The 71,415-nt window shown below is 41.6% G+C and overlaps 2 protein-coding genes and 1 non-coding gene across 4 annotated transcripts; 1 reads left to right on the top strand and 2 right to left on the bottom strand.

The window, feature by feature from the left end:
* Positions 1–17,266: 17,266 nt before the first annotated feature.
* On the bottom strand, positions 17,267–17,369 carry LOC113267471 (U6 spliceosomal RNA). The gene has a single exon (XR_003320820.1). It is a non-coding gene; the product is annotated as a U6 spliceosomal RNA (small nuclear RNA).
* Positions 17,370–18,244: 875 nt separating this feature from the next.
* Positions 18,245–24,768, bottom strand: SSMEM1 (serine rich single-pass membrane protein 1). The gene is made up of 3 exons (XM_026514303.2): positions 24,586–24,768; positions 20,347–20,401; positions 18,245–18,738 (listed from the first exon to the last, which is right to left on the bottom strand). Exons 1-3 carry the CDS (start codon positions 24,766–24,768, stop codon positions 18,245–18,247), a joined length of 732 nt encoding a protein of 243 aa, XP_026370088.1.
* A 2,211-nt stretch (positions 24,769–26,979) lies between these two features.
* On the top strand, positions 26,980–58,596 carry TMEM209 (transmembrane protein 209). Of its 2 annotated transcripts, none has more exons than XM_026511112.4 (15): positions 26,980–27,080; positions 28,016–28,152; positions 28,300–28,358; positions 29,522–29,653; positions 30,148–30,389; positions 35,651–35,852; positions 40,757–40,932; positions 41,972–42,043; positions 44,908–45,004; positions 47,951–48,076; positions 50,873–50,970; positions 52,194–52,308; positions 52,402–52,499; positions 53,557–53,630; positions 57,401–58,596. In XM_026511112.4, exons 1-15 carry the CDS (start codon positions 27,078–27,080, stop codon positions 57,453–57,455), a joined length of 1,686 nt encoding a protein of 561 aa, XP_026366897.1. In that variant the 5' UTR covers positions 26,980–27,077; the 3' UTR covers positions 57,456–58,596. The 2 variants fall into 2 exon arrangements, with proteins under 2 accessions (XP_026366897.1, XP_026366903.1); XM_026511118.4 differs by having other exon boundaries at positions 27,079–27,243.
* The last annotated feature ends 12,819 nt before the right edge of the window (positions 58,597–71,415 follow it).

Raw genomic sequence — 71,415 nt, 5'->3', positions numbered from 1 at the left:
ATTCTCTTGGGTATCAGGGAGAAGACAGAAACCAAGAGACAGAGGCTGTAATTCATCCTCAGGTGCCCGGCACCTAACAAGTAAACAGTAGTCATAGGACTTGGAATGAATATACTTGGAGAATCAGTAAAAGCTTCTGGGAAAAGAGGGTGTCTGAGTGGAGTGAGTCTTAAGGCAGGGAGGATTGGCTGAGGACAACCCGGTGGTAGGGAAAGATGAGAAAGGTCCAGAAATGAGAAACACGTGACACGTGACTGGGTCCAGGAGGAAACTTGCCCCACTTGGGCAGTCATGCTCCTGGGCATGGCGAGAAAGGTGAAATAAGAAAAGATATGAGAAGGGCTGATAGTGAGGGCCTCACAGTCCAAATGGAGTTTGGATGAAAGGGGGAAGTGGAGAGCCTCGGGAGTTGCCGAGTTGGCAAGTGATTGAGGAAGGCAGTATTGAGAATGATGAATCTGGCAGGGTGGGCTGCAGGCCAGGGACACTGGAAGCAGAGAGCCAGGTGAGGAGCTTCCTGGAGAAATCCAGATTTAAAGTGGTGCGTTCGGACTAGGTGGTAGCAGAGGGAATGCGCGAGAGGGGCTCAAAAGTATTTCCATGGGAGAATCGCGAGTCCGTGCTGAGTGACTGATGTCTGGCTGGGAATGGAAGGAGAAGTCCGGGAAAGGATGCTTTCCAGGGCGAGTGGAAGGAAGGGCAGATCACCACCTCCACGCAGCCTGCCGCAGCTCCTCACCCACACGTCAGACTGTGAAGTTCCACTGTGAGAATTTGTTTTATCGCCCTTACAACACGCTTTCAAACAAAGAGGAATTTTCGCTGAGGAGTACTACCCAATAAATTGCATTCACTGTAGGTGTTAGACTCATGATAGTTCTCTTCTCTGCCTGAAAAGGATATTGGAAGTGCGCCTAGAGCCGCAGTGGGCATCCAAGAGAAGCTTGGACCCCACGCTCCTGAGCCTCGGGCGGTCTACAGAAGAGAGAGGACTCAAGGATGATGCCTGGGATGAGCAGAACGAACGTTCCCTGGAATGGATGCAAAGAGTCATTTTAAAAAACAAATAGAAATCGGAGAAGGGGAAAGCACAAACCTCAGTAGGAGGCTGTAGGGAAAACTCCAGAAAGCAGTGTTTATTTCTATTACTGACAATGGAAACAGATTTTTATCAGAACAGAGCACTGTCCTTTCTACTGCCTCATCATTCTAGAAGCTGGATAGAATCTCTTTTTAGATAGCCGTATTGAGATATACATGACAAACAATAAACTGCCTATATTTAAAATATGCCCTTTGATAAGTTTTGACATATGTCTACACCCAGGAAACCATGACTGCAATCCACATCATAAACATATCCATCAACCCCAATAAAATCTGTTTTTGAAAATCACTGAGAAAATCTCCAACCGGAAAGAGATCATTGAAGCCCCCTTGCTTTGCAGATGAGGAAATGAGGCGCCAGACGGGAGGTGACTTGCACAAAGTCCCTGATCAGGGCTGATCAGAAGTGGAGCGGGCGCGAGGAGCTCCATGCTCAGACCATGGGTCACTGCTCTGACACTGTCCTGTCCCGTTATCCCAGGTAATTCCACTCTGCTCTAGGAAAAGACCGTTTTAGACCAAATGCTTCTTTATCAATCTATCAGTGGGGAAGCTGTCATTTAGAAAGAGAAAGATGATAGCTCTCTTTAGAAAACGCTCTAATGGCATGTTACTTCCTATTAAGGATGATGTTAGGCACACTTCCCACTTTTGCCCTTTAACCCCAGGAAGTGAGCAGCCTGAGAGTGAGGGATTAAACGGGAACCACGGGAGATTAAATCCTCCAGCAGAGTTTCCAGGCTCCAGAGCCCTTCAAAATCAAAACTCTGAATGCCTTGGCATGAAGGAACGTTATTATTCATAGTAAAAAGAGCCCCGCAGCTCTGTTAGTAAACTATTAAGGAGGAATTTCAGAATATTCTGAATTATATAGATTTCTGTGCTCTGACCGGAAACTACACAAAATCATAGTGTCTGACAGTAAAGCTCCAAATGTCCATCAACCAAACTTCAACCAGATTTTCCATCAGAGGAAGATGAAGATGATATGAGTTGCTTGGTTTTCTGGCACCCATAAACAGACAACTTTAAAACCTTATGGTATTGCTTTGTTTGCGCAAATACATCACGGGTATGTAGAAGGGAACACTAGCGCAGGCTGGATGAAATGTAGGTAGGAACGGTCTACACCGTCTCGGCCACTTTTCCATAAATACAAAATTGTTCCAAAAATTACTCCAAAATAACAAATTTATTTTTAAAGAAATCCTCTGGGAAACCACATGGAAAAATAATGAAGAGGCGATGTATAGTGGGAAATATTTGCAACTATTTCTTTTGTTTGTTTGTTGCAGCATAAATTTTAAAGGATTAATATCCTCACTGTGTAGACGGCACTTAGAAAACTCTACAGGAAAGTATCTTGTAGAAAATTGGCAGTAACACCGGGCACCTGGCTGGCTCACTCAGGCAAAGGGGCAACTCTCGATCTCCAGGTTGTGAGTTTGAGCCCCATGCTGGGTGTGGAGATAACTTAAAAATAAAATCTTAAGAAAGAAAGAAAGAAAGAAAGAAAGAAAGAAAGAAAGAAAGAAAGAAAGAAAGAAAGAAAGAAAGAAAGAAAGAAAAGAAGAAAGCGGACAATAACAAAAATAGGCACACACACGCAAATATAAGACCAATTTTTTTTTAATGTTCAATATCTCTAGTAACTAAAGAAATGCTATTTTTAAAAATGACATGCTGGGGTTTTTTATTGGTGTTTTTTTTTTTCTCACCTATCAAGTTGGCAAACTTGTTAGGTTTTTTGGTTGTGGTAGATGTTCGTTTGCTTGCTTATCTTTAATACTACCCAGAATTGGTGAGGGCTTGGAAAAATGGGTACTGGTGGAAAAATGCACACTGTTACAGCCTTCCAAGAGAGAGATTTGGCCACCGAAACCCAAAAACATGCAGATATGTACCTCTGTGCCTAGCATTCTGTTGCAGGATTTCTCTGCCCTTTGCCCACGGTTCTTGGTCACGCTGCTTCAAAGAATGAAGAGGTAGACCAGATGAAGAGGGGTGGGCAGCACAAGTATAAAGCTCCCTGAGAGGGAGGGGGGCCCGAGAGGGTTGCCCCCGAGTTTCTAAGTTTAGGGGTTTTTATGAGCTCTTTTGCAGAACCATCTCAAGCAATCAGGGTGCACTGAGTCCTGCCAATCAGGGCTTTGGTCACGTATCTGTCTACCTCTTAGGTTAATGTCCACGTGCCAGTGGTCTTTTTTTGCTGACATCTGGGGGCTTATGTCTTAACTGCCCCTTGCCCGTGATATTGACAAATGTTTTGCGGTTCATCGTCTTATTTTAGGACATTTTGCAGAAGTCATTTCTGCAAAGGCTGCAGAGAAGAATGTTAGTGCAGTCCTGTCTAAGCCGCAAAACAGGATGTCTGTGCTGCTTTGTTTTAGCTGTCCCGACTCCAAATCTTCTTGTTGGGAACCCTGGGCCTGACTACCTAACTGTCCAACTAGCTCCTAGCAATTCTACTTTTAGACATTTATTCTAAGAAGATCATTATGGATAGGCACAAAGATTTACCTAGCATTTATATTATTTCAAATGGTGAAAAATTGGAAATCCTGATGTCTTTTAACTGGCAATTGGTTAAATCAGGCAGAGCAAATCCACACCAAGCAAAGATGAGGGGACCATTAAAAATGATGTTATAGGTGAAGGAGGTTAAGAGGTACAAACTTCTAATTATAAAGTCAATAAGTCACTGAGATGAAAAGTACAGCATAAAGAATATAGTCAATAATATTGTTTTCTTGAAATTTTATTTTTTTAAGTAATCTCTACACCCAATGTGGGGCTCAAACTTAGGACCCTGAGATCAACAGTCCCATGCGCTTCTGACTGAGCTAGCCATGTGCCCTGAGAATATGATCAATAATATTGTAATAACATTGTATGGTGATAGATGGTGACCACACTTATCATGGTGAGCATAGAGTAATGTATAGAATTGTCAAATCACTATGTTGTACACTTGAAACTAATATAATATTGTATATCAACTGTACTTCGATAATAAAAATTTAAAAATAAATAAATTTTAATTTCATTTCATTTTTAAAATGATGTTGTACAAGAATACTAAGAATATGTAAAGACGTGGAAACATATTCACAGAATATTAAGATTTTTTTTAAAAAACCACTTACAGGTGCCTGGGTGGCTCAGTCAGCTCAGCACCTGCCTTAGGCTCAGGTCATGATCTCAGGGTCCTGGGATGGAGCCCGGAATCTAACTCACTGCTCAGCAGGGAGTCCACTTCTCCCTCTGCCCCTCCCTACCTCTCATGCTCATGATCTCTCTCTCTCTCTCTCTCTCAAAAATAAATAAATAAAATCTTTTAAAAAATTAAAAACCAAAAAAATAAAAATAAATAAAAACCACTTAGAAATAAATAAGCACGGGGCGCCTGGGTGGCACAGAGGTTAAGCGTCTGCCTTCGGCTCAGGGCATGATCCCGGCGTTGTGGGATCGAGCCCCACATCAGGCTCCTCCACTATGAGCCTGCTTTTTCCTCTCCCACTCCCCCTACTTGTGTTCCCTCTCTCGCTGGCTGTCTCTATCTCTGTCAAATAAATAAATAAAATATTTTTTAAAAAAAAGAAAGAAAGAAGCACATACATACCACTTACAAAACAAAACACACATTCAAATTATATAGGGGTAAAAAAAAAAAAAAAGGAAAACGATGATTTAGGAAGGAAATACCCCCAAAAGCTAACCTAGTGATTTGGCTACAGAAATTGCCAAAAGTTCTGTGTGGTTAACAGTCATTTTAGTTTTCTTCATTTTGCTTAAAATTTAAGTAAAAGAAAGAAAGAAAAGACCAATTCTCCTCTGAGGTGGGATGGGAAACTACAGACCCCAGCAAATTTCTTACACCTTGGCCTCAACTTGGTTTGGCATCCCTCTTGATACTGTGCTTACTAGGCTGGCTTTCCTTTTGGTCTTGAGTTCCTGATTTGAGTTCACCCTAATACTCCATTTTCCCACCTACGGGTACTTTGGGGCTCCCCAGAGCGCACCACCCTAGCAGCTCTCTGCTGCCCCCTCCTGCCACCAGCAGATAACCATTGTGTGGATCCAGTGGGATCTAGTTTACAAAGGACGCCCCACTCCTTTTCCAAAGGCAGTCTTTGCACTTGCTCAGGTCTAAAAGTCCATTACACAAATTCTTTTTTATATTAAGTCAGTTGGGGAGAACAAAAGACTCCTTAGATCATTTACTGTTTGCAACACCAAGCTCAAAAGACCTCCAGTACAGTAACTGTTTGTCCTTCCTCAGGTGGAAGTCAACAGAGTCACCCAAGTCCAAACGTGAAGATTTGTCTTCTCCTCCTTCTCTTTCTGCATTGGGTTCCCATTTATGGTCACCCCCGTTCAGGATCCATGAATGGATCCCTCATTTATGGAATATCTTCTGCATGACCAGCACCGTTAGGTAATAGGGCTCCAAAGATGAATACGATTTTTATCAGCCAAGGGGCACCTGGGTGGCTCAGTCGTTAAGGGTCTGCCTTTGGCCCAGGGCGTGATCCCGCCATTCTGTGATCGAGCCCCGCATCAGCCTCCTCTGCTGGGAGCCTGCTTCTTCCTCTCCCACTCCCCCTGCTTGGGTTCCCTCTCTTGCTGGCTGTATCTCTCTCTGTCAAATAAATAAATAAAATCTTTAAAAAAAAAAAAAAGATTTTTATCAGCCAAGAGCTCAATGTCTGGACCAGCACTGTCCAATAGACCTTCTATAATGGTTCTTTCTCTGCATTCCCCAGTAATGCAGCCACCAGCTACATGTGGCTAATGACCACTTGAAATGAAACTAGTATGACTGGGGAACTGAATGTTTAAATTTTGTTTTAATTAATTTTGACTTAATTTTAAGAACTAAAGCAGTGTAAAGTGTTTTTTCCTTTAAACACACTTTAATATTTTGGTAGAACATTTTAACTATTGAAAATTCAGCACCCAAATAGAGATATACTATAAGTATAAAATACACATAAGACTTCAAAGACTTAGTATGAAAATTAGAATATAAAATATCTCATTAATAATTTTTATATTCATTACATGCCAACTGATAGTATTTATTAGATAGTATAGCCAGTATAGATTAGACAGTACAGCTATATTGGGTTAATAAAACATTATTAAAATTAGTTGTACCTGTTTCCTTTTACTTTTTTTTTTTTTTTTAAGTTTTATGTATTTAAGTAATCTCTACCTCCAACATGGGGCTCAAACTTAGGACTCTGAGATCTAGACTCCCATGCTCCATGATTGAGCCAGCCAGGAACCCCCAGTTACCAGAAAATTTTAAATAACATATGTAGCTTACATTTAAATTTCTACTGGATAGCACCTTCTAGAAAAAAAAAAAAGAAAGTGGCGTCTAAACGGTCTCCTACCAAAATATATTATAGTTTCCTGAAACTTACACAAAAGTCTAATGCATAAAAGTTGAACAGTAGACTTAGCTGATATAACAGGGTAGAATAGTTAAAGAGGTAAAAAACATCATAAAATCCTTAATTTCAACATGTATTAAGTAATAGCCTTTTATCCTAATTGAAAAACGAATTCATGAGGCTTATTAAGAATTGAAACATTATAGAAATAACTCTGAAAGCTAAATTACACCTAGAAAAAATTAACAGTTTTAGCTGTATAAAAACATAGTATTATTGGCTATTTTTTAAAGATTTAATTAATTAATTTATTTGAGAGAAAGAGCGCGTGCGCAAGCACAAGTGGGAGTGAGCACAGGGAGAGGGAGAAAGATGCTCTCCCCTGAGCAAGGAGCCTGATGCGGGACTCAATCTCAGGACCCTGAGATCATGACCTGAGGCGAAGGCAGCCGCTTAACCAACTGAGCCACCCAGATGTCCCTCATTTTTGTGAGTGTGACATGAGAACTGTATTCTCGGGAGAGCTGAATTGTATTCCACTATATGGATGTATTATAACTTATTTAACCAATTCTTATTTACGACATCCAATTTTTCACTATTTCAAAGCATGTTACAAGGAACATTCTTGTAGTACCTTTGTATACCTTTTATGTTTACTTTTTCTGTTTCTAAAATATCTGAGTGTAAAAACATTCAAACATTATTGAAAACTATAACAAAAAAGTAACTACCTCTCATGTTGCCCACCCTCCCTTGTCCCAATGTCTACGTAGCTCTGATGACTGTTACCACTGGGGTGTATATTCCACCAAAATTTTTTTCTGTATCTATATTAACCAGCTTATTTTTTTTGTTTGTTTACAGAATTTTAGACAGACCATACACACTGTCCAACTTACTTTTTAAGATAAAAATATTGTTTGGGTGAAGGAGGTCAAAAGGTAGAAAGAAAAAAATGCAGTTGATATAAAACAGAAATTTTAAATCATATTCAAAAATTGTTCTTAAAAAGAGTGGATTGCTGGGTCAGAGGGTAACACTATGTGCAACTTTTTGAGGATCTACCAAAGTGTGTGCCCAACATTTTTATAGACATTTTGGAAGACACAGAAGTGAAGATAACTCCTCGTTCCAAAGAGCTCACAATTTACAGTGTACAGGGAGACGAAGTAAACATGCATACATTAAAAGCATGATTATAATCTAGCTTATAATTAAGAGCCAAACCATGTAGTTCTAAGTTAAAAGTGGATCCACAGGGGCGCCTGGGTGGCACAGCGGTTAAGCGTCTGCCTTCGGCTCAGGGCGTGATCCCGGCGTTATGGGATCGAGCCCCACATCGGGCTCCTCTGCTGGAAGTCTGCTTCTTCCTCTCCCACTCCCCCTGCTTGTGTTCCCTCTCTCGCTGGCTGTCTCTCTCTCTCTCTGTCAAATAAATAAATAAAATCTTTAAAAAAAAAAAAAGTGGATCCACAGTCAGTCACTCTTACAGTGGGAAGGGAAGAGAAAAAATATATGTATTATCAGGACACCTTTCCATGTTAGTGCGTATACTTAGGTTACCTGTAAATGTTCATCAATAAAAAACACACTCAATAAATTATGATGTAACGATACAGGGAATATCATGTGGACATTAAAAAAAATAAGATTGATCTTTATGAACTAAGATGGAATGGGGTAAAAAGTGTATGTATAAGCAAAAAGGCAAGTTGGTGAATAGTGTATATTACAATTCAACTTTTGTAAGAGAAAAAATATTTGTACAATTATCCCTGGCTGTCCAAATTTATTTATTTCTAAATTCAGAGAGCAAGAGTTAAAATACGGGTAGTAAATTCAGATAGTGAAGGATGTTAGTTTTTTTTAATGTATTCAGCTCTTGAGTTTCAGATAGCAAGTAGTAAGAGTTGGGAGAGGAGAAATGGATCTCAAAATATTTATCTGAAGCTATTCAGTTGTTCGGTTTGGAAAGCAAGAGTCAAGCTTATTACATATGTTTATGCACAAAAATGGTCTGGAAATCATATGCACAGAACTGTTAGCAGTAATCATCTTCGGGGTGGAATTTTCTATTTTAACATAACTGTGTTCTGTGAGTTTCTTGCAACGCACCCGAGTATTTCTAATCAGAAAACAACACAATAAAAATGTCACTTTTAAAAAGAAGATTCCGGGTGGCGCCTGGCTGGCTCAGTTAGTAGAGCATGCAACTCTTGATCTCAGGGTCATGAGTTCAAGCCCTATGCTGGGCATGGAGACTATCTTAAAAATAAATAAATAAAAAAATAAAAAGCAGACTCTGGGAACCTGGCAATCTAAGCAGATAAAATATTTCAATGAATATCTGTAAGTATGTACCAATTGTGTGTGTGTGTGTGTGTGTGTGTGTGTGTGTGTGTGTGTGTGTACATCTGAAAGGATATTTCTTTTGGACCAGTTCTTAACAGTAGATTGCTGGGTGAGCATTTTTTTATATTCCCAGGTTGCCCCTCCAAAGAAATTATACCAATTTTCTTTCCCACCAACATTGCTTTGAAAGGACCTTCTTCCCAATACTGGTACCATCAAACACTGGACCTATGCCAGTCTAAAATAAGAAAAATACTTTGTTTTCTTTCATATTTAATTCTTTGTGAAGTTGATCATTCTTTTATGTATCATTTAGAATCATTGAGAGTTCCTCTACTGTGAACTTTCTATTCATATATTCTGCTGACCATTTTGGTACTAACTTATTTGGCTTTACCTTATTTTAAAATTCTTTATATATTGGGGATATTAGGGCTTGCCCTAATTTTGTGTTCCAAAAATATTCCCGGTTTGCCTTTGCCTTTTCACTTTACTGACATTCTCTCTCTCTCTCTCTCTCTCCCCAGAAGTTTAAATATTTGTATGCAGTCCAAGTAAAGTCTTTTCTTTTAAGGCTTCTGGATTTTATCTATATTATGCTTGGAAAAGTCTTCCCAACTTTGAGATTAGGAAATTTTTTACTGGTGTTTTTTTCTAGTACTTTTGTGGTTTCCTTGTTTTATCTTTAAATTTTGTTCCATCTGGAATTAATTTTTATGTAAGGAATTAGCTCACATCACCTTTCAGATATATTCTTCAGGAATATGTTTTTCAGCATTTTGTATGTGTTCTTTAATTTTTATCTCTCTTTTCCCACAAATGAACTGAGTCAACAGGCTTACGTCCAAATATGTAATTGATATTAAAATCCACCACTTCCAGGATGTCTAATGATTTCCAGCTTTGTCTCAACTGAACTAACCTTATAAAATCTACCCTTCTTATCACTAACATCAACACATTCACTTTACCATGTATAAATGTCAAGGACTAAATATTTGAATAGACGTACAAATATCGATGCACAAAGATATCGATGCCTTTGAAAGTAAACAAATACAGTTGTTTGAAACGTTCATTCATGACCTCAAGTACAAAAATCCAAGTTCTGGGACTTTATGTAGTATCGATGCATAATGTCCCAAAAATCCAGTTATTTGACAGTGAAACAAAAGAGGAAGGATGGGGGTTCATTATAATCAGATACAATAGGAGTAGCCAGGTAGCCTTGGCTTCTCACCCCCAGAATGCCACTCCTCACCTGCAGAAAGTGACATTCTCCTTTTTGTCAAGGCCTGGATCCTGCTGTCACGCAGGTCATCTTCTTCCACATCCTTCCACACAAGCTCCCAGGCTTCTTCCCTTCCTTCGTCCAAGCCCCCTACCTCCCACTAAGTCCCAATACACCCACATCATGATTATACTGAAAAAAGAATTTTTTCAATGTTATTTAAAAACTTAATCCTACTTGCTCTACTCCCTGAGCCCCAAGACTCTGCATATTGGAAATTAATTAAAAACGTTTAATTCCAGTATTCCCAACTTAGCAACCATCAGTGCATACTCCCGAACCTTCTACATAACATGGATTTTCTGCGAAGTGTGTTATGTATGTTATTCTTTCGGCAGTGATGTGCCAGACCCGTTCACCAGAGCCAACAAGCTCATCTCTTCCCAACTCCACGTTCACTCATGCCACTTTGGTAGCTGAAATAAGCAATAGCGGGAGTATTTATATCATGCAAATCAGCAAGTGCTACAAAATCAGGCCTTTTAACAATCAGAGCCGATTGTTAAACATTTACCAGCACACCACTGTTTTAATGATTCTTTTGGTTTCCAGTAATAGAAACCCACTTGAGCTAGAGCAAGCAAAAAGGGGAAATTATTATAAGAATCTGCTAGTGGAGAGTATGATGCCTGAGTGTGTAAACAAATGGGTCTTAGGAATTAACTGGAACCAGGGACTTGGAAACCATCAGAAATTTCCATCCCATCTCTCTACCCTTCTCTGTTGGTTTGATTCTTACCCTTCAGCAACAAACTGCTTTCTCTGGTTCTCAGTGTACGTGAGGGGAAATGTCAACCCTGCATATCTGCTCTAAGTCCAGTCACCAGAGACTGATCTCTTTCCTGGTCCCAATTCCAAATTTGGAGGAGGGGACTCCGATAGGAAGGAAGTCCTACTGAATCCATGCCTGGATAGGGTGAAAGTGGGATGGGAACAGGCAAGGTCACACCATAGGACATGCACAACAATCAGGAGGAAAAGAAACTCCTGGAATTTTTCAGTGATTAATAGCTCTTACCATCATCACTACAGGCCAAGCCCAGGCCCCATCAAAGGAGCACATGCACTTTATTTGAAGTGATTTCTCTTCTAGGTAAAAGGAGCTGCTTTAAGGGGCACCTGGGTGGCTCAGTGGGTTAAGGGCTGACTCTTGATTTCAGCTCAGGTCATGATCGCAGGGTTGTGAGATCGAGCCCCATGCGAGGCTCCGCGCTGGGGCATGGAGCCTGCTTGAGATTCTCTCTCCCCCTCTCCCTCTGTCCCTCCCTCCCACATGCACTTGCGCTCTTTCTCTCTTAAAAAAAAGAGCTGCTGTATGAATCATAAAGGACAAGAAGCTGGTTAAGACCCTGTATTAGCTGCAAGTCACAGAAAAGCCAACTTCAAATGGTCAGTAAGGGTAATTTTCTTGCCCAAAAAGAAGTCCAAAAGAAGGATGTTTCCAGAATTCATTAATGCAGCAGCTCAGGACCTAGTTTCTTCCATCTCTTCCATATTCTCACTTGGGTGTGTTCAGACACATACACCTGGGGACACAGGTAGCTGTCACCGTTGCTGCCATCACATGCAGACTAGACATCATTCACCAAATGAAAAGGGACCATTTCTTTCCTGAGCAGCTTTTCTCAGAATGCCCCCTGCAGCCAACTTCCTTTCCAGAATTAGCTAACACGCCCCTTCACGAACCACCCTTCATGAACATGGGAATGGGGGCAAGAACACATCCGAAGCGGTGTCATCGGAAAAAAGACAAGCAGCCCCAGGCCCAAGGTGCCATTTCTCCAAGTCCCTTTGTCCCGCACTCAACTCTGTGACCTGTTAGTCAGTCTTCCTAACTCTGGCTGCAGACCCTTCCCCTGGGACCTGGTTTTTATCTCCCTGCTTCCCTCTCTTGATTTATACTAATTAGTAGCAGAGTTGGCTCCCCGCCTGATATTCTCACTGCTAAATCAAGATTTCGAACACACGAAACTTCATGGTGACAGAAAGCCCTAATAAACGAACACAATAATAGACAGCAGGCCCCAGTAATAAGGCAGCCTGAGGAACCATCTACAGAAGAGGCCAAACTTCCAAGATAAAAAGGTAAGAACTAGAAAGGAGCATGGCCTGGGATTATAACAGTTTTGTTTTTTAAAAAAGCATTTCATGCATGTCCCTTTGTGCACTGAGTTGAAATCTGCAATGTGAAGTAAGTTATTCAAAACAGGACAAGTATAATTTTTTTCGTAATATATCTATCCCCTGCCAACCCCTCGAGGTCTCTCTAATAACTTCCAGTCTACATAAAAAAAAAAAAAAAAAGTTCAGTCTTCTGTTTTTATCTGCAGCTTTGTGAAATTTAGATGTCAAGTGTAGCTCTTCTTTACACTAAAAAGGGCCTATAAATGTGCAGCTCAGTTGCTATGTAATAGAAACTAAAAAAATAAATGAATAAAAGGCATTTTCTCCCTTTGGTCTCCTTCGCCATCCCTGCATGTTTGCGCATAATTTGTGTTTCCTCTTAGCCTCCCCTGCACCTCTGTGACCACATGTTCCTGACAGATAGAGAATATCCAGGTGGCCTGGTACTTGGAAACTTGTCAGATGTTATTCAAAGCAATAAAGAACACATCATACAAGTCTTTGGTATATTGTTACAGGGAAACGCTGTTTAGAATTTACTAATTGGGAATTTGTGATAATTTGAGGAAGGGCTGGCTGAAGTTAACCTTTGTACTATCTATGGAAAAAAAAAGAGTTCACTGAAGTTCTGAATAGTGTAAACAAGATTGGAAGGGGAATAATTATCTACTTAAAAGAGCCAGTTGTTTTGAAAAGCTTTAGAAGTATCCTTTTACATACAAACAGGGTAATTATGATTTAAACAAAGGCTGGCCTGTTTCTAAGCCTTCTTTGAAATGTCAATTACAAATTACACTTGTTTATTATTCATCAAGGCAAAACCTAGCCCTGTGTACCAGGCAACAGTTGGTTTAGCTGGCTTCCACTTACTCTATTTGAAAATAATAAACCTAAAGTTCTTTTAAAGTAGTATAATTTAATTCAAGCTTTTCACTAATCTAGACAGTTGGCGCATCCTGCAGTACGGGTGAAGATTTCCTAAGTACTCGCATACAACAATCGGGAAAGCACCCAGTGACAACTGCCTTCCCTAACTTAGGGGAGTAGCTGGCTGATAGAAAATCTGTAAGGAAAGCTACTCCAGAGCAGTGGCTTTTATTTTGTATCTTACCGTAGTAAGAGACACATTTTGCATTGCAACTCGGTCTGCACACACTGAAACAAAAACAATACTTACCCTTATTATGTGCAATGCACTGTTATTTTCTATTTATTTTTTAATAAATGCTAGTCACAACCCTCTAAACTGATTCCACAATCTATCAATGGGTTGCTGTTTTGGAAACACTGGGATCTGTGGGGAGATAGTTCTCCATCCTGAGAGAAAGGGGTGGGGCTGGGGAAGAGCTGGGGTTGCTCCTGGTTTCCTTGGCAGTGTCCTCTCTCGCTCTCCACCCACATCCTTGGCCATCAACCTCACTGCTCGAGTCACTACTGCCTCTTGTTCCTGGACACTGCAGAGCAGCCTTCCAGCCAAGTTTCCAGTTCCCCCAGTGCCCCCCACCTTTTCTTCAAAAGACCACCCCGAGTTTCCGCCTGATCTATGGATAAGCTGGCCGGGCTCACTGCGGCAGATGACGTGAGCTGATGCTGTAAGACCTCTCCACTCAACAGTGGGGACCCTCCCCAGCTTAACTGCTCCCATCTCTGATTCTTGGCTCCGTTTTCCACTAACAGCCCTTCTCTGGTCTCTGGACTCCGTTTGGTATTTGAATCTCCCAAGCTCTTATCTAATTGCTCTTCATTAAGAACATGGATAACATATTATCATCATGGTAAAAACGAAATCTTTGTGGCCAGACAAAACCCAAGACCCAGCTCCCCACACTCACCAGCTGTCTGACCTTGGGTAGGTCATTTAATTGCCCTGAACCTCAGTTTCATCATCTATAAAATTGGGAAAATATCTATTTTGCAGGCTTGTGAAGGCTAAATAATCCTTATAAAATGCTTACTTCGGTGCCTGGCACATAACAAGCATTCTCTAAATGTTGTCTATTATCAGTATTATTGTTGCTGTTATTATTGGCTTCAACTTCCTGATTTATCTCTTCTCCCACCAAAACCAACCACCCAGTCCTGGAGGGCAGATACTGATTCCGAGTTTGAGACAGCATCCCCTGTAGACACAGTTCCCTTTCCCCATTCCCCACCCCCTCTCCAAATACCTCCTGTGTGATAACTCTTATCCTTCCCCGTATCCATCTCAGTTAGACCCTTGCTTCCATCCCATAGTTCTCTGCATCGCGGTTCTTGACAAAAACTGTGATGCTTGATGTAAGTGGACAGGGGTCAGTTCTGATCAGTTAGCTGCGTGAAGGGACCACAGAGAGGAGGCAAGCCCCAGAATTCCACACCTCCCCTCAAGTTAAGCTACCGGAACAGGTTACGACCTTCTACCGTGAAAACCAGAGGTGGCCTGCTTTATCCCATGCAGCAAGGGGAGACTGAAGAAGGGACTGTATCGCAGCCCAGGGACCCCACCCCAGGCTCTGCATACAATCAACACCCAGCCACGAGTCGTGTTTGCAGCCCTGGTTTCATGAACCATCCGCCACCTCACAGGTACTGTTCCTCTCGCAGTAATCCAGTTCCAATGTGCCTGGCTATACTTTTGCCCCTCCCCCACCATGTCCTTGCCTTATTCCATTGATTCTGTGATTTCTCTCTTTGGCTTTGGATGTCCTCCCACCTGTGTTTCGCCTCTGTTTTGCTTTAATGTACTCACAGATTACCCTAATCTCCTCACAACGATAGCCCCTGGTTTAACTCAATCCTGATTCCTTCTTGTACCCCCCACTATCTCCTACCCCCTCAATCTGTTCCAACCCCATAGACAAGAAAAGTAGCGGTCTGTGATATGACTCTGCAGATAATAATGTCATTGGTTCATATTCTAGATCCACAAGCAAAACATTTGGGGCACGGGTCCTTACTCTGTTATCTGGAAAATAGTCCTCATCCTCCTTTTCCTGGTGAGCTCATATCTGCTTGGACATCACTTCCGGCTGTGGGAGAGGTGGTGAGTGACTTACCTTGAAATCAGGATCTTTCATTTTCAGAGAATAATGACTAAAAGATCATTGGAATTAAGAGCCCAAACTCTGAAGCCAGACAACGTGGGTCTAAATCTTATCCCTGCAACTTGCTACTGTATTTTGAGCTTGGTTTTTGGTTGTTCGTTGGTTCGTTCGTTCGTTTGTTTTTTGAGAGGGGAGTTCTGCCTGAGAGAAGAAAGTCGAGGAGGGTGTCAAGGAGTAAGGGAAGTTTTCGGGGAAAAGGTTGATGCTTGAGATCCTGCTTTTTGCTCATGGCCTCAGACCTGTTCCAATACTCAGGCAATCTGAACAAGACAGTCCCCACAAATACGCTCAGAAATGTCACCCCATGTCCTGGATTCTAGAGGCCTAGTTCCAGTGCTCAGGGCTCCCACTTTGTCCCCCTCACCGAGTTTCCTGTGTTGCAATCAGTTAAGAAAGCTACTATTAGCAGGAGTAACTCCTGAGCCCAAAGTCATAGCCTGTGGTCTCTCTGCCAGTGAGTCGTGAAAGCCTTATTACCCTTATTACCAGGCTGCAGTCTTTATCATATTTGCAATACCTAAGTCTTTCCCTAAGACTTAAGCTCTTCTTTGAACTCTAGCCCAGTGCCTGCAGTCCCTGCTGTTTATCTTCTCCTTGCCAGCCAGCCCTCTTTTCCGGAATCGGGGCCTTCTTTTACATCCCAGCTGGGGTTCCGCCAGCCCTCTGGAGAAGGGTCTCCAGAATGGCTACCCATCTACTAAGGCCTGCCTGAATACCCCACTGCTGGGGTTCCCACTTACCTGAAAAGCCCAACCCCATCTATAGCTAGATTGCCACTAACTTTCTTTTCTTCTTTTTTTTTTTTTTTTAAGATTTTTTATTTATTTATTTGACAGAGAGAGAGACAGCCAGAGAGGAAACACAAGCAGGGGGAGTGGGAGAAGTAGAAGCAGGTTCCCAGCAGAGCAGGGAGCCCAATGCGGGGCTCGATCCCAGGACCCTGGGATCAGGCCCTGAGTGGAAGGCAGACGCTTAACGACTGAGCCACCCAGGCGCCCTGCAGCTAACTTTCCATAAAGGCTCTCTCTGACCCAAATTTAGTCAGGCTCCTCTGAGCCCTCTTCAAGACCAGATCTCAACTTTGGTGTCTGGCCTAGTTTTAGCAAGAATCCTGCTAAGTAAGTTTATTGAGAGCCCCCCACCCTTGATATCTGATCAAGTTCTTCATGCTCTACCTTTGATATCTGAGTCCTTGGCTGCCTTTAGCAAGAACCCTGTTAGGTCAGCTTAGCAGGAATCCCCCCACCTTGATGTCTCGTCCTAGAAATTTTCCATTCACTGACCCCCTTACCCTGCTCTTTGGCTATAAGTCATGACTTGTTCTTGCTGTATTTGGCTTTGAGCTTGATTTTTCTCCCCTACGGCAATAGATTTGACCCCTTTTATACAATAGTCTTTTTCTTTTCAAGGTATGGTTGATAGACTTACTTTCTTTTACAGCTCTTTGTGGCATAGTTATTTTTTTTTAATTCTTCAATCTTAACCTTATTGAGATGTAATCGCAATTTTATTGTATAAGTTTAAGGTGTACGACATGATGATTTGATACACATATATATATATTTTGTGAAAGATTACCACAATAAGATTAGTTAACACAGGCACTGCCTCACATGACTACCATTTTGTTGTGAGTGGTGAGGATATTAAATTTACTCTTAGCAACTTTCAACTATGTAATTCTAACAGTATTTGTAACTAGAGTCACCATGTACATTACATGACCCAAACTTATTCATCTTCCAGCTGAAAGTTTAAACACTTTGACCAACATCTCCTCATTTTCCCCCACCCCAGCCCCTGGTCACCACCACAGTATTCTCTCTTTATGTAAGTTTGGCTCTTTTAGATTACACGTATGAGTGAGATGATACCGTATTTGTCTTTCTCTGTCTGACTTATTTAAAAATATGGCATGCTCCATGAATTTGGGGGTCACCCTCACACAGGGGCCATGCTAATCTTCCATTGTTCCCGTTTTAGTATATGTGCTGCCAAAGTGAGCACCACAGTTGTCTTGAATAAAGTCCTCCCTACCATTTTTAACAAGTGTCAGGGGCGCCTAGGTGGCTCAGTCAGTTAAGCATCTGCCTTCAGCTCAGGTCATGATCTCAGGGTCCTGGGATCAAGCCCCGTGTGGGGCTCCCTGCTCTGTGGGAATTCTTCCTCTCCCCTCTTGTGCTCTCTCCCTTTCTCTTTCTCTCAAATAAGTAAATAAAATCTAAAAACAAAAAACAGGTGTCAGAATCATTTTCTCTTTAACATTTGCCATGACCTTTGGACAATAACCTTGTGGACTGCCCACGACCCAGCCACCCTCTGGGCCACGCTGCCTTCCCTCCTAGCTCTACTCTGGGAATCAGATCTTTTTCCAGGCTCTTGAGTTCTTCCTCCTCCTCACCAACTGTAGCTGACACACACACAGCAATACAGCTTAGAGTCACCTGAAAGTAGGGACCTGAAGAATACGGTCCATTCCATGCCAACCAATGTCGCCTAATCCACTCAGTCAATCAAAACATACAAATAAATTTAAATGGTTTCTGAACGTAAATATATTTTCAAAGAGCTTCCTTATTTGTATTACAGACATAAACAAAATACATACATTCAAGGAATAAAATATGTCTTGTGTTCTTTTCAATTAACAAATCATAGTAGAAGCAGATCTTTGATGTTCCACTGATGTTCCAACAAATTCTCTGGCCTGTTTTTGGACAAAGGATTATCTGAAATTTTACCTCTTGGGTTTCAAGTATGCTTTTGTTGTTAGTAGAGAGACTTTATTGTAAAAGCCTCTGCACCTAGAGCTCTGGTGATTTTTTTTTTTTTATGTTTTATTCATCTCTTTCATCAGGCTGCAAGTAAGGACTTGATAAAATTCAAAATTTACTGAATTTTGTATTAATGTCAGGTACACAATTGTCCTCTTGGATATCTCCCTTCATGTGGGTTACTGAAGTATTTTGAAGGAAATGGCGGGTCAACCATTCATTGGTTCTCATGGCTTTGCAGTGGAGGCAGGGCCTTTCCCTGATTTGGTAACTTCCCACATTCCTTTGCCTCTGAGCTAGTTTTCTCTTCTTCATACTAGCTGGTGATGGATGGTGTTCACTTTCACTCTCCTTCCACGAGGAGGCTCCCGAGTTAGATTCTTCACTGTCACACTCAGTAGTATCACTATCGTGTTGGCTCTGATTCACCTGGCTGAACTGAGAATGGCGCCTGGCTCGTCTGTGTTCAAGATAGGCATTGACCAAAGCCACTTCTGAGTCAGTTACAGGGGTAAGTTGGCTCTGCTTTGGCTTTTTCATCATTTGTAAAGAGTCCCAGTCACCATCTTTGCTCTGCCGCTTATAGGAAGTGTCTTTGCTTGCTAACAACCAATGAAACAAATCAAGAAGTTAGGCATATCATTGGTTACTCTAACTTCCTATCACCTAAGGAAGCCTACGGCATGTGTGGACTCACTCTCGGTTGCCATTTGGCAAGCCACCACTTGTTTCCACTCATTTGCAAGTGTTGGCAGCTGCCTGCATTTTCCAGTACAATACCAAATCGCCCATAGAGCAGAAGGGTCAAATAGAGGCTGGACACTATTTTTTTTTGAAGCCTTCTGGACCCCTGATACAAGATCAAGGGAAAGGTCGCCAGGCTTACCCAGAGAAGGACCCTTTTTTTCCCTTGCCTTGAAGTCTGAAAGATTCAAGCATGGTTGTGAATGTGATTTGGGTAGCAGGAAACTAGAAAGGATCTTTTCTTTGTACAGTGGTGTGCTGGACTTGTCTTCTACCAGCTAGCTCACAACAACAGATGGTTAAACGTTCAGGAATTCTGTGCGATGTTTGTTAAAACACAGCCATTAGTCAAAATTAAATTATACGAACTTGCCATTAAATCCATTTGTTACACAAAAATGTAATAAATATTCAAAACTAACCACTTCCTAATTATTTTATTACATTTTATTAAGAAATAGCTCTTGAAGCTATTTACGTCTGCTGTATCTGGATGTTGGAAATGCTATGTAACTGTGCGCTACTCTGCATTTCTTCACAGCTCCGCCTCGGTAACAGCATGTTGGTAATTTGAAATCAGTGTGGGTGGGATAAAAATCAACAAGCACTAAAAATCAGGTCTTTTTTTTTTTTTAATCAGGTCTTGTTTATGGTTTTGTTGATTATCTAGGCCTAAAGTGATAAAGAACATATTACATAGATTCCATTTAAAAGTGTCATCCTGTAGCTACTACCTAGTGAATAGCACCCAAAGACGAGGAAATATCCTTCCAGAGTATTCTAAAACGATTATCCAATTCAGCAAAGAAGTCACCTCCTTGATGCCCAAGTTAAGTTGTAACATACGTCTTCCTGCTTCTTTCATCTTACTCCTTAACTTAAAGGAAAATAACATTCGTATAGGACTATACTTGTTCATCCATTGAAGCTATCGGTTGGCTAAGGATGCGAGGGTCTGGCAGAAAATCATGGAAAGCGTTTTACCAAAATTGGCCATCTATATGGAATTTACCGTAAAGTGTACTATACATTTTATTCCTTGTAAATTGCATGATATAAATCCTTTATATCAACAACTTTTTTTAAAAAAACATGTATATACACATACCCATTTTTGGAGAGCCGGTTGTTAAACATTTACCAGCACACCACTGCTTATAGGTTATTAAAAAAGATGTCGTATAAAGCTCACAGTCCTGTGGCAACACTAACAATAGTTCTATGAAAGGCAAGCCGTAGGAAGGGAGAATGCTTGAGGAACGATAAGAGAACTTGAGCTCTACCTACTTGTAATTTACGGCCGCTCTACTAAAGTGGCTAAGCTGTCCTGCGCTAAAGCAAGGAGCCCATCCCAGAGACCACCACAGGTCTGGGGAGGCCCTGTCACCACTCTCGGTTGTTGCTTTCCACATTCAGCACGTACTGCTCTCATCATGGTCCAATACCAAATATGCACCGGCTCTCACCTTTACTGATTGAGGTGCTGGTCCCACTGTCTTCATCCTTTTTCTTCTCCGACATCTGTTTCAGAAATACAGATCAGTAACAGCAGTCTCAGTTGGTTGTTTTTCATTTACATAAAACACTGTTGCCCTAGACTCTTGGACAATGTCTAATTTTAAACATTCAGTACAGTTCAATAAATTCTTACTGAGTTCCTATTATAGTGATCCTCTCTTCTGCTGCCCACTGGAAGACCAGGCTTTGATAGCAGAGTCGGCCAAAATGTGTTGAACCAAACCAAATGGAACAAAGACTTGAGAGAAAATAATACTGATTAAGGATCTATGGGTTATAAAGTTTTCCTGTACTCACATTTTAATGAAATATCATTTAAATATCATTTAAAAACAGATTTAAGGGGCGCCTGGGTGGCACAGCGGTTAAGCGTCTGCCTTCGGGCGTGATCCCGGCATTATGGGATCGAGCCCCACATCAGGCTCCTCTGCTAGGAGCCTGCTTCTTCCTCTCCCACTCCCCCTGCTTGTGTTCCCTCTCTCGCTGACTGTCTCTATCTCTGTCGAATAAATAAATAAATTAAAAAAAAAAAACAGATTTGATGGTCCCGGGGTTCATTTTAAATTACTTTGTAAAGGACATTTTATCAGGTGACCTTTTTCATAATCCTTGAAGATCTTTACCGGAGTTCATAAACTTAATTACCTCCAAATTCCTTCGGAAACTTTCCTCCAAAAGGAAAGTTATGCAACCGTAACGTATTATCTGTGAATTTGGCAACAAAAAAGAAATGGATTTCTTTGAATAGTTCCAATTTCAAATATCCTAGCCCAATACTCCATAAATAAATTTGTTCCATTGTCCAGATCAGCCCCCCATTTTTTGATGCTGGATATGATTTTGCTAAACTATAAACATAAAGCAACTCTTTCAGAATATATCAAAACTTTAGAAATACTCATAACACTTTTGACACGTGATAATTCTTACCAGGAGTCTATCACCGAAATAACCCCTCAAAGAGAGAAAACTTTGTGCACAAAAATAATCACAGTGTAATTAGGATAATATAAAATTCAAAATTCAAAAGAAGGCATTGGTGAAATAAGTTATGGACAATCATAATATATAGTTGTAAAAATTATTATAAGAAAAACATGCCTCAACATGAGGAAATACATGTTATACTACTAAGTTAAAAATCAAGATGCAAATATGTATTGCAGTATAATCACAAGGTAGCTAAAAATATGAAAAGACCTTAAACAACATACACAAGTGTTAGCAATGGTTGAGACTGTGAGTGAAACAGTGATATTTTTCCTTCTAACTTTTCAACTTGTCTACAATTGGGGAAAAAGTGAATTTTTGTAGAAAGTCAAACTTCCTTCGGGTTAAAAGTGCTGTACTTGGTATTCATAACTACAATCCAAGATCCTTGGCCTATTCCTTTCTTAATATCTGATCTCTACAACATCAGGCAAGTATCTTTAATGAGGAACCTCTCTGCGTTTTGGGTTACTGCAAACATTCTCTGAAAACCTTACTAGTGGAATCCTCTTTCGTGATATCTTTTAACAATGATTGGGGGGGAGACTTATTTTAAATTTAATATGTATAGAGATAATTATTAAATGATTAGAAGTTTATACACCTAAAAGTTCATAGTAGTTGGTTATTTTCATGTAATCTGGAGCGGTTTTTTCTTATTTTTTGCACTTTCCTGTAATTTCCATGTTTTCTATAATGCATACTTTTGTAATGGACAGGGAGAAATGTTTAAAAATATTTGTTAGGTTTACATCATTTTTATGGAAAGCTTCCATATTTGACTTAATGTCAAATCAAAATATAATCACAAAATCAAAAGATTTTGCATCAAGCGAAGAAGAATGACATAAACTGTGGTTACCAAAAGCATTTTATTAACTATCTGTGTGTGAGTCAGTGAGTAAAAACATCAGCAGTGCCTGCCCTGAGGAGTAGGGGAGAAGAGTGGAGAGATCTAGGCTAGGGCTCTGCCTTCCCACCATGGAACAGCTCTGCAATTTTAGCAATTCACTTAACACCTTCTAAAGCTTAGTTTCTACATATGCAAAATGAGAAGCTTGGACCGGTATTGTTTGGAAAAATACCAGCACTAGCAGTCTGAATAAACACTAAACAAATACATACACTAAATATAGTATTTATAGTGTCTGAAAGCAAAAGGGTAAATGCATCTTAAAGAGTGGCAAATCCAGAGGAAATCAGTGTGCTTCACATTTAAGGATAATTACCACCACATTTCCATCACGCTTTTACCATTACTTCAAGGTTTGTAAATAAAGGCTCATAGTTTAGCAGAGAAAATGAAGTTCAAAGTGAAAGAAAAATTCCATCCTCCTTGACTAGCTCTCATATGGTTCTCAGATTTCAAATCTGGGACCCTTCACAAGAAGCAGTTCAGCCCGATTGTAACTGCCATAGGGGTACAAAGTGAAAGACGAAACCTCTAAGATAATTAAGGTTTTAATCAGCCCTGAATAGATTTAATTCAACATTTCAGCTATGCTTTGAAGCAAATGCATCACGTGGCAGGAAACCTGGGTCTATTTCTCCTCCATCACTAACAACTTATGTGACATTGGACAAGTCACTTAATTTCCTTAGGCCTTACCAATTAAAAAAATTAAAAAAAAGGAGGGATACTGGTATCTTACTTGTCCACAAAAAGGAGGCTGGACTGCGTGCTCTCTCAGGTCCTTGAGGCTCAGGCTCTATGCTTCCAAAGAGCTGATGCAGGCCAAGGAGCAGAAGAATAACTTAGACGTCTTAAGTGGTCTTCATGATGAAATTGCCAGGAATCAATTTCAATTTTTTGTTAATTTTCTAAAGTAGCTTTTCTGGCCAATCCAGACAGATTCAACATACTTAGCTAGGGAGTCTAGGACGCATATAAGGGATTGCTATTCTAAATCTCCTTTGGCAAAGTATCTACTTTAAGAAGTATTTAGACTTTAGATGAAACTTCTTAGAGGGAAGAGGTGGTGAGGGGAAGAGCCTTTGATTATTATAATGGAATCCAGCTGGCATAGACATAACAAACCTCCTCCTCTCCATCTAGAGCTGAGGCAGCAGTCAGTCTAGCTGACCATTGCCAGCCCAGCGCTCTGGCTGTAATGCCAAATGACAGTGGTTTGATTAATCATCAGCCTGGTATTAATGGCCAGCAAGGACTCTATGTCAGCAATGTATAAGAGCTCGGTTACTCGTAATACGTTGGAGAGTCACAGTCCTGAAAAACTGGGCTATCTCATTCCTAAGACCATGGCATTTTCTTCCGCTAGTAGGTGGTCTAAAGTGATGACTTTCGTTCTGCTTAGTTCTGCATCTTATCTTTCGGGAGAGTACGTTGCCTCATTCTAAAAGCTCCCAAATCCTACAACATGTATTCTATAAATATGACAACTTTTGTATCTTTGATTAGAATTACGTGGCTACTTGGGGCGCCTGGGTGGCACAGCGGTTGAGCGTCTGCCTTCGGCTCAGGGCGTGATCCCGGCGTTATGGGATCGAGCCCCATATCGGGCTCCTCTGCTATGAGCCTGCTTCTTCCTCTCCCACTCCCCCTGCTTGTGTTCCCTCTCTCGCTGGCTGTCTCTATCCCTGTCGAATAAATAAATAAAATCTTTAAAAAAAAAAAAAAAAGAATTACGTGGCTACAAAAGGAATTTGGAGGTCATGTACCAGTAGGGAAGTTTATCCCAGCATTACATAGCCTATGGACAAACTGCAAACAAACTAAATGTCTCAGAATTGCAGATTTGTAATGGTGCAACCACAAAACAAAATTATGCAGTCATTAAGAGTGCTGCTGTATGAATATGATGTAAGGAAGCGTTACAACATAATATTAAGTTTTTAAAAAGCAGGATATGAAAATATAAACAATACAATACCAACCATGTAAGATCAAAGAGAGATTGAGAGAAATAGATTGAGATAGAGAAAACGAAAAAAAAACTAGAATATTACTTCAAAATATTAACAATGGTTATCTTTAGGGAATAGGATTACAGTAGTTTAAATTTGCTTCTTCATCCTTTTCTGTATTCTTGGATGTTCTAGAACGAGATTGCATTATTCTTAAAACTAGAAAACAAACTTTTAAAAAGTAGTTTGATCGCAGTAAAGTGAATTTATTTTATGGAAAATCCCCTATGATACAGTAAACATATTATTTTAAATGAAATAGGATATCCTACCCAGACAGAAGCCCGAGAGAAGAACATCAGGACCAATATAATGACAAAATACCAAAGCAGGAAACTCCCTATTGCCCCGCAAGAGTCCTCCTTCCGGCATTCATATTCCTGACTTGGAATGGTAAAACTTAAAGGTATGGGGGGAGGATCCACCTCCCAAAATAAGGAAAAAAGGTCTCCCATGATGGCTTCTTGCTTTGAAAATAAAGCATGCTCAAAGGAATGAAGATGACTGGGAAGTACTTCACTCCATGTGTATGACAATATCCTTGACAACCTATTGTGACATATGCTTCAGTAACCGCGACAGGAAATGATAAACACTTCTTGGATTTCTAAGTTTTTGGAAGATTTATCTTAATTATTTCTATGAAAGTTTATGGTATTTCCAGCCTACATCAATAGGGTGCATTCTACCTTTTTTTATTTTTCTGAAACTTGTACGTACTATATTTTCTTTAAATTCTAACGTCTGGAAAATCTAAGTCTCTGAGGTATCCATTCATTTTTTTCAGTCTTTTCGTATGTATCATATCACTGTAAATTGACACGCACACATCTAACGTGTTATAGCCTGAATTGTGTTCCCCCAAATTCATATGTTGAATGAATAACCCCCGATTCGACCATAACGGAAGATAGACCATAGATAATTATGGTTAAAGGGGTCATAAAGATAGGACCCCAATCCAATATGACTGATGTCCTTATAAGAAGAGAAAGAGACACCCCAGGGGTGTGTGGACACAGGAAAAAAAGGCCATGTGAGGACACAGAAGGTGGCCATCTTCAAGCCAAGGAAAGAGGCCTTAGGAGAAACCAATTCTGCTGGTGCCTTGGTCTTGGACTTCCAACCTGCAAAACTGTGCAAAAATAAATTTTTGTTGTTTAAGCCACTCAGTCCGTGGTATTTTTTATGGTAACCCTTGCAAACTAATATGTAATGCCAGTTATACAGCAAAACACTATGTATAATAGTGTTCCTTTTTAAGTCTTCAATAAGTGCACAATAACTTAAAGACATTAAGAGAAGAAATAAAGATGTGTCTGTTGTAGGGATGCCTGGGTGGCTCAGTCTGGTAAGCCTCTGATTCTTTATCTCAGCTCAGGTCTTGAACTCAGGGTTGTGAGTTCAGGTCCAGCTTGGGCTCCATGCTTAGCATGGAGCCTACTTAAAATTAAAAAAAAAAAAAAAAGATGTGTCTGTTGTAAATGACATCAAATGTATACAATTTCTTAGGAAAGAGTTATGCGGTGAGAAGGAAACTGGTATTCTAATTTTGACTATACACTGAATCCTTTCATTTTGAACAATTTTTGAGTTAGTTCATCACTGAATCCAAAACTAGAGCAAAACACCAATGCTGCTAAGGCAGTCTAAAAATTATTAAAATCACAGTTTTAAAAAACCTGTTAGATCTTCAAGAGCATAGCATACCTGCAGATTCCATTAATATGCAATACCACGAGGAAACTTAATTTTCTTCTATTTAACCTTAGGTGCGTCTTAGGAAAAATTTTGGTCATTGACACGTACATGATGTAACAATCCACTAGCTTATTGTGAAAAGGCGTGATGTTTTCGTTAGGGTAACATTTCTCCACATCCCCAATGGCGGGTCCCCACGCTCTCCTCATCGTGGCTGTTGGCCCTGTGCCTTAGGCCTGCATCGCCTCCTCCAGGAAGCTCACCAGGAGCCTGCCAGCCGCACCCCCTCCAGGCTCACTGTGCCCCACCTCTCCTGCCCCTCTAGTGCACCAGCCGGCTGAACTCCACAAGACACTAACCAGGGAACTCCACTTTTACGTCCCCGCGCGTGGCTCAGTTGCACATTGTAGGCGTTTGTATTTGTTAAACAAAATCAAACTGAACTCCCTGATGAACCTTTTCCTCAGGATTAGAAGTTCTTCCGAAGAACATGCAAGAAAAGTAACGATTGGATTTTTTTAAAACCTCAAAACCACTAGCAACTTTAACACATTTGGGGCTTTCTTCCTACGGCAGCACCCTTATTACAAGGATATTTAAGAATTTATGTCGGATGAGAACACTTGTTTTTGTGAGAAATGCTTTGTCGTCGCTGATGGGTGTCTGGACACGTTACCACAAACTCTACCCTGCAATTAGCTGCCCTGCTTAATAAAATCTGCTGGAAAATGTGAGTCCATAAATACCCTAAGGAAGCTAAAAGTATATTAATATACAGAAATTCAGCTTGTTACAGTTATTACTTTTTACTGCGGGTTCAGAACTTGGTCTGAATTTTTGCTGCTCAGCTTTCTCCCCGCAGAAGAGTGGGAGCCACAAACACTAAAGCTGTTTCCTTGGTAACGCTCCTAGCTCTCATCCCTCCCCCACCCTCCTCTTCTCGCGAGAAAGTTCGTTCTTCCGGTAACTGTAGTCCCGCAAGCCGGTAACCTTCGCCTCCGCTCTTGGCTTCGCGCATGTGCAGTAGAGAGTGGCGCGAGCCGGCGGCTTCCGGCCGAAGAACATGGTGCGTTTTGGGGGTCATTTTTGTGCTTCCTGGACGTGGAGTCCACGCGGGCTGTGGGATTTCCGTGACTGTGGATCTGCCGAGGGTTCAGCCAAAGGGGGGTGTGGCCAGGCGTCCCATCACCTGTAGTGGAAGGACGAAAGAAGCAATAAGGGTTGCTAAAGTTTGTGCCGGGAGATCCAGGGAGGGAAGTTCTGGGGACTGGAAAGTTTTGTCTCGCGTACTGGGAGGCGCGAAGGGTGCTTCTCTGAACTCTATGGATACGACTCTAGATATGGGAAGGTCTTATGTTTGTCTGAGATGAGGCCTAGGGAAACAAAGGAAATATAAATCCCATGTGGACCCAAACTGCACACTCCCCAGCGGCTCTCATTCCCTTCACACCATGAGTGTTTACCCTTATAAAACTTCAGTCCTTACATTTTATAAGCAGCACAGTAAGGGTGTCTGGCGTGCGAAAGCCCGAGTGCAGAGTTGTTTACGATGGTAGGCAGTTAATGGCTTCTGTGTGAAGATGTAAGAGGAGAGTCTAATGGCTTATAGCTAATACGGAATATTTTCTCCCTAAGCTTGATATTTTGAGTTTCTTAAATTAGCGCTTGGGCTAGTCCTTGTAACATATTCCAGAAGTACAATACAGAGTAATTGTGGATGTAATCACCATCCTTTAAATACAAAATAAGACATTTTTATTCATTGGAAGTATTCTCTGAAGTGACGAGCCAGTTCTCTGTTGATTACAATATGATGCCAATAAACTTATAATTTAGGGTTCCCTTTTCATATAATAATAGTAAGATGTAAAAAAATTTGGAAAGACATTTTAAAGATAAGGAAAAGTGCAGTTTGTTAGTTACTCTTTTAAAGGACACATGTTTCTTCAATGGAGAAGTCGTTTCTCTTCATTAATTCTGGTGCTTTTTATTTTTTAATAGATGCAAGGGGAGACAAATCCTAGTGCTTCCCTTATTGACAGAACCATCAAGATGAGAAAAGAAACAGAAGCTAAGAAAGTGGTTTTAGCCTGGGGACTCCTAAATGTATCTATGGCTGGAATGATATATACTGAAATGTAAGTTAATTAGCCAAAAAAAAAGCGAAACTTAGAGAGGCCAGTGGTCGGTTACACAGGTTTGGTGTTTGTTTTGATTTTGGGTGTTTGTTGTCATTGTTGTTTGTTTTTTTTTAAGATTTTGAAAAGCCTTTCTAATTTTTTCAGGACTGGAAAATTGATTAGTTCATATTATAATGTGACATACTGGCCCCTCTGGTATATTGGTAAGTAATTAATTTTTACTATGATTTAGATTTATTACCATTGAAAAACTGCATTCGTGTTTAATTCAGTTTAGTACTCATTCCTGCATTCCATAAATATTCGAGTATGTACTATGTTCCAAAAACTGGGAATACAGCAAGAAGGGAACAAGGTCCCTGCCCTCTCGGAAGGAACTTTTTAGTAGAGGAAACAAATTAAACAGTATAATTCCAGGTAATCATTGGAGTTCCATGATGAAAAACAAGGTTTGGTGAAATGCCTTCCCTACTTCCCTTCCACTGCTCCTTTCAAGAACAACCAGATTTCTGTTCCATTGATGCCTTTCTCAGTTTCCTTGTTTCTTCCTCTCTGTCTGCTTCTCTCTGCTCTTCAGTAGTCCTTGATTTTGAAGAGAATTTATGGCCATCAGAGTGAATTCCATAGTCTAATACACATATTAACCTGGAGTCTGTGATAGGAATGTGGTGTGGCAAGGAAATAAGCAAGAGTTTTGAAATCTGCATACCTGAGGTATAATCATGGCTTCAGGAACTGGCTGTGTGTTCTTGGAAAAGTCACTTGACCTCTCTAGTCAAGTGAAGGTGAAAATGTTTATTGTATAAGGTTGTAAGAATTAGTGATCGTATTTTTTTTAAAGATTTTTTGTTTTTGGGGCGCCTAGGTGGCTCAGTTGGTTGGGTATCTGCCTTCGATTCAGGTCATGATCCCAGGGTCCTGGGATCGAGCCCCATGTTGGGCTTCCTGCTCTGCTGCAGAGCTTGCTTCTCCCTCTCCCTCTGCCTGCTGCTTTCCCTACTTGTGTTCTCTCTCTGTCAAGTAAATAAATAAAATCTTTAAAAAAAAAAAAAAAGATTTTTTGTATTTAAGTAATCTCTACACCCAACATGGTGCTCAAACTCACAACCCTAAGATTGAGTCACATCCCCCACCAAATGGGCCAGCCAGGTGCCCTGATAAGATTTTGAAATTCACTAGTTAATGCCCTAAATAGAGATTTATGTGATAAACATTGTATATAGTAGACATTCATTAAATGGTAACTGTTACAAGGAATAAGAAGATAGTTTTCAATTTTGTTAACTTGCTGAAGTATGAAGAATTTTGTCCCCCCCTTAAATGTTCTACCCCCCTTTTATAAATAAAATATATTGTTCTTTTCCAGAGCTTGCCCTTGCATCCCTCTTCAGCCTAAACGCCTTATTTGATTTTTGGAGATACTTCAAATACACTGTGGCACCGACAAGTCTGGTCGTCAGCCCTGGACAGCAAACACTTTTAGGGTTGAAAACAGCTAGTAAGTGTTTTATATCTTTGCAAAGGTGGGGGAAAGGTTGGCAATAAATCTTTCTCAATTTAATTTGCCCTTTTTATAGGCTGAGCTGGAAGGGACTTCTAAGGCCATCTGGTTCAACTGTATTAAGCAAGTCTATAATAAATTGTCTTAAGGCCAAAGATTATCATTCCTATTTGTATAAACTGAGTGGAAATAATATTCAACAGCCTCATGAAAGTTTGTTCCATTGTTTAAATACAGTTAAAATTAAATGACTAACTCTTATCGCATTGAAGCCAGTCTCTTACTTTGAAATCTGTGGAAATGGTAAACAACTACTTTGTGTCCTTAGGTAATAATACGTTATGTAATTTGACAACCAAGTCACCCTATTACTTTCTCTTTTCTTGAAAAAGATTCCGTTCATTAAATCTGTTTTTATAGAAATTTTGTTTATACATGCACACACAGCATTTATTTGCTCATTTATTTATTTATTCTTTCCTTCCTTCTAGTTGTACAGACTACTCCTCCACATGATCTGGCAGCAACCCAAATCCCTCCCTCTCCACCTTCTCCTTCAATTCAGGGTCAGAGTGTGTTGAGTTATAGCCCATCTCGTTCACCCAGTACCAGCCCCAAGTTCACCACCAGCTGTATAACTGGATATAGCCCTCAGCTGCAAGGTCTGTCATCAGGGGGCAGCGGTTCCTATAGCCCTGGAGTGACTTACTCTCCTATCAGTGGTTATAACAAGGTAATGAATCCTTTCTCTTGGCCAGTCACATTATTTTACAATTGGGAGCTACCTTGAAAATCAGCAAATGCGTCAAAACTCCTCATTTTCTCACTGACGGAACTGAAGAACAGTGGGTAATTGACTTGCCCAAATTGCCGTTATAAGAGCTAAGAACAGAACCCAGATCCTGATACCTAGTCAGAAGTTCTTTATACTACATCCTAAAATAAAAGGGAAAAAATTAGCTTTTGCAAAGATAATGGACTGAGGGTCACCATCTAGGATCTTTTGCAGGGTTTTTCATCCTATTTGAGACTATAGTAATTTTTTACTTTAGTTTCTAAATTCATGTTTGCCTTCTTTCTTGCTTGTTTATGTGAAACTTTTGTATATCCTTATAAAATTTTAATGCTTTCTGGGATGCCTGGGTGGCTCAGTCGGTTAAGCATCTGCCTTCAGCTCAGATCATGATCCCAGGGTCCTGGCATCGAGTCCTGCATCGGGCTCCTTGCTTAGCGGGGAGCCTGCTTCTCTGCCTGCCGCTCCCCCTGCTTGTGCTCTCTCTCTGACAAATAAATAAATAAAATCTTTTTAAAAACCCTAAATAGGGGCGCCTGGGTGGCACAGCGGTTAAGCATCTGCCTTCGGCTCAGGGCATGATCCCGGCATTATGGGATCGAGCCCCACATCAGGCTCCTCCGCTATGAGCCTGCTTCTTCCTCTCCTGCTCCCCCTGCTTGTGTTCCCTCTCTCGCTGGCTGTCTCTATCTCTGTCGAATAAATAAATAAAATCTTTAAAAAAAATAAAAAACAAAAACCCTAAATAAATAAATAAAATTTTAATGCTTTCATCATGTTGGATTACCTCCTAAGCTAAAAAGCGTTGGTAGCTGGACTCTTGAGGATGGACACCCCTTTCGAAAAGGATGATTAGAAACCTTCATTCCAACTCCCACAGTAAAGTGGGATGTAGTTCTCATTTTTGGACTTGATAGAAGCAAAATTGACAAATTTGAAATTATGGCTCCTGCCTGAAGCATAAGAACATAAAAGGAGCATTAAAGAGATGGTCAGAGGCACCTGGCTGGCCCAGTCAGTAGCGTGTACAGCTCTTGATATCACAGTTGTGTGTGCGAGCCCCATGTTGTGTGTCAAGATTACTTAAAAAAAATCAGGGGTGCCTGGGTGGTTCAGTCAGTTAAGCGTTTGCCTTTGGCTTGGGTCATGATCCCACGGTCCTGGGGTCAAGCCCCACATAGGGCTCCCTGCTTCATGGGAGTCTGCTTCTCCCTCTCCCTCTGCTGCTCCCCCTGCTTATTCTGTCTCTGTCTAATAAACAAAATCTTGAGAAAAAACATCATTTAGAAGGGGGGGATGATCACATTTTCAGATGCTCTCGCTAGTTAGACTAACATCTCTATAGCTGCTAGTTAAATGAGGAATGTCTGGAAATGAAATCAACACACTTCCTTTACTCTTTACATAATATTTCTTTATAATGAAATTTCATACTACTGGTTACCTGATAATAATTTTGGCAAGTAACAGAATTTAGGACATTTTGTTCAAGTTAAGTATTATGAGGAAATGTATATGTAGTGATAATTCGTAACCCATAGGTAAATATGATATGTAAAAATAGCTTTCATTTTCATGAGAAAAGAAAAATCACTCCTAGTCTTACCACCCAAATATAATTTGTTTAATGGTCACTTAATACTCATCTAGTGAAAATACTATAGTTTACTCTTGAATAAGTAAGTTATTTTTATTTCTTAGAAACTATTACTAATCTGTACCAAATAGCTCTTCACATAAAGCTGGTAACATTAAGTATCTTTTTCTACTAGATTATAACCTCAAGTATAAGATTGTGTGTTTTTGTTTTGTTTTTTATTTATTTATTTGACAGAGACAGCGAGAGGGAACACAGGGGGAGTGGGAGAGGAAGAAGCAGGCTCCCAGGGGAGGAGCCTGATGTGGGGCTCGATCCCAGAACGCGGGGATCACGCCCTTAGCCGAAGGCAGACGATTAATGACTGAGCCAGCCAGGCGCCCCAAGATTGTGTGTTTTTATTCATCTTTGTTTTCTTAGCACAGTGTATGGAATATAGATGCTATGTAAGTATTTGTTGGACCAAACTAATACCTTGGAAAAGTTAATGAAATGGAATAATTATTTTTCTAGGGGAAAAATGCCAAGATTGACTAAGAAGTAGAAAACCTAAATAAATAGAGAAGAAAAATTTTAAATTTTAATCAAATATATCTGCAGAATATATTAGAGCCCTGAAATTTTGCTGTTTGAGTTCTTTTAAATTTTCAAGAAACAAGTTACTTTTAAACTTTTGATTATGGAAGTTTTCAAACATACCTGTTACCCATCTTCAATAGTTACCTACATTCTACTAGTGCATGGACAGCTAATTCTGATCCAGTAAAACACGTTAAAAGCATAAATTCTATAGTCAGAAAACTGGATTGAAATCCTGGTAGGATCTTGAGTGAGTTACCTAGCCTCTCATATCTAAAATTAGTACAGTAGTAATATTTACCTATTATTGAGAGGATAAAATAATATATATTATGCATAAAATATGCCCCTTGTACAAGAATAAATCAATTAATGAAACAACAGCCCAAATATCATCATAGCATGTGTAAGGATTTTTTGTAAGTAGGCTCCACGCCATTGTGGAAGAGGATTAACATTTTTATTTTCAAACAGCATTAAACTAATAAAAGATTTTTTAATCCTTGATTTATCACAAGCTAATATAAATTTTTTTTTTAAAGATTTTATTTATTTATTTGAGAGAGATAGAGACAGCCAGCGAGAGAGGGAACACAAGCAGGGGGAGTGGGAGAGGAAGAAGCAGGCTCATAGCGGAGGAGCCTGATGTGGGGCTCGATCCCAGAACGCCGGGATCACGCCCTGAGCCGAAGGCAGACGCATAACCGCTATGCCACCCAGGCGCCCCACAAGCTAATATAAATTTATCATGAGACCCCAGTAAAAATAATTATCAATGTATGGAGTAAATAGTTGATAAAATAGGTAATACAGTGACCAGTAATTGTATTTTTAAAGTGTTTAACTTCATTAAGTGTAAGGAAACAGAAGTTAAATGTAAATTTTTAAAAATTCTTCTGTATCAAATAAACATTTTAAAGTAGTAATGCTGATGGATATATACCAAAATAGGTCCTCCTATCAGCTTTCTTATGAATTGTACTTAGTGTAACATTTTCATTTAATAAAGTGGGAATATGTATTTAAATATTCATATGCTTTGATCCAATAATTTCAGTTCTAGGAATCCCCTGAAGGGCGTCCTCAGAAATTAAGAAAAGATTTATGTACAAAGATGTTAATCATAACATTATTTACAGTGGCCAAAAATTGTAGACAGTTCAAATGTCTAGAATAAGAGAATGTAAAAATAAATTATGGTATATTTGTACAATGAAATACTATACAGCCAGTAAGAAATACTTAAAAAGGGTTTTACAGGAAAACCTTGGTTAACTTAATAAAAAAAAAAGACGAGGGGACACATGGGTGGCTCATTCGGTTTCTGTTTGGGTTGTGATCTCAAGGTTGTGGGATCGAGCCCTCCTCTGGCTCAGCAGGGAGTCTGAATTCAGCATTAAATTGACATGAGCTATGGGGCACCTTGGTGGTTTAGTTGGTTAAGCATTTAACTCTTGATTTCGGCTCAGATCATGATCTCAGGGTCATGAGATCAAATCCCCCAAGTCAGGGGGATTTGTCTCTTTTCCTCTGCCCCCGCCAACACACACACGCGCACGCACTCTCTCTCTGTCCCCATCTCTAAAATAAATAAATTTAACTTTAAAAAAATGAAAATAAAAAAACAATGAGGTTATAAAGCTAAACAGTATTATCTCAATTATGTAAAAGCAAAAATATATAGATATAGCTGTGTACATTTAAAGATTTGAACATAAAATATGAAAGGGGATTATATTCTCTCTAGGTTGTAGAGTTAAAAGTATGACTTATTTTCTTCAAACTTTCCATTTTTTTAAAACATACATATATTGCTTTTTTAAAAAATAGACTTTATTTTTTAGAATAGTTTTAGGTTTGTAACAACACTGAGAGGAAGGTACAGAGACATGTTATATACCTTTTGCCCCCACACAGGCATAGCCTCCCCCCAACTATCAAAATCCCCCACCAGAGTGGTACAGTTGTTGCAGTTGATGAACCTACATTGGTACATCATTATCACCCAGAGGCCATAGTTTACTTTAGGGCTCACTCTCGGTGGTGTGCATTCTGTGGTTTTGGACAAATAAATAATGACATGTATCCGCCATTATTGTACGGTATCATAACTGGGTCATTTCATTGCCCTAAAAATCCTTTGTGCCCTACCTCTTCATCCTCCCCAGTCCCTGGCAACTACTGATCTTTCTACTTTCTTCATAGTTTTGCCTTTTCCAGAATATCATATAATTGGAATCATACAGTGTGTAGCATTTTCAGATTGGCTTCTTTCAGTTAGTTATGTGCATTTAATTTCTTCCATGTCTTTTCATGGCTTGATAGGTCACTTCTTTTTCTTTTTTTTCTTTTTTTTCTTTTTCTTTTTTTTTTTTTTTTGAGAAAACGCTCATGTGTGAGTGGGGGATAGAGTGAGTGAGTGGTGGAGGGGAGAGGGAGAGGGCCAGAGAGAATCTTAAGCAGGCTCCACACCCAGCCCAGAGCTGACTTGGGGGATTTGATCTCATGACCCTGAGATCATGATCTGAGCCGAAATCAAGAGTTAAATGCTTAACCAACTAAACCACCAAGGTGCCCCATAGCTCATGTCAATTTAATGCTGAATACTCCTCCATTGTCCAGCTGTACCACAGTTCATTCACCTACCGAAGGATGTCTTTGTTGGTTCCAGGTTTTGACGATTAAATAATAAAGCTGCTGTAAACATCTGTATGCAGGTTTTTGGGTAGACATAAGTTTTCAACTCCTTTGGGTAAATACCAAGGAGCGCAATGGCTAGATCCTGTGCTAAGTGTAGTTGAGTTTTGTGAGAAACTGCCAAACTGTCTCCAGAGTGGCTGTGCATGCATTCTGCGTTCCCACCAGCAGTGATTGAGGGTTCCTGTTGCTCCACATCCTCACCAGCGTTTGGTGGTGTCATGGTTCTGGATTCAGGCCATTCTAATTGGTGTTGTATTACTTTTTGAAAGTCAAGAACCCAAACAAATAAATTTCAATAAAGAAGAAGTTCTTTTATTTTGTATAGTTGGCAAGCTATAGTCCCTCTCCTTCTTCTCCATACCCTACTACTGTTGGACCAGTGGAGAGCAGTGGATTGAGATCACGCTACCGGTCTTCACCCACTGTCTATAATTCCCCTACGGACAAAGAAGACTACATGACAGACCTACGAACCTTGGATACTTTTCTTAGAAGTGAAGAAGAGAAACAGCACAGAGTTAAGCTGGGTATGTATGTATATTTTTTGTTAAGTCTAATGTACATATTTTTGGTGTTACTTTACAATTATCCTTAACTCATTTTCAGTATTTTGATACCTGTCCATAAATGTTTCTTTTTTACTAACATACCTTGTATAGCTTAGGAGAGAAATATATTTTGGTTTTATATTTTGTATAGTTAGAATTAAGCTCACCAAATTTAAGAAGTAAAATATAGCTGAACGAGAAATCTTCAGCCTTTCATCTTCATTAAGATTGAAAGCTTTTTCATATAATGTAAGTTATACTTTCTATTTAAAAGTCGAGGCTGTCATATGTTTTTAAAGCAGTGCATAGCAAAGGTTATTGAAGTGATCATTGTCTCCTTTGGGTCCTTGGGAAGATTGGTGTGGCGGGGAGGGATGAAGAGAGAATGGGTTTACTACAGAAGTGCTGCTGTTTTTCTTAACATTTTGAACTTGTCTTTAGTTTACTTTGGGAAACAATGTTAGCAAATCTTAATCTATTTGGGGTGGATTTGATTATAACAAAGTCAATTATTTGAAACCAAATTGGGTTATTGAGCCAAGTAATGATTTTTTCCCCTCAGGAACTTTCACAGAAAGCACATTAGGTGCTAAAGTATGGCCACAATGAGGAAGTCCGTTATTGGGCCATGGCTCTTTGTGTCACTTGAAATAACCCCATTGATTTTTAATTTAATTTTGCCTGAAAGTGCCAGAAATGTCAAAGAAACAAATCAATATTATCTTGTTATTTGTCGATGCATGCTTTTTCTTCTTGTTAAATTTTGAAGTATTTCACGTTTACTGAAAATTATTAGAGTATAATGCAAAGAACAACCGAGGTTGTTCCCTCTACATATCTTTGTCTTATTGAGATATTTTCTGGGTTCCATTTTTATTTCTTCTTTGATCCTTTGGAGTTATTTAAAAGTGTCATTAGTATTGCTTAGAAGTATTATTAGTGATTGGTGTTGCTTTTCATTTCCAACATACGAAATGAAGGCTTGGTTATCTTTTATTTTTCCCCTAAGTGAATTGTGCTGTGGCTAGAGATTGTGAATTGTACCCTGTCAATTCTTTGGTATTTCTTAAGACTTGCATTTAGGCCTGCTTTGTGTTCACTTTTTATAAATGGTTCTTGGTATATTGAAAAGAATGCATAGTCTCTAAATATTGGGCTCCATATTTGTTCATTGAACCAAACTTCTTGAAGGTGTTAAGTCTTTATCTTATTAATCTTCATCCACTTGATCTATTAGTTAGGAAGAAAGTCCGTTAAAAGCTCCCACTGATTGTCTTCCATTAAATATCTCCTCATAATTCCATCAAATTTGCTAAATATGTAGGAAATTATGCTAAGTGCATGTAAATTCAGGATTCTTAATATCATCATGGTCATTCCTTTTATTTTTATCTCTTAGACTTTTTGCCTTCAAGTCTATTTTCTCTGATATTAACACAACTGTACTAATTTTCTTTTGGTTCGTGTTTGCCTAGTATATTTATGTCCATCCCCATACTTCTAACCCATTACCTGTAGGTTTTAGGTAATTTAGTATTTTGTATACATTAATTTGTAAATAATAAGTATTTTGTGAGGAGCTACTTTGAGGCGGTATAAATATCCTCTTCCTCATCATATTTGTCTTAGTAGCTTTAACATCCTTTCAAGTTTCTTTTCTTTTTTTTTTTTTTTTAAGATTTTATTTATTTATTCGACAGAGATAGAGACAGCCAGCGAGAGAGGGAACACAAGCAGGGGGAGTGGGAGAGGAAGAAGCAGGCTCATAGCGGAGGAGCCTGATGTGGGGCTCGATCCCATAACGCCAGGATCACGCCCTGAGCCGAAGGCTGACGCTTAACCACTGTGCCACCCAGGCGCCCCAAGTTTCTTTTCAAAACTGATTGTTACCATGTTGGTTCTCATAGTGACTTTCTAATTCCATCATTCCTTCTTTATTACTCCCTTTTACATTTTTTAAACATCTTTTGTGATAAAATATGCATAATATTTACCATTTTAACCATTCTTAAGTGTATAAGTCAGTGGTGGTGAGGACATTGACGTGTCGTGCAGCCAGCTTTTACATTTATTTGTTGGCGTTCTGTTGTGAGATAGAGCTTTTTCTCCCCAGTGATGTCCTTTATTCTGACGGGTACATGGTCTCAGATTGGGCTAGTGGGATCCTCTGCCTTCTGTTTTGTTTGTTTGTTGTTTTGTTTTACTTTCTAGCACCCGAAGATATTTCAGGCTCCTCTTGTACTTTCCCTGTTTCACTAGCTCTGGAGTCAGTCTGTTTCTCCAGGGGCCATGATGACTCTTAGTGGAGAATGATATTAAGAAATTAATGTCTGGGCACTGGATATGTCACTGTTGATGGGACGTCGTTACTCTAGGTCCTTTCAACAGACAACTGGAAATATATGTACACACAGGCGCCTATATGTATTTCTGTATCTGTCCATCTATATATATTAAAAACCATGAGTTCATACTGATACCTCCAATTCCAGTCCAACTACACAGGGTTTATTCCAGCGTCCTCCCTTTTCATGTTTATAACTCCTTTCTCCAACAGTAAGAAACCAGGTCACGTTTACTTTTAGTCATGCATTTTTTTGCTGCCTGGCTACTTCATCCTTCATTAGTTCGCACGCATCCCTTAAGAACATGAACATTTTCCTTTCTAACTACAACATAGTTATCGTACTTAAGATACGAGCATTATTCATATTCACATTTCTTCTCGGTTGACCCAATAATGGCCTTTGCAGCATTTTTTCTCTTCTTTTTACTGATGGAGGATCTGGTTCAAGGATCATGTATTTCTTTGTCACGCTTCTTTTGTCTTCTTTAATGTAGAACATTTGTCCTTTTTTGTTTATTTTATTTTTTATGACATTTACGTTTGAAGAGATCAGCCTAGTTGTTTTGCAAATTTGGATTTGTGTGGTCATTTTTCGTTATTAGATTAGATGAGAATCAGTTTAAATATAATTTTTTGGCACGGATACAGCTTGCCAAGTTGGTGGTGGTGTGCTCCTTTCAATATATCATATCAAGAAACACGTGATACCATTTTGTCCCTTTATTGGTAACATTAAATTGGATCACTTGGGCGAGATGATGGCAACCTTGGCTTTCCCTTTTGTATTTAATAAACAATGTGTAGTGTAATACTTTGAGACTTGTGCATCCTGTTTCCCCAGTAACCTTTCACCAAGTGGTTTTAGCATCCAGTGATGGTCCTCTTCCCAAATGAGTTAATGCAGTGGTGGTTGCAACGTGGAGACTTTCTAGTACTTCCATTTCTTCCGCATTTAGTAGTTTGGCATTCTTATGTTTTACCCCTCACCCCACCGTTTGTTTTAGCCAGTTTGCCCTGATGCTTGCTTCTCCCTTAAGCTCTAACTTGCTGTTTGACTCATTGAGTTTTTTAATTTGCTGTAGGTGTGTGTTTTTTCCCCCAGTTTTCAAGGTTTTGCTTGGTTCTCTTTAAAACATGCATGATTTGTTTTAGAATATCTTGTTTTGTTCTTATGTTTTCAATTCTTATCTCAATCATTTTAAACGTAACTTTTAAAGTCTCTGTCCAGTCGTTCAGTTATCTGAAGTTCTTGGAGATTAAATACTAACATTTTTGTCTTGATTCCTTTGCTTGGAACCCTGTTTTCCTCTTGTGATTTATAGTTTTTTTATTTGTTTTTGGTGAGTTCATCTGCAGTAGGGTTTTATTTTTCTGTGCTTTTCTATCCTGGGCAATCTGGACAGAAGCTTTGTCTCCTCCGAGCAATTTTCTGTTTGCCTCTGCCAAGTGCCGAAGGAGTATCACTGACCTTGAACTAACTTAGGTAATTTCTGGACTAGGAGGTTCTTGGACTTCACAGGTAGTATAAATGGGTATTCTAGACCCATACGAAAATGGATAATTTTTAAATCCCTGTACAACCAAAGACAGACAAATTTCCTTGTTATCTCCTGGTGCCAGTGGACAGATTTTTCTCTTATCGACCAAAAATGTGGCCCTTGAGGTTCCTGGCCCTCTGCCGGGTACAGGGGATAGAGGTAAGAGAAGGGTCTCAATCCAGCTCTACCTCTCCTGGGCCTGCATCCTCATTACAGTTCCCGTTCGGGCAGTGAAATCCAAGCTGATAGTTTCCCAAAGCCTACAGAATTCTCCAGAGCAGCCACAGCACCGCTCACAGGGATGCTAGGGAAAAATAATACTTCCTGCCCTCAAGGAGCTCAAATTCTGTTTGGGTAAAAAGATAAACTATAACCTTAAAGTGTGATAAGTACTCTGGTAGAAGCCTCTAGAGGATGAGGTTCCCATATGTAACTATTAATATTTCCCGAGAGTAAATGTATGCGTTTAGAAGTGTGACCGGCAGTCTCTCTTAATACACACAGGAGTTACTATGGACTATAAAGAACGCAGTGTAGTGCAGGGAAAAGCGAGTGTAGCTGCTGACCCGAAGAGTAGCTTATTAATAGTAGACTGTAGTTGTCCCATTCAGAAAGAGCTACTAAAAATTCAAGCAAGAAACTTCGTTAGCCTGTTTCTTTCCTGAAGAAATGTGTCTTTTGTTTCTTGCTGAATCATTTGGAAGTCTTAGGGAACGAAACAAGCTGAATTTTACAACAAAAATAAACAGACACTTTCAACCACTTAGAGTTCTTCACATGATGTTGCTCAGAAAATATTCTTTTTAATTTTTAGCACAAGCTCAAATCTGTTCTGTAAAGAAAAAATGTCAGGGACGAGGGAGGAGAAGAGTCCCTCGGGGCTTTGTCTTTCTCGTTTGCCCTTGCCTGGGTGTCTAGATACCCAGTGTTCGTGAGCTAACTCTGGAGGTCAAAGTTATCACAGCGCACACCGATGCTCTTTAAATTCATCATTGTAGGGAGTCCAGACTCTACCTCACCTTCCACCAGTCCTACTTTCTGGAACTACAATCGTTCTATGGGAGATTATGCACAAACTTTAAAGAAGTTTCAGTATCAACTTGCCTGTAGGTCTCAGGCCCCCTGTGCTAACAAAGATGAAGCGGATCTCAGTTCTAAACAAGCCGCAGAGGAGGTAAGTGGAAAATAAAAGTGACTTCATATTTTCGATTGTAGATTGTTGGAAAGTCTCTTCTACTTCTGGAACTTTTTTTTTTTTTCTGTAATCTTCACTTTTTAAAAAAGATTTTATCATTTGAGAGAGAAAGAGAGCACAAGCAAGGAGGAAGGACAGAGGGAGAGAGGCAGACTCCCCACTGAGCAGGGAGCCCGACGTGGGGCTCGATCCCAGGACCCCAGGATCATGACCTGAGCCAAAGGCAGACGCTTAACCCACTGAGCCACCCAGGTACCCCTGTAATCTTCACTTTTACTGGCTAGAAACATAAATCTGGCACACATTAAGTAGTGGAAAAGCTCCTATCTAACTTTGTGCACCAAAAGCTGAATTATATTGTATGTTTTATTCTTTATAACACATAGTTGATGTTACCATCCTGCCTAAAACATTTTTCTGCATTCATTTATAAAAAGGTATCTCAAGTATCTGTTTGTACTTAATATATAAAACTCTTGCTTTTAAAATACACTTGGATTTGGGGTGCCTAGGTGGCTCAGTCGGTTAAATGTTCGACCCCTGATTTCAGCTCACGTCATAATCTCGGGGTCCTGAGATCAAGCCCCTCATCGGGCTCCACACTCAGTGGGAAGTCTGCTTCTCTCTGTCTCTCCCTCTCTCTTTTCCCCTCCCCCTGCTGTCTCTCGCTCTCAAATAAATAAATTTTTGAAAAAATAATAAAATACACTTGGATTAGAACATTCAACAGTCTGTAACCATCAGTTTAATATCAAATATGAAATTCTTATTTTATTCATAAAAGCAAGAATGTTCTTTAAACATACCAACATAAGGAATTTTAAAGATGGATCTGTGCATGAATAGCAACCAAGTGGGAAGTAAGAAAATTATCACGTATTAATTAGATCAATGTCAATGTTTGTGAAGTTCTTTGTCGGGTATCTTTTTCCACGTATTTTTGAGAGTGGAGGAAAATGACTAATTTCTGGCAGGATTTTACCTCACTCATTATTCATTTTAAACATATTTTTAATAGGTTTGGGCAAGAGTGACTATGAACAGACAACTTCTTGATCATATGGATTCATGGACAGCAAAGTTCAGAAATGTAAGTTCTGACATTACTCTTTGGACAATACTAGTGCCTCTTAACATGCAAAGAATGTTATTAGAATATAATTTGAGGTGTTAATTGCTAATTAGAATATCAGAATTTATTATTATTAAAAATACAATATGGATGGCACATATATAAGGATAAACACGACATTTACCTTATGGTGTCTGTTTTCATCAGATTTTTTTCTTTCCATTTTAGTCAATCAGTTTATTTTGAGTGGATTAAGGGATAATATATTTAGTTATTAAGATCATCTTCCCTTTCCCAGCAGCTCAATTTTATTTTTTTTTTCATTTTTTTTAAAAAGATTTTATTTATTTATTTGAGAGAGAGAGCACGAGCAAGGGGGAGAAAGAGAAGCAGGCTCCCCACTGGGCAAGGAGCCTGATGTGGGGCTCAGTCCCGGGACCCTGGGATCATGACCTGAGCCAAAGGCAGATGCTTAACCAGCTGAGCCACTCAGGCACCCCTGTTTTGTTTTGTTTTGTTTTATTATATTTCAATTTTTTTTTCATTTTTTTCCTCCAAGAGCTTTTCTGCCAGAACCTATTATATGTCCGGAAATGCGAGGGAAACAAATGAGGTCCTCACCCTTAGAGAACCTTAAGTTAGAGAGAGAATGTAGTAAATACTAGAAGCTACTTCAGAATATTTCAATTTCTTCGATTGTTTTGGAGAAGAACCCTCTCATCTTTGGCCTGGAGGTTGGGAAGGCTGACTCATGCAGAGTGAGTGAGTTTCCTTGTTTCAGCCCTGCCTCTTTCCCACTCTGGGAAGGATGCGGAGGTCCCAAGTTCTGAGGGGCGCACGGGCCCTTCTCCACTCAGGGCTCCGCGTAGATTCTGCAGAGGCTGCCACTGCCTCCACTCCCATCCTTCAGCACTCATGGATCGCTCTATATCTTCTAGAAATCTGTTGAAATCACTCACGCTCCTCTTTTATTCTTTTACTATAATTTTAATAGGGTATTGAGAGGGAATGATGAAAATAGCAGCCTATTTTCTTGAACCAGAAGCCTGGATCGCTTTTTAAACATAAAAATTCCCTCATGGGGATGAAAGGTACAGCATAGGGAATATAGTCCTGAACCCCTTAGGTAATTTGGTTGCAGCCCAAGAGTGGCTGGCAAGTGGAATGCATTGACTACATGTTGGAAGAATGAATAAGTAAAATGATATCCTAGAACTATACTCTCTTATTTCTACTTACAGGCTTGAAATTTCAAGTTCTTAGGATTTTTTTTTAAAAAGCAGTATGCATATACCATATATTTTATAATACCACTAGCAGTCTGATGAGCACTCAGTCAGTAATCAACCACATTAATATTTGCAGCAAAGCCTATGAACAGTCACACTAAGTGGGATAAAGTCTGTAAATAGCCTCGTGGGAATTCAGTTCAGATCTTGCCAGTATATTCAGTGTGCTTGCTAAATGGGTTACCAGAAAACCGTGTGTTTTTATAAAAGATTTCTTAATTCACAAATTTGTATAAGGAACTGTAGACTTCTGGGGCGCCTGGGTGGCTCAGTCGTTAAGCGTCTGCCTTCGGCTCAGGGCGTGATCCCGGCGTTCTGGGATCGAGCCCCACATCAGGCTCCTCCGCTGGGAGCCTGCTTCTTCCTCTCCTACTCCCCCTGCTTGTGCTCCCTCTCTCGCTGGCTGTCTCTCTTTCTGCCAAATAAATAAATAAAATCTTTAAAAAAAAAAAAAAAACTGCAGACTTCTATTTCATCTGAAACTTTTTCATCCTTCCATTTTTGTGGTTAAACGAAAGTAGTAGTTGAAGTTGCCATGAACACATACACAAAACACATAACACGCAGGCAATTCAAATGGGGTGTTTCCTTGAACAATCTTTTCACATCTCAGAATTAGTTTGATATTAGCCATCCAAAATGGCATTTGAGGTTTCTAGTTCTAAAGTAACATTGTAATCTTCGTAAACCAGTAGATCTGATATGTATAGTAGACCTGTTTCCACATAGCTAGGGAATTGGGTAAGCCTTCTGAGTTAATCAGTTACGTTAGTTTGAAAAGCTGTCTTATTAATTACAAAATATAAACACGACATAAAAAAATGTGTGATAATTACTGTAGAAATGTAAGTCGGAAATTACCCTTTTAGCTAAGTATAATAATCATTAAAATTTAAGAAAAACATAACACGGGGTGCCTGGGTGGTGCCGTCTGTTGAGCGTCCGACTCTTGGTTCCAGCCCAGGTCATGAGCTCAGGGTGATGAGATCACGCTCCACATCAGGCTCCATGCTCAGCGCAGAGTCGGCTTGGGATTCTCTCTCTCTCCTTCTGCCCCTCCCGCTTGTGCTATCTCATTGTCAAATGAATAAATAAATCTTAAAAAAGAAAAACTTAAGATATAACTGAAATTTTTATATTTTCTTCAGCAATAGGCAGGCGTACGTGCTTTAAGAATATGACATCGCTAACTTACCCTCTGCTAGCTTGCTTAGGTAACTCGGGACTGCAGCAGCCGCTAGTTTGTTCTCCTCCTCTGTGCTCTGTTGATATTCACGTAGAGGACAGTAAATATATTCTTAGCGTTTCATGAAAATAATTATTTGAGGGGCGCCTGGGTGGCTCAGTTATTAAGTGTCTGCCTTCGGCTCAGGGCGTGATCCCCGAGTCCTGGGATCAAGTCCCACGTCGGGCTCCTCCGCTGGGAGCCTGCTTCTTCCTCTCCCACTCCCCCTGCCTGTGTTCCCTCTCTCGCTGGCTGTCTCTCTCTGTCAAATAAATAAATAAAATCTTAAAAAAAAAAGAAAAGTAAAGAATTATTTGAGAAATGCTTTAGAATTATGCATGTAAAATCTTTGCTTCGTTTCTTCCTAGTGGATCAATGAGACAATATTAGTGCCACTGGTACAAGAAATCGAGTCTGTCAGCACACAGATGAGACGAATGGGCTGTCCTGAGCTTCAGATAGGAGGTATGTGAAAATAGAGCCCAACATTTGATTTACAGTCAGTGAATCTGCGAAATAGAAATTTACTTTCTGTACTGGGCTATTTAACAACTTCCTTTGTTATCTTGAGGTGAAGACAAAACTAAATGTTTCTTATATACTTATATATATTTTCTAATACGAGTTTTAATGAAATAGAATTTACTTACCTACAGTTCCCCCATTTAAAGTCTGCAGTTCAGAGGTTTGGGTTGTGCAACCACAGTCAATTTTAGAGTATCTCATCACCCAGAAAAGAAACCCCACATACCCCGTTTCCCCCATCACCCATTCCCCAGCCCAAGACAACTACCTGTTTAGACAGACCCGTTCTGGATAGTCACATAAATGGAATCATACAATCTGTTGTCATTTGTGACTGGCTTCTTTCACTTAACATATTTTCAAGGTTCATCCATGTTGTAACATTTATCAGTACTTTGTTTCTTTTTATTGCCAAATAATATCCTATTATATTGATCTATTGCATTTTGTTTACCCATTTATCAGTTGATTGACATTTGGGTGGTTTTCACTTTTTGGCTATTATGGATAATGCTGCTGTGAACAGTTGTATACAGGTGTTTGTGTGGACATACGTTTTAATTTCTCTAGGAGTAGAGTGGCTGAGCCATATGGTAACTCCATGTTTCACCTTTTGAGGAAGAGCCAGACTCTTTCTGAAGCAACTGCACCATTTTACATTCCCACCAATAGTGTATGAGGGTTTCAGTTTCTCACATTTTCACCAATACTTATCTGTCCTTTTTATTATAGTTGTCCTAATGGGTGTGAAACAGTTTTCTCATTGTGGTTTTGATTCGCATTTTCCTCATGGCTGCTGATGTTGAGCGTCTTTTCATGTGCTTATTGGCCTTTCATATATCTTCTTAGGAGAAATATCTTTTCAGATCCTTTACCATTTTTCAGTTGAATCATTTGTCTTTTTTATCATTGAGGTGTTCTTTATATATTCTAGATACAAGTCCCTTATCAGGTATTAATTCCAAAGTTGTACAAAGCATAAAGAATGTGTAATAATGCTAATTTAAAATCACCTATTTTCAACTCTCTTACCTACAGAAAAATAAAACTGTTAAGGTTCCATACAATCTGCCTAAAATATATATATACCATAACTTATTTAGTGTTAAGTAATTAGATTTCAAAATAAATAAGGAATATCACAGTCAACCACCTCTTACTAGGGAATAAATTTCTCCTTGAAAATCTTAAGTGCTTTTGATTGCACATTAGTAATTTCTACTTATTTTGGGTGTCTTCTAATCAGTCTTTGTTCTCTGGACTAAGAGTAGAATTGTATATCCCAAAGGTGTCTATTCATTGAATATCCAAATGTTTCATATGTAATTTACGTACTCTCATATTAACCTTGAAAGCTAGCTGTTAGTGTCCCATTTATGGGTAAGGCCAAGACACACAGAGCTTAGGTAACTTGCCCAGTGTCACGGAACAGATTTGAGGCCAGAGCTCTTTGACTCCAAAGTCCAGAATGGTTACTTTCTAGATCTTGGTAATGTTATTGAACCTGTGCCTGTTGTCGTTGAGCTTTCTTTAAAAGCTATAAAAATGGGACGGGGGGGGGAAGCTATTAAAATGTGTATTTTCCACAACATTTTACCAGTGTGATGTGCTTTTTAAAAAGAACGACATTGATTGTGAGTACAAATGCAGTATATATTATGTTCATTGTAGAAAGGCTGGAAAGTAGAGACAGAAGTACACGTAGAAGAATATTACCCATAATTCTGCTTCCAGAGATAAATCACTGTCAATTTTAAGTCACAACCAGTTATTATTTTTGGTTATAATACTAACTATATCTGTATAGCTGTGTAAGTGTGTGTACGTGTGTGTATGTATATACATATAGTTTTCATAGTATATATATATTAATATATATAGCTACATACTTATATATAGTATTGGTATATACAATATATATTTTAGTGTATATAATATATGTATATATGTTAGTGCATATACATATGTCTCTCAATTGTATGTTACACCATAGTTTAAGAACATTAAAGTTTTTAAAATATATTCAGGAGTTGAGGGAATATGGTACATGTATGTACATATTTTTAATTAAATTATACTGTTTTGTTGCCTACTTTTACCCCCCAATTTTTCTATTTTGTTAAATATTCTCCAGTATTATTTTTGTGGCTAGATGGCATTTCTTTTTGTTTGTGTAATATGTTGTGTTTAACTGATCTTTATTATCTAAAAGGTAGGGCTTTTGCCCTTTACTGTTATTAGTAATGCTATGAGTAAATATCCTTTTATCTAAATTTTTGTGTACATTTGTAATTATTTTTTAGGGATAATTTCTTAGAAGTGGAGTTAGTTCAGTAGGAATAAATACATTAAGGCTTTTGACGTACGTAACCCTTTAAAAGCTTATACCAGTTTATACTCTAGCAACCACGTCACATAGAAGAATGCCTTTTTCCCAGCATTGAGAAGTAAGGTTAGACATTCTGGAAATTTCTGTTGGTTTATTAATTTCTTTGTATAGTTGTCTTTCGTGATAAGAGAAATCACTGTCAAATAAAGTTTCCGCTTATCACTGACATAACAGGCAACTTTTAACTTAACCTGATTTTGAAATTTTTACATGTACCCCACAAAAATATTTTATATATTAGCTGTTTATAGATTTGTCAGAATGGACTTGGCTGCTGCTTTTGGAGTGTGTGTGTGCATGTGGTGTCTGTGTTTATAAATCTGGCCACCATGCCGGAAATGATAAAAAGAAGTTGTAAGTAAAGTAAATAATGCGAATTGTTCAACTACTAATTGCTTTCATTTATTCCTTCAACCTCTATTGAGGAAAGAGCATTTTAAGTTCTTCTAGAGACCCACATGAAGAATAATTTGTCCTGTGTGTTTTATTTTTAACAGAGGCTAGTATTACGAGTCTAAAACAAGCTGCCCTGGTCAAAGCTCCTCTCATTCCAACTTTGAATACAATTGTGCAGTATCTAGACCTTACACCAAATCAGGAATACTTGTTTGAAAGGATCAAAGGTAACTAGTAATTTGAAGAGGAAAAAATTTCACTACTTTGAGATTTTATTAAGTAAAAGTAACAAGGATGGGTGTCTGGGTGGCTCAGTGGTGACTCTTGGTTTCGGCTCAGGTCAAGATCTCACGGTCATTGAGATCAAGTCCTGCGTTGGGCTCTGCATGAGTGGTGGAGCCTGCTTAAGATTCTCTCTCTCCCTCTTCTGCTGCCCCTCCCCTCCAACTCACTCGCACTCTTTCTCAAAAAAAATAACAAGGAAAAAAATTTTTTTCAAGCGTTACCAAGTATCTTTTATTTTATAAATATATATTTAATTATGGCTCAATTAAGGCTTATACTTGACCAACTTTTGGTTTTTATATTTCATATGCTTAAGAATTGTCAAAAGCGGGCACCTCGGTGGCTCAGTTGGTTAAGCATCTGCCTTTGGCTCAGTTCCTAATCCCAGGGTTCTGGGATCGAGCCCCACGTTGGGCTTCCTGCTCCTCGGGGAGCCTGCCTCTCCCTCTCCTCTGCCTGCTGCTCCCCTTGCTTGTGCATGCGCTCTCCCTCTCCCTCTCCCTCTCCCTCTCTCTCTCTCTCTCTGTCAAATAAATAAATAAATAAATTGTCAAAATGATGTAGCTAGCCTTGAATATGTTAGTTAATTTTATTCTGTCTAGGGAAACTTAAATACAAGCTACATGGGCTCAAGTAAATATTTCAGACTCATTTTCTACTCTTTAACTACCAAGAATGGATACCACTATGACATTCTTTATAGTGTCACCATGCTGATCCTTCTTTCTTTCAATTCATATAATTCATATTTAATATGTTGCTTCTTTGTATTTCTTTTTTTTTTTTTTTAAAGATTTTATTTATTTATTCGACAGAGATAGAGACAGCCAGCGAGAGAGGGAACACAAGCAGGGGGAGTGGGAGAGGAAGAAGCAGGCTCATAGCGGAAGAGCCTGATGTGGGGCTCGATCCCATAACGCCGGGATCACGCCCTGAGCCAAAGGCAGACGCTCAACCACTGTGCCACCCAGGTGCCCCGCTTCTTTGTATTTCTGTTATGTCCGATTATTCGGAGAGAAATGTGATCTTCTAAGAAGACTGATGTGAGAATCAGGAAACTTAGCCTCCCTGATATTCCCACACTCTCCCTTTATGCTTCCCTCCTTTTATTTGGATAAACTGTAAAATGTTCTCATCACTAAAACGAGTTTTAGAAATAGTATTTCAGGGGCGCCTGGGTGGCACAGCGATTAAGCATCTGCCTTCGGCTCAGGGCGTGATCCCAGCGTTCTGGGATCAAGCCCCACATCAGGCTCCTCCACTAGGACCCTGCTTCTTCCTCTCCCACTCCCCCTGCTTGTGTTCCCTCTCTCGCTGGCTGTCTCTGTCTCTGTCGAATAAATAAATAAAATCTTTAAAAAAAAAAAAAAAAGTATTTCACTCTTCAGATTTATCACTATTTTAATTTGAAAACATTACGGTGCCCCCTCTCTCCCCTAGGTTTGGACTGGGGTTCAGGAGTAATCATTTATCATGACTTTTAAGAAACTTTTTATTGTAAGGAGAATTCAGATATTCATAAAACTAGACACAAGAGTATGCTGAAGCCTCTTGTACATAGCCCCTGGTCCCTGCAGCCTTCAGTCCCTGGGCATCCCAAGCCCTATCCGTATCCCCATCTCCCTCCTCCCTTTCTGTATTATATATAGCTCTCTATGTGTCTCAAAGATAAGGCCTTTTAAAAACATAACCTCAGTACAATTATCACACCTAATATTTTTTGGCAGTTTCTTTATATCATGAAATACGTAACTTATGTTTGAATTTCCAACCATCTCATAAAATGTATAATTACTTTTTCTGGTATTATTTGAATTGGGACTCAAATATAACCACATGGTATGACTGATTGATAAAGCATTTAAGTTCAGGGGCACCTGGGTGGCTCAGTCAGTTAAGCGTCTGCCTTCTGCACAGGTCATGATCTCAGAGTTCTGGGATCGAGTCCCATGTCGGGCTCCCTAGTCCATGGGGAGCCTGTTCTCCCTCTGCCCACCACTCCCCCTGCTTGTGCTCTCTCTCTTTCAAAAAAATAAATAAAATCTTTAAAAAAAAAATTAAGTTCCTTTTAAGCTATAGATTTCCTGTCCATCCTTTATTTTTTTTTTCTCTGCAACTTACTTATTGAAAAAACTGGGTGGTTTGTCCTATAGAGTTGCCATGGATTTTTACCGAATACATCCCCATGGGGTGTAATTTTACGTGATCCTCTGTCCTCCGAATTTCCTGTAAATTCAGGTTGCGGTTTTTGGCAAGATCGCCTGATAGATAGCAGGATATTTGTATATCCAAAAAACTGTGTGTGTGTGTGTGTGCACGTGCGCACATGTATGCAAAGTACATATAAAGTCTTCTCTTTTTTTTTTTAAGATTTTATTTATTTATTTGACAGAGCGACAGCCAGCGAGAGAGGAAACACAAGCAGGGGAAGTGGGAGAGGAAGAAGCAGGCTCCCAGCAGAGGAGCCTGATGTGGGGCTCGATCCCAGAACTCCGGGATCACGCCCTGAGCCGAAGGCAGACGCTTAATGACTGGAGCCACCCAGGCGCCCCCATATAAAGTATTCTATATAGATTTCCCAGTTGTGCAAAGAATGTTACGTACCATTTTTTTCTAACCAGAATAGAGTGTAGGTTCACACATTACCTTACGTTGTTTTATTTTTATTTATTTATTTATTTATTTATTTATTTATTTATTTATTTTTGGCTTTTTAAATTTCATCTTTGTTGCTCCAGAACTTTCTCAGGGAGGCTGTATGAGTTCATTTCGATGGAATAGAGGTGGAGACTTCAAAGGACGCAAATGGGATACAGACCTGCCCACTGATTCTGCCGTAAGTCTCTACTTTTTTTTTTCAGTTTAACATTTTTCCATGTTACTGGATTTATGTGCTTTTATTTTTCCATTATAAAAATAAGTATTAGAAAGAATTTAGAAACCAAGGTAGAGATAAAAACTTTAAATTGTACCAGCATCTTAACCACTGTTATTTTGGTGTATTTTCTTTCTTTTTTTCCCTTTACTTAGATGCACTGTTTTTTAATGTTTTGTCATAGTTGTAATCATCCTCCATGTAAAATTTTGTATTTTTTTCATTTTTGCAATGTTTAAGTATTTTTTCATTATTACACACTGTCAATTATCTGTTCTCCTATATTGGAGCTGGAAGTTTGAGAATTATTTAGTTTCTATTTTAAATAATATTGCAAGGAATATCATGATGCTTATTTTTTCTTATTTGGGATTATGGCTTTAAGAAAGATTCTTAGGGAAGCCTGGGTGGCTCAGTCGGTTAAGCCTCTAACTCCTTTCAGCTCAGGTGATGACCTCTTCAGGGTTGTGAGATCAGCCGTAAGATTCTGGGAGTGGAGCCTGCTTAAAATGCTCTCTCTCCCTCTCCTCCCCCCGCCCCAGCTCCCCGCACTCACACTCTCTAAATAAAAAAATTAAAAAAGATTCCTAGAATTAAGATTGATGAGATCAAAGAGTATAATGTTTTTGAGCATTTAAGAGTTTTTCAGAATCATGTTCTTTATTGTTTTCATAATGACTGTTATATGTAAAAATGAAGCTTCAAATGCTGATACTGAAATTGAGAATGTATGTGTATTTTTTTTTTTAAGATTTTATTTATTTATTCGACAGAGATAGAGACAGCCAGCGAGAGAGGGAACACAAGCAGGGGGAGTGGGAGAGGAAGAAGCAGGCTCCCAGCAGAGGAGCCTGATGTGGGTCTCGATCCCAGAACGCTGGGATCACGCCCTAAGCTGAAGGCAGACGCTTAACAACTGCGCCACCCAGGCGCCCCTGTATGTGTATTTTTATCTCGGTTTTCTGTTAACTATATGGGTATGAGTGATCCACTTAACAGAAAACTGGGAGAATGTCTTTTCTCTTTTCATTTTACGGATTTCATCTTATAAATGTAATCATTTGAAAGCATTTTTGCTAGTTCTCTCTTTAGGGAAAAATTTAAAAATTGGAGTCATTATAAGCAAAGACTAAAGCCATGATAGATTTAATGCTGATTTTGAAAAATTGTTTCCTCATCTTCAGATCATCATGCACGTATTTTGCACCTACCTCGATTCCAGATTACCTCCGCACCCTAAGTACCCTGACGGAAAAACATTTACTTCGCAGCACTTTGTTCAGACACCAAATAAACCAGGTAGAAACTTCCTAAAAGAATGAGTTGAGATTTTCACATGAGATATATAGAGAGGTTGGCTTGTTTTTTTAATGTAGCATATTTTCTTTACAGATGTGACAAATGAGAATGTTTTTTGCATTTATCAGAGTGCTATCAACCCTCCCCATTATGAGCTAATCTACCAGCGTCATGTCTACAACCTTCCAAAGGTACTTCTAAATGTAGAAATTGCTATTACAGTGTGTCACGGATGACTTGCTTTGATAATATTTTTTAAATTAGAGTCTCTTGTTTATGGATTAGGTAAATGTTTTAAATTAGGGAAAATGTGTTTCTTGAATATCCCGGGGTTTTTTTTAACTCTAAAAGTAATATATGCTTAATTTGGGAAAGGATAAAGAAAAAGAAGAAAGATCAGTCATTATTCCATTACTTAAAGGCAGGTGTTGTGAAATTTTTGGTGTATTGCCTTTGGTAAATTTCATTTTGGTCTTTCTCTGTGCCACTTTATGGGTTGAAATCATATTTATATAATTTTATTTCCTTTTAAAAAATTAACTTCTTAATTTAATTACCTTAAAAAGCCATAATTTTCCGTTCCATTAAAAAGCTTCCATAGAAACACTTTTTAATGGCTGTAAAAAAAGTTCATCATAGGATTATAACTTAATTTATTCAATCATCCCCCTACCGTTGGACGTTTTGGATGTTCTAATTCTTCATTATCATGAACACTGCTGAGTATTCATCTTTATGGATATAGCTGTCTGCATTTTGGGTAATTTCGTTAGTTTAAAGTCCAAAAGTGGAATTCCAGGTTACAGAATATTTTCAAGGCTTTTAAAATACATTATCAAACTACTTTCTACAAAAGATTATTGTACCAGTTTACGTTTCTGTTCAGGTATTTTACTCTTGACTGCAAACATCAGTTCTGCTGATGACCTTTGCACTTACTGTAGTTACCAGTTTCTTTACTAAGAAGTTTTACGTTGACTGTAATCATAAATTGTCTTCTCCATCAAATTCCTAGGAGAGAATATTAATTTCCTTTTTTTCAAGTTTAACATTTCAACTTTGTAAGTGTTAATAGTTTGGGCTATTGAAGTTTCTGTCCAAATCCATGCAAATGAAAGTCTGAATTGCACGGAATTCTGAGTTAGTAGAATGTGAATTGATAGGATCTGCACTTATCTTTTTGTTTGGTTTGCATAATTTTTTGTTTGGCTTTGTTTAAATCCTGCTGTCTTTTTGTCTTGATTCCAGGGCCGAAATAATATGTTTCATACATTGTTAATGTTCCTCTACATCATAAAGACCAAAGAGTCAGGAATGCTTGGGTAAGTATTGATGTTTTAAAAACACAAGTACTTAATTTATTTACTGTTTTTCTTCCTGTGTTAAGATTCTGCCGAAGGCAGCATCGTATACTGAAAAGACTGTGGACTGAACAAGAGATCGGGCTTCTGGTGTAAGCCCAGCCCCGTCACTAACCCATTCTTCTCTCTTGGGCAAGTCCCTTCCTTCCTCACCGACCTGCATTTCCCTATTGGAGAAAAGGCCGTTGGACCACATCATTGGCTTTACAGTTGTGTCCCTCAGAGGAGCAACTCCGAGATCTGTATCAGGCTCCGGCCACTTTAAAATTTAAAAACAAAACAAAAGCCATCCCATATCAGACACAAAGCCTTCTGCAAAATGTTTTATATTTCAGAGAGACTGAGTCAGTACCTGTTCCATATTATTGTTAACTGGGATGGAAAAATGAGCAGTTGAAATTGTTTACTTTGTTATTCTAAATATGTAGTAATGAAGCTCACATGCTATTAACAATAAATTCAGAATTGTATGGTCATTTTGGTGATTTGAAATTTTAGTGTATCATAAAATTTTGAAGGAACAGGACTGCAGGTAAAGCTGGGGTAATCTGATAATGCAGGGTCTGAGAGTCTAAAACCCTGAGGTTAAGAAAATGTGAAGGGAAAGGCGTGGAGTGGAAAACATCTAGGGTCCACTCCGGTTCTGATATGCACGCCTGTTTTCACTTTTGCTTAGCTGTCCTGTTTTAGGCATGTTCTAGAACTGCATTGTCTCGTAGACCAGCCACCAGCCACATGTGGCACTGAGCATTTGAAACATGACGAATCTGAATTGAGATGTGTTGTACGTGTAAAATATAGACTAGAATTTGAAGACCAAAAAAAAAAAAAAAGTGAAAGATCTCTTTAATAATGTTGTACATTGACTACATGTTGAATTAATACATTGGATATATTGGGTTAAATGAAATATATTACTAAGATTAATTTCACCTATTTCTTTTTCCTTTTTATAAAATTTTTAAGGTGTTTGTTAGAAAATTTAAATTATGGGGGCACCAGGCTGGCTCAGTCAGTAGAGCGTGTGACCCTTTTTTTTTTTTTTTTTAAGATTTTATTTACTTACTTGTCAGAGATAGAGAAAGGAGCACAAGCAGGGGGAACAGCAGGCAGAGGGAGAAGCAGACTCCCTGCTGAGCAAGGAGCCTGATGCAGGACTTGATCCCAGGACCCTGGGATCTTGACCTGAGCCGAAAGCAGGCACTTAACCAACTGAGCCACCCAGGCGTCCCGTGTATGACTTCTCATCTCAGGGTCGTGAGTTCAAGCCCCACGTTGGGTGTAGAACTTAATTAAAATGAAATAAACTAAAAGTACTTATTAGGGAGGGTGCTGGGTGTCTCAGTCAGTTGAGCATCCGACTCTTGGTTTCTGCTCAGTTCACGATCTCGGGGATGTGGGATCGGGCTGCATGGTCAGCAGGGAGTCTGCTTGAAGGTTCCCTCTGCCCCTCCCCCTGCTCTCTCTCTTTCTTAGTCTCTCTCAGACCAATAAATCTTAAAAAACAAAAACAAAAACCTTAGTGGGGTAATAACTTACCAGAGGCCAAAAAGAACTGATAAAATTCTTGAAGTGCTTACCTTCTCTTAATGAGCAACTTACAGTGGGAAAGAAACACTTTAGACTAAAACTAATACGTGTTTTATTTATTTGAGGGTCTTCTCTTAACCAAGGGAAAAGAAGCTTTGAAATTAACTTTTTAAATATGATTGATCAACCTTTTTAATACATTCTAAAACAATCAAATGAGTAAAAACTACTATCCTATAACTTAAAGGAAATAAGCAAGTAGCTCAAATATAGTCCATTTGGAATCATGCCCATAAAACAGATTGATCCAAATACATTATCAATTCAATGCCAGATATTTTTGCAGTTACTGGAATGAGATGAATGTTTTACTTCCAAAAGGGAAAAAAAAAATCTAGACAGAATTGACTGCACAGTAATTTTAGTGTTCTGTTAGCAAAAAACCATAAATAAAGCTTAAAGCTGAATGACAAACGGAGACAAAATATTATGGTTGGAACACATATAGCAAATCCAGGCTGATATCCATCATATATAAAGAGCATATATAAATTCATTAGAGGAGCGCTTGGGTGGCTCAGATGGTTGAGTGTCTGCCTTCAGCTCAGGTCATGATCCCAGCATTCTGGGATCAAGCCGCTCAGCGGGAAGCCTGCTTCTCCCTCTCCCACTCCCCCTGCTTGTGTTCCCTCTCTCGCTGCCTCTCTCTCTGTCAAATAAATAAAATCTTTTTTAAAAAAATGTAAGTTTATTATTAAAATATGTTAGGAGGCATAGGATTACAATCCATTTTTTTCACCCTATACACTCACATATACTTTTCTTTTTTCATGTTTCTGTTAAGAATCATTTTATGTGGGATGCTTGGGTCCTGGGATTGAGCCCCACATTGGGCTCCCTGCTCAACAGGGAGCCTGCTTCTCTCTATCCCTCTGCCGCTCCCCCTGCTTGTGCTCTCGCTGTCTCGAATGAATAAAATATTTTTTAAAAATAATAAAATAAATTCATTAGAAAAGAAAAACCGAAAATGGTCGTAGACAGAAAAGACTTTCACAGAAGTGTTGCTTAACTGACTAATAAACATGAAAAGATGCTTAGCCTTACATACAAACAAGCCAAAATCAAAACATTCCTTTCTATCAAATTGAGATTTATCATTTGCACAGGTTTTTTTTTTAAGATTTTTTTTTAATCAATCTCTACGCCCAGCGTGGGGCTCAAACTCACAACCCTGAGATCAAGAGTCACACGCTCCACTGACTGAGCCAGCCGGGTGCCCCTATCATTTACAGTTTTGGTGAAGAAGTTCCTCAAAGAAATGGGAAAACCAGTTAATATAGAAATTACCTTCTTTTGAAGGGCATTTTTGTCGTATATATATTTTAAAATTTTTTTAATCAAAATTAACAACTACTCATAATTTTAAAAGTTCTGTAATGCTAGAAGTTCCTGACAGAAATGAGCAGTTCCCTGTGTTCCCCAAGCCCACTGAAGGCGACCTCCTGAAACTCATTTAGCCTTTTCTTCAAATACTACTCTCGTGGTTCCACGTAATAGAGGCATGTAGCTCTCTTGATTCTTCAGTTTGAGACATTGGAGGTTTATTTCTTAGTTTGTTAGATGAGTAATTTAGCTTATAGCCCTCTCTTCCCTTTATACTTTGAATGTGCTATGGTACTCTGTGGAGTAGAAGTAGATTTTTCTTTTTGTTATATATACAGTAGGGTTTAGTTTAAGCTAAATCAGTAATCCCCATATACAAATTCACTAAAGCATCCATAATAATTAGTAAATCCCTAATTCAAGTTGAATAGGTAACATTCTCTAAGAGGCCTAGCATCTCTGTATCCTTTATTTTAAAATTTTAATTGATACTTTTACTTTAATCTTACTTGCTAAAATTATTCAGTTAACTCTATCTGGTGTAATAGTTGTAGAGATCAACCGAAAAATTAATTTTCCACACCCCATAAATCCATTTGTTCTAAATTTGGGTTTTAAGCACAGTTAAGAAAGCAATTACTATTACTAGGGTTCACCTGAGAAACCATATGTACCATAACTCATTACAGAATAGCATTAAATGTCATTGATTAAATATTGTGTTCCTTGTCAAGGCTCTTGTTTTCGTTATTTGAAAAAAGACCTTAAATGCTTGGCAATCAATTCCACTAAAACCTTTTTTTTTTTTCTTTTTATAGGCGAGTTAATCTTGGTCTGTCCGGTGTGAATGTTTTGTGGATTTTTGGCGAGTAGTGGGTCATTTAACTCCAGACATTTGGACTTTTATTTGATTGAACCAGAAGTTGAATCTAAGCATCTCTGAGTCACTGCCGATTTTGAAATAAGATACATATGTGTGCGTTACAGACTCTTTAGATTTAACGAAAAATTAGCTATTACGAAACTTCCTTGTAAAAGTACGTCCTAAATCTTCTACACCAAGAGACATTACTTTTACTTTTTTATTACCTTTCAGATGTTTCAGTTGCCTATAAAACCGCAACCCTTCAGATATTTGTTGACCCAAAACAGTGCAATTTCCCCTTCATTAAGAAATTTGAGTCCTTTTTCATTGTAACCTACAAATAAGAATCATCCACCTAATTTTTCCCAAAAATTGTTTTTTCAGTTGCATTATTTGGTGTAAGTACTTGAAAAGAAACAAGGCAATTGCTAATTCAGCTTTTTTTATCTCTATACCTAGCCGCTGTTCTACAGGTCAGCCCATGGCCCATATTTAATCTCAGTAATGTATTAGTCTACGTGTATTTTTAAGTATTATTGAAAGAGGTTTAACAGTATTGGCATTTAAAAAAGTCAACTCTTGGATTAAATGTTAACTGATAGAGTTAAACTATTTGGGTCTTAGGTTAAAAGGCTGAAGACAACAAGAAATGGCTGCTTTGGTTTTAATAACTCAATCTGACTATTCCATGATGTTGTATTATTTTAAGAGTTCTCTAAGATCATATAATATCTGTTTAAAATTTTTAGATATGTTCCGAATATCTGGAGAGTAAGAAGTGACTAAGTTTGTAGGTTTTGCTTGACTCTGTTTTCTTCTGTGTCTGTTTACAGTATCTCTAAAGCTAGCAGTTGCATTTGTTTTCTGGTTTGACATATTATTAGAGACTATAGATAGAGATATTTCTGTCACATTATGTAAACCTGAAAACGGCTAAGACCAGTATCTTCTGAGTAACTGCCTGTTGGGCCTGGATATGCAGCCCATTTTTAATCATTTGTAAATTCCGTTTTTCAAAAAGTTGTTCCTGTTTTATAAAGGTCTTATGTCCAAAGGAAAGCAAGTTTCTCTTAACTGCTTTTGATGTATGTTAAATATGTTTGCTGTGATATTTTAGAAGAAAATATCAATTAAACATGTTAAATATAAGAACATGTCAAAATCTAAGTACTATTTCAAAAGTTATTGAAGCTGTCATGGGAGAGCGGTTGTTATTCCGTTAAACTACTCAGTTGCATCTTTATTAAAGGGAATAAGGAGAAAAAATTTAACACATAAGACAAAAAGTTTTTTTTTTATAGGACTTAAGTTAGGCAGCGTTTAGTCCAAAAATTCAAAGCTATAATATTTTATTTTATAAGTGACTGTCAAGAAAATACCATATACAGGAAATATACATGTGAAAAGACTAGAGAGCCACACTAAAAAAAAAAAAAAAAAAAAGCTGTTTTGTTTGCCGACTGTGAGTCTAGTGGGGGGGTTACTGTAGTCTAGGTAGCTTTCTGATACTGACCGGTCTTCACACATGTTTGAGCCAGCTTATATTTTAATGTAGCCTTTATTAAAAATACTTTGATGAATTAGTTGGAATTCACACTTCAAGAAGACAGTGCACTGCATAAATATGGTAAATTGTGGGGTTTTTTTGGTCTTTGCGTTAAAATGAGTAAATATCTACTTTTCTCTAATTAAATGTTATTTATAGGATATTTTTCACAAGTTTTTTTTTTTTCATTGCTTGACTCATCCTTGTGGGATCAGATCCACCGATCTTTTATATTATGTTCACTGTATCATTTATCCTTTTTTTTTCCCCTCTATGAATATCAGCCTTTTCTTCAGCCAAATTTGTTTTGGGAGCTTACCTAGGTGTTTATAATTTAGTTCCCGCTGAGATGTAACACTGCTATGTTGCTCGGCTTTCTCAAACTGATACATGAACACTTTACACTGATATTTCAGTGGTGAAGCCAAGCGGCATGTGGGTGGCACTTCTAAACTCAGCTTTGGAATAGAAATCCTTTACATGTGGACATTCCTCAAAGGTCGGGCTTGGTCCTCTATCTCACCGTCTCTGCTTTTCCTCAGAGATCTCATTCACTGCACAACTTCATTTATCACCTCTCTGCATTTGATTCCCAAATTCAGCAGCAGCCATAACGTCTCTCCTGAGCTCTGGTGGTGTGTCTCCTCTGACCTGCCAGACATTGCCACTTGGATGTCCTGCACGCTGTCTGTGGCTGGGACTGAATTCACGTCTGCTGAAACCAGCTTGCTCTTCTAGCCTCCCTTTCTCTGTTCATTGTACTGCCAGTTGCCCACACTCAAAACTCTGGCGTCATCTTTGATTCCTTGAGCTCCCCGGGTCCCCAGTCCAATCAGGCAGCAAGCCTCATCCGTTCTTTCTGAACAATGTCTCTTGCAGCTGTCCCCTTCCGCTCCTGCTGCCGCTGTGCTCATTTACACCCTTATCAACTCACGCAGGACCACTACAACAGCCTGATGAATCTCACAGCTTCCTAATTGTTGCTGTGCTTCCAGACTTTCCAATTCATCCCGCACATTCTCTTCAAATTCATCTTCCTAAAACACCTGTTTGATCAGTTCAGGCCCCTGATCGGTTCCTTAGCCTGACATTTAAAGCCCTCCACAATCTGGCCCCAAGCTAGCCTCAGCCTCGCAGATCCTGGGCACCAGCCGGAGCAGGGGAGCAGGCCGCTCCTGCCCGCGGCTCTCCGGGGACCCCCCGCCCCTCCACGTCCGCCCCTGCCTTGCGACTTCACTCTGATTAAACCTATTTTTTGGAGCTCGTCCTGGCCGCTCCAGCTGGCAGTCATTTCTCCCCCGGGGTGATTGGGTCTGTGCCCCTTCTCTGGCACTCAGCAGCCATGTGAATGGATTCAGAAGTGACTTAGTCTAACAGTGCGTCCTCTTGTCGTTTCTCATCCTCGTAAAACAATGGAGTTTTTTCCTAGTCCGGGCTGCCCTGCTGTTCAGGAGGACTCGACAATGGTTAAAGCTACCTTTTGGGAAAGGCTCACCTTCTCCTCTTCGAAGGACGCCTTTCAAGCAGCCAAGCGCACTGGCTGTCCTCCTGGGCTGAGACCTGAGGACAAAGCAGCCCCAGGACTGGCCGGCAGCCGGGGGACTGCCTGAGCGGGCTGTGAGGGAGATGACACAGCCGATTCCTGTCCCCTTGGGGGTCTTCCTCCGTGAGCCGGGGCGAGGCTGCTGCACTTAGCAGCACGGAATCCCCCGGGAGGGGCTGCCGGGCTGCCCGTCCGCCGGGTGGGGAGGCTTCAGGCTCAGCCGCCCCGGACTGCAGGCAGCGGCAAAGCTGCGTGAGGACACTCGGCGGAGGCTTTGGAGGAGGACCTGCGGAGCTGCCCCCTTACAATGAGAGGGGTCTGCACGACCGGCCCTGGTGACGTTGCCCCATCTCCCCTGGTGTGCCAGGGGCCTTCTGCTGAGTCGCGAGGATTGTTAGGTATTAGTTCAGAGCCGCATCTCTCATTTGACCCCTGGAAGATCATCAGCCATTCCATTTCCGCACGGCCTGAGCTGTCCTGACAGGTTGTGGGTTCCCGGGGTCGGGAAGAGGAATCTGGTGCAGCAGAGCGGGTGTGGAGAGCAGGCTGGCGCGCACCCGGGGACCTGTGCACCCCGGGAGAGTTCACAGCAGAGCCGCGTGCACACGGTTGCAGGCACTGCTGTGGAGGCGAGCGTTGCCATTGAAAGCTCCACTTACATCCTTTCATGCCCCCAAAGCAAAATGAATATTCCAAAGTCTGGCTGGAGGAGCCACCAGCCTGAATGCGCTGAGGCTGGGGGCACGGAGCTCTGTCCCTGACTGGGGCAGGGCAATTCCCTTCTCCACGGATTCTGATTCAGTGATCACGGAGAAGCTAAATGAAAATAATGGATGACAGTCGTTTTGGGTAAGAGAAAAAAATGGCTTTAAAGAGTCTCAAAATGGGCACCTGGGTGGTACAGTCGGTTGGGTGTCCCACTCCTGGTTTCGGCTCAGGTCGTGACCTCTGGGTGATGAGATTGAGCCCCACGCTCAGCATGGAGTCCACTTGAGATACTCACTCTTGCTCTCCCTCTGCCCCTCCCACTTGTGTTCACTCACACACATGCTCACTCTCTTTAAAATAAATTTTTTTTTTTTTAAGTCTCAAAACAGCACGTTAGTGTAAAAGTAGGAAATGGCCCCTTGAGCCTTGTCAGCAACTATCTCGTTCACGAACCATGAGATCTTCATGGTCTTGACACACCCTCGCCCCGCCCCAACCGCCCTCGCCCAGCTGGATCTGCCTCCTGCTCCCCCTTTTCTTCCCCCACCCCAGATTTGGCCATTCCCCAGCATAGACAGTGCTGCCCTTGTACGCGTGAAACCTGGGCTTTCTGGTCTACCAAGAAAACACTCTCTTTCCTTTCCCATTTCTAAACTAGAAGGAAAAAATAACAACCCTGAATCAGACTCTGCTTTCATGATCTTCATCCCATAGGAGGAAAGTCAGAAGGTGGTGATCTGCTCTGTTGGGGGCAAAACTTGTTTTTTCAGGAGCAGCGGCCAGGCATGATTCTTCCTCAAACACATGGTGTGTAGACTGGAATCAGGCAGCTCTGTGATAGTTTTGGCCCAGACTACAGGCATTAGCTTACTGAGCTCCAGCCCCACAGAAAGGCCCCTGTGTTCCTAACGGGGAGGGGTATCCTCCCCCGGCCAGCCTGAGGGGCAGAGCCGCAGTCCAGCTAACCCGTGTACGGGAGACTTGGCAGAAGGAAGTCCGAACTAGAGAGGTCAGCCCCCAAACCTGGGAGCTGAAAGACGTTTCGTGGTGTCCATCTCAAGTTAGTTAACCACTCCTAAAAGTAAATTCAGCTCGATACTCTGCTTCCAGTGAAATGTTCTACATGAGTTCTTTAAAGTCTTTTTTTAAGCCATCTTGAAAATTCCTGGAGTTAACTACCTTAAAGTTGTGCTTAGGCTGCACTTAGATCAAGTGCCTTGGATGGAACTTGAAGGTAAAGTCTACATCCTAGAATTACGGATTCTCTTAAGTGAGACACTACACATTTTCTAAGCAGCCAGAGAAAGTATTTTTCATTGAAACTACTGTCTTTCTACTGTATACTACTATTTCCTACCTCAAAACTCTTATTTTCCCACACATACTCCCTCCCCACTCAGCCCCCAGTAGTTTCAGTTGGTGAGGGTGCTGCAGCTCTCACTGGCTTGCCCTCCTGACCCTGTCCTGGTAGGCAGAACAGTGGGCAGTGCTGGAACAAATACCCAGGGAAAACCAGATGTCTTAGTCAGACGGACTCCTGTAAGCGATGGAACTTCTGTTAGACTGTGGCTTCCTCAAGGTGCTTGAGGGCAGGTGCTTGTGAGATGCTCAGGAAATATTTTTGGATTAACAATTGGATTAAGTGGACAGAATTTATTTGAAAACCAATCCTTTTCTTGTTTTGGACTGGAATTTTCGATGTGCTTCCATGCTGAAGACCACAGAGAGCTGTCTGGCTAGTTAAGTAGAAGTGCGGCAGAGAAGAAAAGGGGTCGGCAGTTGGACCTACACTTGTAGAAAGGAAGCCCAGAGGGCCCACTCTACATTTCCAGGCATTCCTCTTTGTTGGGCTCTCCGGAAATGGGTTCAGTAGTGAAGAGTATGTATATGGCCCGGGGGCAGGGGCCGGGGACGCCGGGGGTCTAGATGCACATCCGCAGGTAGTTTCTTAGTTGGCTACAAAAATGGTGGCATCTTACAGACACGGCTGGGGCTGTATTGGGATAGATGTGAGGTATGAGGGCTGGGAACGCTATGATGGGTCACAGGATGCCAACCTGTTTCCTGACACACTGCGGAGTTTCCTCCAAGTACGTGTCTAATTGGACTCGGGGATGTGCTTTCTCTGAAGAGGAAACCAAGCCAGCCTCCGTCTATTCCACAGTGAGAGTCTGTGCCTCCTGGCCACACAGAATCTGCCACGCTCCTTCACTGTGGGAGGCACTACAGAGCGGTAAACCCTTTGAGAACACAACGTGGGGCTGTGTGTGTGTGTGTGTCCGCCACTCCTGCTGCATAACAAAGTAACCCCAAACAAAAATAATCCCTTAGTATCTCTCTCCATGGGGGACTGGAACTGAATCGTCTCAAGGCTTGTTCATTCACATGTCTAGGGGTTGATGCTGGCTGTTGACTGGGGGCCTAACTGGGAATATGAGCAGAACGCCCGCACAGGCCTTCCACCATGTGGCCTGGGGCGCCTCATAACATGGTGGCCGCATTCCAAGAGCAAGTCTCTTGAGAAAGAGGGGGAGATAGGGACAGAAGCATAGTACCTTTTATAACCTAGACTTGAAAGTTCCACATTTCTTCCACTGCATCCTGTTGACCAAGGCAGCTACAGAGAACTGACTATTTTCGAAGGGAGGGAGCCTAGACCCCACCTCTCAGTGGGGAGAAGTCCTACAGCACATCCTGTAGGATGGGTCATATGTTGATGTGCCCATTTTTGAAAAATAGAATCTGCCACAGTGTGCAGTGCCCGCCCCCCATGATATTAATACTCTGGCCCATCGATCCCAGGAAAATAGATCCCGGGAAAATCTTCAACAGGAAAAAATGCCTAACGATGTTCATCGTGTGCACTTGTTTACCGATGTATCTATCCGCCCGGTAACTGTTGTTTGACGTAGTGAGCTCGTGCTGGGAATACAGAGAAGACTCAACATACCCTTTTTCCCCTTCTCGTCCGTCACAGCTAAAAACAAAACCCGTCCAAATGTTTAATGATAGAACAGTTCAAGAAATGACAGTAGCTCAACTCTGTGAGACAGCTCCTTGAATGCGATACCTATAGACTTAGTTTTTAGCCCTTTTAAAAATCCCTCCAACTTTAAAAAGACTGTGTAAAAAGATGGGGGAAATGTCGGGTAGAAGTGAAAACAAATCAAAGTTGTATGTCTACGGTGATTACAATTATGTAAAAATATGCATGCAGATCGCCAACTAGAACAGAATACCCAAATGTGAACTCACTTGTTGAAATGGGAAAGTGGATGATCGTTTTTCCATTTTCAACTCCCTCTCAATGTTACGGTGCTTTTACAATTGAAAAAGTCCGGGGGGGGGGGGTTGCGGGGGGAAGTGGTGCAAATAGAATTTTACAGGTCAAAGGAAGAGAAGGCTCTGCCGAGTGCGAAGCTGAGGTGGGAGAGGTGGCAATTGAATTTTCAGTAGGAGGAGGGAAGCAGCAGGAATTGAGCCATGAAGGCTGGAGAGGAAGAGCTGTCTCTGGAAAAGTGCCAAGAGTCCGAACCACGATGTGTTTAGGGGAGTGTGGAAAGGTGGGGCTCCAAGGAAAGGTGCGCCTGCGCTACGAGGCTGAGGACCGCAGACTTTACAGTAGAGACTCTGAAACTTTTTGAGCAGAGAATGAGGTCCAAGGTGTGCTTAAGGAAAGGGACTCTAACCACAGTGCTCAGAATGACAGCCGCCGGAACTGCCGCAGGCAGGGAGGCCTGTGGGGGCCCAGTCCCAGGCCTGGACTCTAGATGTGGCGGAAAAGATCGGGGAGCATTTGTAGAAGAAAAGTGCTCACGACTTGGTAACCGGGTACACACAACTCCAAGATTTCAGTCGAGGTGATTAGGAAGATTGTGGCACTACTAACAGAAATAGGAGGAAGAAGAAGAGAAATTCTAAACACGTTGAGTTGGAGCTGCTGCTGGGACCTCCAGATGGAGAGGACAACAGAGAGCTGCAAACAGAAGTCTGAATCTTGAGGAAGAGATCCCCATTTTTGGCGACACTGTTTGAACCTGCCCCTCTTCCCAGAAGGCTCTTCCCCTGCTATCTGCAACAGCTGCCGTCTTCCGGAGGATCTCTGCTCGAATACCACCACCTGGGGCCCTTTCCTGCCACCCTGGAGTGGCACCCCTGGCGCTCACCATCTCCCTTACCCCGCTCAGCTCTTCACTGCGCACACACGAGCCTGTACTTACCCTCCCCCCCCAGCATCCGCTTTAGAGACAGGACGCTGGTGCCATCTTCGCATCTGAAGAAATGAACATCATGGGCAACTGCGTGCCGATTCACTCTATGTCAATTTCTATTGTGAAATGATAACAACAAAGAGCATATATTTTTCTGACTCCAGATCTTACTCTAAAGATTTAGAACTTGGGGCGCCTGGGTGGCTCAGTTGGTTGAGCGTCTGCCTTTGGCTCAGGTCATGTTCCCAGGTTCTGGGATTGAGCCCCGGATCAGGCTCCCTGCTCAGCGGGAAGCCTGCTTCTCCCTCTGCCTGCCGCTCCCCCTGCTTGTGCTCTCTCTGTCAAATAAGTAAATAAAATCTTTTTTTTTTTTTTAATGCAACTTAGAAGAAAGGACACATACCAACTATTTCTTTAGAAAGGCTCCTGGAAGGTGGCGGACGCTTCTGGGTACCTCCATCCCATTGGCCAGCTACTCAATCACATGGATACATCAAACTACAGAGGAATCTGGGAAAAGTAGTTTTTGTTTCCCACGATCCTGGCCATGGCCAGCTAATAATCCCAGCACTGCAGAAGAAGGACGGGTTGGATGTTGGACAACAACAGCAGCGTGTCACTGTAGGACATGTCCACACAAACCCATAGGGCCTTGCCTGTGTCTGACTCCAAGGACAGTAATAGGACTCATCGTCCCCTTGAACAATTTAACTCTCACCAAGGGCTTCCTAACCGGCTCACCCTCTCCCTGGTCCCCAGGCACTGAAATAAGGAAACATTCCACATTTCTGTATTCCGGATGCCAAGACCTGGAGAGCAAAACATGGCAGGGACATCCACAAATGCTTCTCCTTGACCAACATTCTGAGTATTTTTGGCGAGCACCAGCTACATAATTTGTGGGACCCAGGGCATGTGAAAATGTGGTGGGGTCCCTTGTTAAAAATTACCAAGAATTTCAAGACAGCCACCACAGAGCATTAAGCCAATCACTAGGCCCTTCTAAGTGTAAGGTCCTGTGCGACCGTGCAGGTGGCAGGCCTGTGAGGCCAGCTCTGTATTCAGCCGGACAAAAGGAAGGAGCTCTTTATACTGTGAAACACCACATGCACGGCCTGTTGGCTTTGGGGTTGCTTCAGTTTTTAGGTAAGATTGTTTTTTTCCTTGTCATGGCTTAGAAAACTTAGACGTGGTCTTGGGGACCAAGCAGCTGGACTAATTTTTACAGATCTCGAAGCCCAAAGAGGGCCTGCCACTTGCCCAGGGTCCCCTTTGGTGCTGGTGCAGAGCCCACTCTCAAGGCCTGGGCCTCAGACTGCTGTGCAGCAGGACCGAGTCTTTTGTCCCCAGCAGGTGGGCTCTGCCGGGTCAGGCCACAGGCGCCGCTGATCCTCCCAGGTCCTCCCATCGTCTACTTGGGCTGTATTCTTCTTCCAGCCTGCCCGATCAAGGCAGAGACAAAACCAGGAGCCACTCTCTTCTTGCCTCCTTTTAGGGGACGTGCCACAGGTCACAGCTGAATGGTGGCTTGAAAAGGTTGGCCACTGCGGGCTGCCGCTTCCTCTCCACAGATGCCTGCAGGCTGGGGGCCTGGGCCCTTCAGTGTGGAGGTGGGCAGAGAGGCTATGGAAGGACACACAGCGTACCGCCAGGCGCTCAGGGCTCACCGTGCCGGCGCTGGAGAGGGTAGGGGACAGCCGCGCCGGCCCGCTGGCCCCGGCGGAAGCGACAGCAGGAGGCGGCAGGCTGGGGAGCGCGGTGTGGGAGTTGCGCTGAGCCGGGGCAGCCGCAAGGGCAGATGAATGTGTCACGGGGAGCGGGCGGGCAGGGTGTCAGATGGGCACGCTTCCCTCCAGGGGAAGGAGGGCTGTGCGAGACGCGGGGCGGAGGGGAGGGGAGTGATTAGCAAGCAGGCGTGAGTCACGCATCCAGTCCCCGGGCAGCGGCGTGCGCCGCGGACTCCCCTGGGTGCGGACTTGGTGCCAGGCAGCGCAGCTGGCGCGGGGAAAGGTGCCAGGTTTCCTGCGGGGGCCTCGCGGGGTGGGGGCCGGAGCCTGGGATCTCACGGCCACCTGCTCCTGGCGCGAATCCAGGGTCCGCGGGTTTCTGCGCCCGTGGGCCTGGCTGGCCTCGGCGATCTCCCAGCAGGCCCCGACCCCGCGGCCTGCCTCCTCCCCGCCGCCGGGCCCCTGCGCCCCCTGATGTCCCCCCTCCCCCCCTCCCCCGCCGCCCAGCCCCGCACACCGCAGCCTCGGGACCAAGTCGGGGCCACCGGCCGGGCTGTCGCACGGGGCGGGCCCCACATCGCAGGAGGGAAGGGCGCGCTGCCCGCGCTCGCGGAGGCCCTCCCGGCCCGGACAGCGGACAGCTGCTGTCCCGGCCTCGCCGCGACGCCTAGGCCGGTGACCACTGACTCTCCGGTGCCCTGGGGAGTCGTGGGCAAAAGAAATCCAAGCGGTTTCCGCCCCCACCATAGGCCGCAGGGCCCCTCCTCCTGCGGGCACCTGGGTCCCCACGGCCGCCGTAGCAGGCACGCTCCGTGGCCCAAGCTTCTAGAAGACTCTTTTCGGAGTCGACTGCGTCTCCCTCCCCGTGGGCCCTGAGGGGGCTGGGCCAGGGTGCGGGGGAGCCTGCCCTTAGAAGAGGCACAGGGTAGAAGCCCCTCTCCGGCGCGGCCCAGGAGCGAGGAGCGTGTGCTCGGAACTTCCCCGTCCATCCCCTCGGCCAGGGAGAGGGAGGAGGGCAGACGTGCCTCTGCTCCTGACGTCTCCTGGCTGTTCGAGCTTCTCTCCGCATCCAGGGGGTTACTCGCCGTGTCACATGCTGGACGTTAGCCTTTGCACAGCTGCACCCACAGCTCCGAGGAGGACCGAGTTCCTCACACCCTGCGGTCACCTGTGTTTGCCCCTTTCCTGAGAAGCTTCTCTAACCTACCTGGGGGTGGGGGTGGGGGACACTGGCTTGTGCCCTGAAAGCTGAAGGCCACTCCTCTGCTTGGCCAGACCTGGGAGAGGGAAGGGCCAGGCGGGCCTTGCCCGGGCCCTGACCAGCACACAAGGCCTCAGAAGACGGGGTCTGGCGACAACCCTTGCTTGTCATTTCCCTGCGTGCAGCGTCAGTCAGCGAATGTATCGAACACGTACTAGGCTCCGTGCCCAGCTGCTTTCACCTTCGGCTGATCACTTCCCTGCATCCATTTTCTGTCTGCAAAAATGAGATCAATAAATCTCAGCTGAGAGGAAAGCGGTTCTTTCACAGCAGAGCTGGTAAAGGAACAATAGCCAGAGGCCGTCACCTTTCTGCACAGCCATGACCAGCGGGAGGCAATGACGCAGTTTGCCCCTGGTGACAAAAACGTGCGGTGGGAGCCATCCTGCAAACCCTCGCCGCCGCGTGCTGCCTCACTCGCGTGGGCGGCCAGCTTGGCCTGCCTGGAGTCGCAGACGACAGGCCCCTGCCCCGGGCTCCGGCTCAGGACTGCAGCGAACAGGCTCCTGTATGTTTGCGGCGTGTGGTGTAGCAGGGAGCATTTGGGGGCTGCGGTGGGGTATGGCTTGTGCTCTGTGTGTGTGTGTGTGTGTGTGTGTGTAAGAGTGTGGTGTGTATGGCGCGTGTGGGGGGGGTGTGGTCTGTGGGGGGGGGGAGGCTTTGGGCGTGGAGGGTGCTGCCCCGTAGGAGCCCTAAACCAGTGGAAAATCTCTTCATGTTCCCTTCCTGAGGCCGTTCCAGGGAAGGGCCTTGGTTTGAGGTCCTGAAGGACTGATTTCCCAAGTGTGGTTCACAGCGGCTCGAACAGCAGAACCATCTGTGGACCTTTTTGAAAATGCAGATTTGGTGATTTACTGAAGGAGGACCTCTAGAGTTGTTGGGGCCTCGTGATCTGCACTTTGAAACAAGGCCGTTGGAAAATTCTTCCGCACCCTCAAGCCTGAGCGCCACTGAGCCAGCCTGGGGAGCCCCCAGGAAAACCCCACCTGCAGGGAGCGCTGTGTGCGCCCAGGCCGCCTGCATACGGCTGAGGTGCGCACGCGTGTGAAGGTGGCCCATCTTTCCACTTGGCAGCAAACATCTCCCTGGGTCACGTCCACCCCGGCATGCTCGTGTTTGTGAACTTTTCACGTCACCAGTTAGCCCCCTCTGCCCCAGCTTTTGAAGCCTCCGTGGTTTATGTACCATGAATATGCACTGCCGGCTGGGGTGGGTTTGTCCTCAGGCCATTTTGTGGGGAGACTGGTGTCACCTGACCTTTGTAGAATATCCTTGAGAACAGACACATTTCCTGTGCCTTTTGTTTCCTTTTGGCGCCCCAGGGTCTAATGTGGGGCTCTGCACACAGCTGGTGCTAAACTGCTTGCTAAATAAAATGGCGCCAGCTTGGAGAGGGTCCCCAGGGGCTCCTGGACATGTGCTCTGCAAGGCCCTGCCTCCTCAGCACCCACACCCGGCCTGCCCACCTTCCCTCACCCCCTTCATTAGATGAACGTGAGGACGGGGCAGCTCCTGGCAGGCCCAGCGCAGAGGCGGGCGGCCATCTTGCCTCGGCGGGGTTGAGAGCTAGGCCGGATGGGCTCCGGCCCTTCCATGCCAGCAGAACGGGGAGCGCCCTGCTGCTCTTGGGCTGCTCAAAGCCCTTCTGAAGGGAGCAGGACCTGATGCCGCACCTCACCGTTGGTCCCCAGGCAGCAGGATCTAGGGGAGGGCGCAGCACATCTTCGGAGCCCCCTCCACACTCCTATGCCAAGCAGCCTCCGGGGGGAGCAGAAGGATTCGGGGGCTTTGGGGGTCAACCGTCTTGGCAGGCTTCTTAGTCTCCCTACCCCTACCCCCCCAATCTGAGTCAAATTTTAATTGAAGCCTGTGAAGCACAAAGTCCCACCGAAACCATTACAAGAGTCTTCTGGAAAATAGGGACTGACAACAGGGAAGAGGATGAAAGAAATCGTAGCTCAGCAAGCCCTCTGGGCAATCAGTCCCAGGGCACCCAGCAGACGGCTTCTCCATCTCTATCCTACCCAAGTCCTCACCCAACCCTGAGCTCATTAAAAGGAAACCAAAAGAGCTATATTATTTGGCTTCCATCTGGCCTCTTGAGACTTAAGGACTTTAATCAGTAAAATGTTAAAGAATAAAATAACTCTACAATAACAAGAAAGCCGCCAGCTGGCCCTTCCAGTGACCTTGCCAGAGTGCCTGGGAAATGGATCACATCATCTGGGCTTGACTTCCCTCCTGGGGAAGAGTGAGCAATTACACCATTTTAGGATCCAAGTTTACAAAAAATTTACTTCCCCAAATAAGAAAATTTGTGCCCCCAAAACAGCTTGTATCTAATGTATCATCTGTTTCCTGCATCCCACTGCCCCCACCCCAAACCAGCCCTCCTCTCTTCCCTATTCCAGGCCCAGAATTCCAACATGGCATCTTTGGGAAGGGCTGACAGTTCAAGGCACCACAGAAGGGTCCCAGGGAAGAAACGTGGAAAAGTCTAAGAGCAGGAAATAAATTACACCGATTGAAAAGACAAGAAAAATAGTTGAATTCCTTCTCCAGGTCCAAGTCTAGGACTTATCAGTCCTCTTCCTGGAGCCATCTTGCTCTCATGAGGAGAAGCTAAGCCTAAATCTGCTAAGGAAACACAGAGAGCAGACAAGGTGCCCAGCAGGTGGCGGTTGAGGAGAGGGGAGAGAAGGGCGCTGGTGGTGCAGGCTGGACTTCTCTTTTTCAAGGAGCCACTGAGAAGGAGCTTAAGTGTGTAGACCTGGGAGGCAGCCCCTAAATTCCCACACACCCTCCTCTGGCAATGGCCGACTAGCCCTTGCCCCACCTGGTGTGTCCCTGGGAAACAGGCAAAGGGGAACAGGAAAGACGCCGCAGCAGGCAGGATAGAACCTGGAGCCTGAGGCTTGGGCTCTGCACTCTGGAGTGCTGTGAGAAAGGGGCTCAGGCTCTTCCTCCCCAAG

This window comes from Ursus arctos, unplaced genomic scaffold (genome assembly GCF_023065955.2).
Source record: "Ursus arctos isolate Adak ecotype North America unplaced genomic scaffold, UrsArc2.0 scaffold_3, whole genome shotgun sequence".
Classification (NCBI taxonomy): domain Eukaryota; kingdom Metazoa; phylum Chordata; class Mammalia; order Carnivora; family Ursidae; genus Ursus; species Ursus arctos.
The sequence above is the reverse complement of the archived record's forward strand: the minus strand, read 5'-3'. Positions and strand labels throughout refer to the sequence as shown.

Excerpts from the sequence above, each read along its gene's own strand:
- SSMEM1 (XM_026514303.2), bottom strand. The coding sequence starts at position 24,768 with ATGGGAGACCTTTTTTCCTTATTTTGGGAGGTGGATCCTCCCCCCATA. Across the intron at positions 20,402-24,585 it reads TCTCTCGGGCTTCTGTCTGG|ATGTCGGAGAAGAAAAAGGA; the intron begins GTAGGATATCCT and ends TTTCTGAAACAG. Across the intron at positions 18,739-20,346 it reads CAGCACCTCAATCAGTAAAG|CAAGCAAAGACACTTCCTAT; the intron begins GTGAGAGCCGGT and ends ATTGGTTGTTAG.
- TMEM209 (XM_026511112.4), top strand. Across the intron at positions 45,005-47,950 it reads TCCTGAGCTTCAGATAGGAG|AGGCTAGTATTACGAGTCTA; the intron begins GTATGTGAAAAT and ends TATTTTTAACAG. Across the intron at positions 52,309-52,401 it reads TCAGACACCAAATAAACCAG|ATGTGACAAATGAGAATGTT; the intron begins GTAGAAACTTCC and ends TTTTCTTTACAG.